Source organism: Accipiter gentilis, chromosome 25, assembly GCF_929443795.1.
Source record: "Accipiter gentilis chromosome 25, bAccGen1.1, whole genome shotgun sequence".
NCBI classification, from domain to species: domain Eukaryota; kingdom Metazoa; phylum Chordata; class Aves; order Accipitriformes; family Accipitridae; genus Astur; species Astur gentilis.
This window is the reverse complement of record NC_064904.1, coordinates 18,212,231-18,284,319: the sequence shown is the minus strand read 5'-3', so window position 1 is coordinate 18,284,319 and position 72,089 is coordinate 18,212,231. Positions and strand designations below refer to the sequence as shown.

The following is a 72,089-nucleotide window of genomic DNA, read 5'->3' as shown; positions in this document are numbered from 1 at the left end:
TATGAATGGCACTACAGCACATCACGGCATGGGTCAGGAGGTGACCTAACTCTGTGACCTGGGAGGTCTCTTCTATTCTTCAGTTAGCAGCAGCACCTTAGCTACTACCCACCTCTACTACACACTAAGGCAAAGGATTTTTTATGGAGTACATTCCACAGCTGAGAATGACTGGAGATATTTCTGCCTCTTGGCATTCTCCTGCCTCCCCTATGCTTGCTCTGTCACATTCACAACTCGAGGGGACAAAGAGGACTAAGAGACATCCTGAACGGGGCAGGTTTTACAGCAACAGAGACTAAATCACCGGGAACTGTATTTATCTCAAGCCATTAATATTTGGTCTAGACAGAGGACTGAAAGTGAAGTGATACTTGATAGCTGCTGGAGATGTCACCCGTGGTATCCCAGGAAATTCTTTAATGGAGGCAAGCTTGTTTGCAGAAGTAATTTCAGATCACTTCCCTTGCAAAGCCTCGGAGGCTTTTGGAGTTGACGGTGTAGGTGCTCTCCACACTCCTCCTGTCCCCCCATCAGCCTACCCGGTGGGATGCCGTGATACGACTGAGCCCGAGCGCGCAGGGTCAGAGGGCTTCAGGCCACCCCTTGCTTTCCTTCCACAATGCTGTACTGGAGTCTGGCAAAGCTCCCCTGCAGCAGAAACATCTGGATTCCCAAATCTCTGACCTCTCAGCGGTGCTGCCATGCATCTGCTCTGACAGCACAAATGGTCTTAGAGCTGCTGTCCCCCTCAGCGCTCGCATGAGGGATCCCCCGTGGGTCTCACCCCTGTCCTCCAACTTCCCAGGCAGGCTATTGGAAAGAGAGCCAACTAAATTGCTACTCTAGTAATGAAGAGAAACCCCTTCACAAAGGAATTCACACCATCCCATTAAAACAATAATTAAGAGTCTAGTCACCTAGACCATCTCTCTGTTCTTGCAGTCTACATTATAATCACTGAAAGTCGTCTTCCGTTCGGAAACAGCCTCCACCAGAATACGATGATGCCTGAAGAAATGGCAAGAGGCAGGTCAGGGTTTGGATAAGCCTATCTAGCTTTCACTAATCATAGGTAAATAGTTCAGGTAGCTTACATCCCCATGCCAATAGCATTTGTGCAAGGGAATAATATAAGAAGAGCGCTCTCAGTCTCCTAACAACCAAGCAAAAAAAAATTAATTAACTACTCTTCCTCCTGCTTGTGATCATGGATTCTCATGGATCATTAAACAGGCCTTGCAAATGCCAGTCAAGATCAGCCTTCTTCAGACTACCATCACTAATGTTAGAAAAAGACCAAACTGGAAAGCAGCAGGGCTTCTTGTTCTTATGTGGATGGTTGTATCTAGATGTTGACTAAGCAAAAACCCCTTCCTTTCAAAATATAGCATTAATATGAATCCCAAGTTCAGACCGTGGGCCTGTAGAAGATCTAATAGGAGAGTATGGAAAATATAGGAACAGCTAAATAGAGTGAGCATAATAAAATCCAAATTGTAGCAATAGGATGCAAACACCGAGTGTGATTGAAGAAAGGCCAACTAAGCATCTCTGGGAAGGCCGTGCTACAGGCATTCACCCTCGCAGACAACCAGAAGACAAAGAAATAAAATCGAGCATTTCTGCAAAATTCAGGGGTCCATGAATTTTTGAAGAGAACTACCAGCGTGTCCTTGTCAGAGAGAAAAGAGGGCAACTTATAACAGCAAAGATTTCTAGTGTCTGCAAAACCAGCAGTAAAAAGATGATTTTGCGATAGAAAGATTATTCCTTACATCTAACAGTATGAATCATTGTCCACAGAATATACCTATTTGTGACTGCATAATAATTTTATGTACACAGTCAACAGTGTCAAATGTACAGAGAAAAGATGTCACTGAACCTTAGCCATATGACAAGTTTGAAGTGACTTTACCACCGTATTACTGAAGTTATCAAGGAAAGAAGAGTCTGACATTCCTAAATTTCTTAAAGGATGAATAATTTAATTTAATTCCCCACACTGAATAACAGATTTACTTGTAAATGCTCAGACTTTCATTCTGCACTCAGGGTAAGCACCCTGGCTTTGGGGAAGAAACACTGTATTTTCTTTTGTACACAACAGTAAGTTTGAGACAACCCTTCAACTGTAAATCTCAATTCCCCTCATTTATTGGGCCATCATTGATGCCTGCATAACAGAAGTCAGAGATTTGAGAGTTTTGAAAGGGTTTAGATACACAAGTCCCATTAGACTCATAGGAACCATTCCTGTAAATCTTTCAGGCAGCTCTAAAAAATTTCAGTCTAAATTCCTTCCCCCTCCCTTTGCATATTTTAAAGAAACTAGATACAGCCCCAGAGAAGAGCAGCAAGCAGAGAGAAGGCTACGTTATCATCGGTGTTAGCAAGGTAAAACAAGAGAATTGGCTTTGCATGGTAGGAAAGTTTAAGAAAAGGGCCTTAGAAGTGCCATCACGTTTGTCCTGCACGTGTAGCTGTCACACATGGTGTCAAGTGAGGGATGTTGCAATGCCATGTAGCACAAGGTAAAGTTAGCTGCATATAGCGGTTGGCCAGAGATGAAAATCCTTCTGAAAGACTGCAAGTTATTACTGAACATGACAAGAAAGATAAGTTTAAAAAGCTGAAGAAAGGAAAGAAATTCATCCCATTTCAATTAATTGGGAAGGCTGAATGGAAATATTTACTCCCAAATAGCACTATCAGCTTCAAGTCTGATTCTCCTTTAGGGGACAGAAACTTTGATAAAAATGCAACACCCTGGTGCTGATTACGATAAATGCTCATTGAAGACGTATTTTGGTGGCGATAAGGAGCTGCGTGACCTTGTGGAGACCCAGCGCTCCAAGGCAGACACTTGCGGCGGCAGCAGCCGCACCTCGGAACAGGAGCAGCCCTTCTGCAGAGAAACCAAATAAAGAAATGAGCTCAGCTCTGACACAAAACATCTTTTAACTCAATTACTGTTTACAAACACAGCCTTGCTCCTGTCTGGGGAAGCAGAGCCCAGATACTGTCAAACTGGATAATGAAATGGAAAAGGAAAAGGGAGAGGGGAAGGAAAAAAAGAAAAGAAAAAAAAAAAAAGAAAAAAAAGCGCCTTTGCCCCAGCATCCCTCCTTTCCCTAGCCCTGATCATTTGGAGAAACGCATCCAATCCCACCCGGAGATGCAGTGAGGATTGGCCTCCCAAGAGGAGCAGGCAACATAAAAGTCTGGAATGTACTCTGTCCTACACCCATCACGGCATGGCATTTGAATATTGGATTTAGTGTTGTGCTTCCACAGATATAAAATTAGGCCGACAGAAGTCTGGATTCAGGCCCTTGCTCCATACTGCTAACTTGTAGAGAGCCGGTAGCCAAAAGCATTTGGAACGGTTGTCTCTCTCCAGATGCTGCCATTCATTTCTGTGGGAACAAGACCACTTACATCTAATTACAGTTTCTGCTCAAATTAACAGGACAGAAATGACAGCAAAAAAAACTTCTCTGGACTAACTGGGAGACCTTTCGTCAGCACGGCTTATAAAGCAGTTGACTTTCAAACATACCGACTTCTAAATAATTTAAAGTTCACATGTTTTCCACTGCTCAGTTTGTCTCATCAGCATATTAAAGCAAGAGCAAAAGGGAGAGAAAAGGGACAATTTCATTAAAGAGATCTCCTGCTTGTGAAAGATTTGTTAAATGACCATGCAGTCAGCTATGGAATTGGGATCATCATGGCATAAAACATTGTTTTCATTATCTAACCAAATGCAAATTGCACATCACATTATATGATGTGGACTAGAAGTTATTCAAAGATACATGTTTCCACTGATACTGCATATGGACTGAAACATATGTATGTAGTCTTACACATGCATACGCATCTGTCTCTCACTTAATTGTGGAAATCAGGTCTATTTCCACTGAAGGGTAAGGAAATCTGGAGTTTTCAGATGAGAATCAAGCCACCCATGTACACCTCCCTTCCTTGCATTACATTTACCATCTGGATCATATCAGTAGTCCATTGGATGCAGAATATTTCTGCGCTTCCAGGTCCATAGGAATTTTGCTATTGCCATCAGCTGGACTATGTTATCATCGTAGGTGTTGGCTAACTTCGCTTAGACTGGTCCAGTCACAAAAAGGTTGGAAATAGAGGAAAGTGTAAGGCTATGAGTTTCCTTCCCTCTATTTCATCAGGCAGCACTAATGCAGTGGCTACAGTCCCATAAGGGGTCTCCACATCCTGCTGGTGAATCGACATCCGATTCAGGTTTCCTCCCTGCCAAACAGACAATCTGCGCATGAAAATCATTCTGTGCTATTAATCATTATTGATTTATTATTCTGGTCCAACCTGGGATAGTTGCTGTCTCTCTTAGATCTTAATCAATGTCTGGTAGATAAAATAATTCATATCATTCCAAAAGAGGGGGTTACATCAACATAATTAATAGCTTATACATTCAGTGGAAAATTCTGTTCCTTTTTCAACGTAAATTCATCAGCAAACAGCTTCTTTTGCAGTTCCTTACCAGCAGTGCTACTGCATTTGTTTATTCCATGGATGCATCGGCGCAGCTCTGTTCTAAATCTGAAAGGGGGACATAGGCAATGCACAGCTGTCATACAGTGTAGGAACACACACTGTCCCGCTTACTAATAATGGTTGTTTAATCATTCCTAAGCTCTGAGTGAATCTACACCTGATACATGCAGATACATACAAGCAAACACTTATCGGCTCAGAACGAGCAAATTACAAACTTGAAAAGGAATGGACAAATAACCATGCACAGAAGTTGCTGCTAGATATGAGCCCTCTGAAGTTACAGGTAGGTAAGGGCCAAATACAAGCAATGAATTACACTTTGTAGGATACCCATAACCCATCTTAAGACCCATGCCACTATCAAAAAAATTAAAATTAGTTTGTAGCTGAGTTCCAATATAGCAGCTCCTAAATTTTGAAAGTTATTTCTCCCCCAGACTTCACAATTGGACACAATTTAAAAGGATCTGATAGCCAGGTCCAGCTCCTGACTTGTCCCAAGGGGCGAAGTAAAAAATCACAGAAACCATTAGACATCCATTTTGTATGCGCCAGTTGTGAAGGCAGCTGATTACAGAGCTGCCTAAGAAATTACAGGCTGCAATGCACAAAATTTGACTTTTCCTTCCATTTCAGCAGCAAAGCCCTTAAGACACCCCTATCAAAGTAAAAATCCTTCTCTAGAAATATGGACTTCACCTCACACTGGACAGACTTGAAGAAATATTTCAAACCTGAGATGAACAAAAGAACAGGAGGAGATATTATACAATGTGGATCTAGATCCAAATCACAGGAAAAACATGAATTAGTTTTAACTGAAGCTTTTCTCCCCTGTCCTGTCTTTCCTTAGGAGAAAAGAAGGCTCTCCATTTGTTCCCACTCAGTTATTCCAAATACACAGACATGGTGTTTCAGCACATCATGCCTGTTTAAAAGTGATTTTCAAACAAACACTGTAACATCTATTGCACCACATGCACAGAATTCCTTGCTAAGGGTCCAGCCCAGTTTCCACTGAAGTCAGTACTTGGAGTTCATGGCAGTTGTGTTGGACCTTTAAGGTGAGATTTTCAAAACCCTCCCAGTGACTCGCAGTGTATCTACAGTTAGTTAAGCTTGTGTCTGAGCCTTAACTCAATAATCACCTGCACAGTTAACCTTCAATGCACCTATAGGTTGATGCTTGAAGACCTTCAGGAAGTGTAGGGTAAGAGAAGAGCCAGCCCTTTTGGGGAGCTGGGAGGGAAGAGGATGGGAACTCCTTCCATAGGGGGTGCAGTAGGAGCTCAGGCTGAAGGAACAGCTTCTCGGGGTGCTCCGCAGCTACATCGCTGGTGATGTTAACTCCACTGTTTGACTTCGCGCTGAGAGGGACTGCAAGTGTTCACATGGTTGCTGACAGCAAAGCAGAAGCTTAGAAATTTATGAGCACCTTTGCAATGGAAGCGCTCTTAACTAAGAGTACGCCAATATTGCCACTAGAGCTGAAGCCATTTGTCTACCGAATATTAAGCTATGTTCATCTCTTCTACTGAATCCAATCTCTAAAATCTCTCTAAAATCCTACTTTCCACAGAATTGATACTTCAGCCTACCCACCAGGGAGGTTCCATGGAGTAGGGAACCACAGCAGTACAACTCCATTTTTATGTATTCTTTAAAACAAGTTAACACAGTTTTAGTTTCTGGGAATTAAACTTACACTGGTAATTATAAGAAGAAACCAATAGGTATGAACCAGGTAAAAGAGAAAAGAAACTTTTAACTTCAAGCTGCTAAAAGATTCAAAGTTATTTTGTAAGGGACTAGCTTGATTTTTTTATTTATTTTTTTTTCCTGGTAGAAAAATCACAGAGCATTGAATTTGTATAACAAGGAAACAGACAACTATCAATTTGTGATCAGCTTGCACCATCTTAGTCTTTCCCAGAAGAGATTTCTTTCTAGCCAAATATTAGGGATATTGTCAGTTGGTTCCAAGGATAAGTTCCTGGAATAACAGCCACTAAGTTGACAGGTTTAAAGCTTTATCTAGAGGGAACACGATAGGGAATGTGCAACAGAACAGATTTTTCACTTGAGACTCATTCCAAGAGCTGCAAAACTACAACAGTTTCCAAAATGTAGGACAGACTTCCTCAGGTTATTGCCTTACACGCATGTCTACACAGCCAACAATTAAAAATTCACAAGAACATCTTGTCATACGGCTCAGCATTCAACGTGCTTTCCAGTCTCTGGATCTAATCTTACCTTGAGCATTCCTTATCTCAGGAGAAAGCTAGTCTTGCAGTTAAGACAGGACTAGGCTGCAAAGTCGCAGGAGTTCAGGTCCCGATCTTGCTTCTGAGTTTTGAAGAACTTGTTTAATGCCTCCAAGATGCAGCTTTCCCTGTGTAGAATGGGGATACTACCACTTGCTTTTGGTTTTCTGTTCAGTCTCTCCAGACCCTAAGTTATTTAGCAAATAGTTTCCTAGCATATATTTACCTTTTGCTTTGTGGAACAGGACATCCAATGCCATTGGAGCCCTTAAGCAATGTAGCAATATTAGTGAAAACCAGTGAAATAATGCCAAAAGATATCATTGCGTATGCAGCTTTTAAAGCCAGGTTAGACAAAAAAAAAAACACCTCTCCAGAATGTTTTAAACAAAACTGATCCTGTCTGGAAGACCATGGATCAGCTACATCATTGCTTCTCAATATGGTTCATCACTTAAGAACTGTTTCTTCTCTCACCCTGGTATGAGGCTTCTGGGTCTGAAGGGATTTCGTCTTTAATTCAATGTTTATTGCATGAACAGCAGGAAGGCATCACTTAAGAAGGAAGTTTTGTGACTCTTACCCTGACAAAAGCTGAATTGTATTTCAACCTAAAATTGATGGTCCTGATGGAGAGACTTCAGGATGAAATTCTCCAGCTAATATAGGTCAGATGTCAGGACAGATGATCGTAGGAGATCCCGCTAGTCTTACAAAAAATTGGCTAATCCACTGTGGCCAACTGTCAGCTCAGGCTCATGAGCAAGCAGTGATTTCTTACTGTATCAACATGCAGGCCATGCAAGGAGCAAGCATAGGGAGCCTTTGCAAAATTCTGAGGACCAAATAGCCCCAATATTGCAGGCCATTCGGTGATTTTTTTTGCATATCAGAAAAAGGGAGGTGTTCGGAAGAATACAGCCTGCAAATTGTTCACCCCGTTCCACTAAGCCTACTAAAGCATCTGGAGGTGTCCCAGTTAAGCAGAACTACAATCCCTATTAAGTGGCACTCATTGCCACTAAGCATCGTTGGACTTACATGATTTCCCTTGTAGATGTCTGGATTAAGTGGTTTTGCCAACTAAGCACCTCCTTTTTCTGATTCAGCGGAGCGTACTGAATCGTACGTATTTTACTGCTTTATATATTTCAAATAGCATGAAAACTGGCTGGTTTTGTGGAAATTAAAATACAGTTTATCTGTTGCACAAATTTTCAATACACGTGAGCTCCCAATGCATGTGGAATACATTTCATCCCATCTATGTATACAGTCCTGCATTATGTACATAGTGGTTTTCAGCGAGCGGCGAACAGCCTTCCCATGCACTTACCCTGGTCTGATAACATTCTTATGAAACAGAAATCATATGCTGAACGTTGGAATAATGTCAGCGCACAAAGGAAGGGAAAATAAATAAATAAAGAAAACCAAAATCCAGGCACCTTGAAGCAAAGCTCTGAGAAACCGTCTGTCTCAATGGAAAATCCTAAGGCTGGTGCATTTGGCCGCTTTCAGAGCGTAGTTCAGCGAGTAATGCCTCTTTCATTGGACACTCAAAGCTCTAGAGTCACATCTGTTTGTGCTGGCGTGAGATTGGCACGCTGCTCCCGCTGATGAAAGCTGAAGCGATGGTGCCAACCTACAGGGAAAAGCATGGCTTTCAGGATTTTTCCTTTCTTTCCTTTTGCTGCACGTATTCTCATACAGTGCCAAGGCGGCGAAAGAGGCGAGCGCGCACGAGTTTTCTTTGGAAGACGAGGGGAACGGAAGGAGGAGGGGGTGAGGAGTGCGAGGGGGGAGAAACTGAAATTGTCTGAAAGCTGAACCTGTCAGAGAGGTCTTTCCTTTTTGATGATAACAGAACAGGTCAACAATAATCTGGACCATGGAAGGCAACGGAAGGTTTGCCATTAACTTCTGCAGAGGCAGCTTCAGTCCTTGTGCCTTCGGTCCCCAGCCTTGAGCGTGAATGAGCCCAATTTTCATAATTTAATCTTTACAAATTGCTCCCTTTTCAGGTGAGGCAGATCAAGCGCTCAGGTTTTTAGGCTGACACATTTGACACAATGAAGCATTTAGGCACTGATGAATTGGGGGTTGCAAAGCCTAACATCCAGGCGTTTGGTCCCAAGAGACCCTACAGCTTCGCAGTGCCTGTCTAGTTCCTTCATCGGTGGATGGGGAGAGCTGGAGGCCTCGGAATTTGGCTGATGAGTCTTTTGCAGCTCATGCTTTAAACAGTAAGTCTGTGACCTTTACCCAGCATGGTCCAAACAACTCGCGCTTCCATTTTTCTCCATCCTTTCCTGAGATTTGTCAAGGAACAATATGCCCATAGGCCAGTCTATAGCCCAAGAGATGCAGACTAGGTCCAAGCTGCTACCTCCACCACAGGATAGGAGTGACAGGCCAGGGACAGGCACTTCATTTCTAGGTAGGCTCAGATTAATAGGAATTGATGCTACGGCCCACAATTTAAGTCCTAAAATAGGGCTCATCCAGGAATAAACGCGAGACCCAGGCTCTACTCTTCTGACGGAGTAGAGGCTGCAGATTGTTTGAAACCCAGGTTTCAGATCTGGTTCCCTAAACATCAAGTGGAAAGCAGGGCCAGGAAAACAATACGTACTCTACTTCTTGAAACAGCATCACCAGAAGGAAAATAGCACATGATTCATGAGGCCAGGTCTCAGGGAGGTTTTCAGTGCCTTCATAGGGGAAGATTAAAAAAAAAAAAAATTAAAAAATTAAAAATTTGGAGTTGCAGCAGGACTGAGATTTCAGTCAGCCTCATTCTTGTGCCTTGTAAAATATCTGAGAATAACTAAATCTGTTCCTTTAATTAGCCTTGTGTCTCATTAGAGCAGTTCACTGCCATGTCTTTATTTACTTGATTATATCTCCTCCGCACCTTTGCCTTCCCTCATTCACCTAATCTTAACATCTCTCTTTTTCTTCCCTTAAAGCTCTTTATTTTAATGCTTTGATGTTATATTGGCTTCCCCGCCACATGCTTTGTTTAAAAGAAAAAACAAAGATAGAAAAATCTATACACAAAACAGAAGAGTCAACTACATCTTGACAAATCAAGCTTTTAAAAAGTCAGAAAAAGGAGATTTAAAGATGAAAGCTCATTCTTAACCCAGCTTCCTCCTTCAGAGACCTTAATATGATCTCTTTATGTAACTGTTTGCCAATTAACTCAAAATATAATGCAAGCTGCAATTTCTCAGAGACATGCATTCATTAGATTCGTGGATAACATATAGTCTTCAGACTCTGATTTATTTTTAAATCTCATTGAGATGTACAGAACAAGACATCTTTTAAAGACATCAACTGTCCAAACCACCACTGTTTATATCTACAAATTCACAAGAAACAGATGTTTTTCACATGGGTGGAAACAGAGTTGCCCTAGAAGAATGGTAACAACGTTTAATCTTAGAGCAGTGGCAAGTCCTGTTCAAGGTATTACCTACACAGAAAGAAAACAGCAGTTCATCATCAGAGTTTGCCTTTCTCAACACATTACCAAAGCTTATAAGCAGGGGCCATGTCCTAGGCTATGAGAGATCAGATTCCTGATTATAACCTGTAAAAGTTGCTCTGGGCACTTGTAGTTATCACTTCCATCCTCCTGAAGATGCCCTTGCATTGCACCTATGATACAAGGACATGTGGCTTTACAGGTAGACACATACCTAAACCCAGCCCAAATGAAAATAGGAGTATGAAAGTTCTTTCCCACCACTTCTGCTTGAGAAATACACATCTTAAACTGAAGAGACAGTAATTGCAGAGACAGACGTTTCATAGGCACCATTTGAAAGCCCTTTCTGATTTCATACCTAAATAGTGATGCTACCGCAAAGTTGTTCAGCTGATCCTTCACACACTAGCTTGCTGTCGTACTCTGAAATGCAAGGAAAGATAACAAGAAGCCATAAACTGTGGAATATGTTCTTAAGGTTTACTGGCATGTGTTTCAGGTACCCAGAGTATTCATTAAACAGGAAAGGGTTTAATTGAGCTCAACAGATTTCATTTTCAAAAAATCCTGAGTGGAATCAGGAGTCCAAACACCGATGCCTTTCAGATCTTTGCACTCCTGACTTACTGAAAGTGCTTCGAAGTCCCTGCCCTGCTTTGCCTCCAGCTGCAGCATTGTTACTGAACACTGATACTGCAGCAACACGCTGCAGATGCAGCCTGAGACCCCATCGAAAATGGAGTCACTGCCTGGAAAAAATGACAGACATCCAAGTATCCCCTGCATTTTTCACATGTAAATGGCCTGAAGCATGAAACATAGCCCCATGGTATCATATTTAACAGGACAGGGTAGGAAGATGGCCAGAATCTTTGAGATATGTTGCAGTACACATTGGTTAGGTTCCAAGTGAGCCTTCCTCTGCAAGCCTCACATTTTAAAAATTCCTACCCAGAGATTTTTGTCACATCAATTAAATGCATTAGTGTATAGAACACTAAAGCTAAAATAAACTGCTAGTTGAGCATTATCACCCACAAGATTTGGTTGGAGACCATACCAGCTCTGCAAGCATAAACACTCAGACCCTACTATGTTCTTCAAATATGTAATACAGACCTTATGTTGGAAAGGGTGCAATAATACATCTGCAGTTAGAGCTCTTTGAGTGTGGTAGGACACAAACTTCTTATGCCACCAGACCTTAGGTGAAGCAAGCCAGGTGGAAAATTAAAAATAAGCTGAGAAGCAGACTGATGAAGGAAGCAGACTGACAACAAGAGAGAGGGCACAGTACAAGCAAAAAGCAGAAAAAGGAAAGCATGTTGCTATCGGGTGAAGTCAACTTTTGGCTAACCAGTAGAAAAGAAAAGGAGCAGAAGAGAAAGTCTGTTACCAGCAGCATGGAGGCAAGGCACAAAACAGAAGCGCTGGACTGTGGCCCAAACACACTCTCCCCTTGAGCCAGGAGAGGGCCAGGGGTAATCACACATCCTAGTATTCCACCCTGCATGCAGGGATCCAGGTCTAATAACGAACATCGAAACCGCAGCTGGGTGTATGCTCTGACCAAGCCCCCTTGCTCCTTTGGTCACCCTGTTGTTGCCCCAGCAACTCGGTGTGGATGGCAAACACCCATTCCACAGGCATTCACCACTTGGACCTTATTTCCTAGTAACAGACCAGACCTCTCAGGTCTTTTCTCTCCCAACACGCGACATCTCACCGGCTGAGTTAGAGGACCAGGAAAAGCTGAGCGCTCAGCTGCAACCCAGCAATATGCCTCTCCCCGGGAGAGCACAAGATGCCGCAGGGACACAGGACCCAAGCTGTGGTACAGCACCACGGCCCTTCTCACAGTCCAAGACCCTTCTCTCAAGACAGCTACAGCTGGCTCACCAGGTAGAAGAGCAGCACAGGGCAGCAACACTGCATTGCCGGTGTATGAATGAGACACCGGCTTTCCATTTCAGGGAGCAGGAGCCAGCTTTGAGCTTCACATTCAATGCACGAGACCAGAAATTAGTAAGGAGGTGCTCTTAGCATAGGAACGAATGGATGCCAGAATCCAGCCTTAGACCTGGTTCTGAGAGGGTCCAATGGTGTCCCAAAATCTGGTGCCATTAGAGGTTATGGGGGGAAAAAAATAAATCTAAAACAAATCAGGAAAACAAGATGACAATATAGATGGGTTCCTCAAGAGTCCCAGATAATCAAGATCCTGGCCCTGTCCTCTTTGCTCAGACAAAACTACTGAAGAGAGGAATTTCCTCTGTGACAGAGCGTGCTGGAAGCATGCCCAGGCCCACCACGGCTCCGTCCCTGTAGTTCAGCGCAGAGCCCCCGGTGCTATTCACGATCAAGAGACTGAATTCTATAGCCCCCTGCTTCCCCCTGCCCCGCTGGCAGCCAAATTCCTACACTGGCCTTATGCAAATGCAGCTCAGCCCCCCTGCCCCCCAATCCTTAGCTCCACGCAATATTTTATTGAGCTATTGTTTCCCTAGGACAGTACAGAAAACATCACGTATTGTCCTCCACTGACAGTCTCAAGCCACAAAGGAAAATATTCCTGCCCTCACAGATGAGTTTTGCAAGCACACAGCACGTGCTTACGCCCCATTCATGGTAGCACACTCTCACGATGGATGGTACACCAGATTATAATCGAGTGCAGCCTATTTCTCCCGCTGATGTTACCCTAGGCACTGTCCCAACAGCGGGCTCTCCCCTCGGCCGGCTGACAGTCAGCTTTCTCCAGCATCCAAGGTGCAAAACTGCACCCAACATCATCCACTAATTGGCCCATTGCAGCTTACAGGCAGCTGCATTCCCTGCGGACGGGGTTGTGTAACTGGGGTTTAAACACGTATATCCCACGGCATCGGGCTCTGCCGGGATCCTCCGTGGGCTCGAGGAGCCGGCATGTGCGTCCAAAGCAATTACAGAAGCATGCCTCGTCGAGGCAGTTCACTGGTGTAGCAACATTTTATTTCTCCCACCTGACAAAATAAAAAGCAGGAGAGAATTATTTGTCAGCTCAATCCCTGTGTTAATCTAGTTGCAAGTATAATGTGATTTCCCTCCTGCCCCAGTAGTAGGTATTGCAACACCTTACATATGGATCATTTTAATCTAATATAATCTGGCTGGCTAGAAAGAAGGTTTCCCTCCACCACAGCTGCTTGTGATTAATGCTAAATATACATGCCAAGCTTCAATCAGCAAGAGTGTGCATCTTAGCTAGTCTGTATTTGGTAAATCAACAGTAAACCCTATAAAATGCAGAAGATGCTGCAAAGCTTTACATGCTTAAGTTTATCCAGCTTTTTTCAAACGCTTCCTCTATTTGCCATTTCTAATGTATCATGATCTGTTACTTCTTTTCTTTAAGCAAAATTGATTTAAAAGCTGCTGATCGCAGAAGATAAGAAGTGTCACCTCACCTTTACAAATAACAAACCGTGGGCAAATACTCATTAACTGTTTTGTCCTCTTCATTTTATATTCACTTACTGCAAACTTCAGCAAGAGGAGAAGCATTTCTGTTGAAACTAAGATCAAGCACATATGTTATAATAAAAAACACAAAGGCAATAAATGATAGCTTTTTTATCATTATTAAATACAAACATGTATTCTTATTTTACTATAATTATCAAACTAGGATTAATATAATCTTGTATATTGCTTCCCTTCACGGTGAATTAAATTATGTAAAAAGTCTCCCACTAGTATTCTTACCCAGCAAGAAACATTTTAATTGTAAATTTGCCTTTTGGAGTCTTTAAATTACACACGCACGTTAAAAAAGGCCAGTACTATGGATACTGTGTATCCGCTAATCTGTAAATAGACTCCCAGTCCAGGACTCATCTCTGAAATGTGGCATCAATTGCACAGGCTCCCATTTAGTTTTAGTTGAATAAAGCCATACTAGATACGCAAATAACATCAAACTTGCCGGATTAGAAAGGGGCACCTCATACTCTAAATCACGATTGTCAATCATCACCCAGGATTAAGGGATATAGTTTAAAAACCTAAAAGCAAGCACTTCCTTTTAACTTCTGCCTACTGTGCATTTTGGATTATCGCCCAGAAACAGCATTACTTGAAACAAGGCTGCCTCCCTTCTACCATCTCAGGGAAGTGCATCTTCACCATCTGCTTACCTCTGTTTGGGGAAAAAAAAAGTCTCAGCAAAGCACACAATTTAGATTTGAGAACTACTGCTGACTGCGATTATATTTATAACTCGCTTTTCACAGAAAAATGGGGGGTTATTTTTGGCTTAATAAGTGCTTTCTGAACACACTCACCATTCTTATCACAAAGATGTAAGGCAGTTAAAAACCAGAGCAGCTACTCTATTCTTATACAGACCTGGCAGCCTTCCTGAATCCCTGCCTCTCACACGAAGGGTCTTGAGAGAATTACTTGGAATGCATTTTATCCTACTTCCAAAACCAGAGCAGCATCCCATGGATAACTCTGCCTGTCCTCCTGCATGCAAGACAGTCAACTCTCAGCCTTCTTACTCTGTCCCCCACCTCTCCCCTCCACCACTTCTCCTACATTCCCCTGGTTGAACTACAAGACACTTGGGCAAAGCTAGAGTTGCCACTTCCAAAGTCTCTCCTTCGCTGTTGGAAAAGGCCATGCGAGAGCAAGACTGGTCGACAAATGTTAATGTTGAATGTGTATGCCAGTTCAGTGGACCGAGCTCAGGGTTGGGTCATAAGCTGGGAACGGTTTATGGGAATAGTTAACAGAACTGGCTGCTCTGGCCCCTAACTCACCGCTTAGTACCTGATTTTCCAGGCAAACAGCTATGTGGGTTTCCTTATTTGATGTAAAATTCATGTCATTCTTGGTCTTCAGTTATTTCTGCTCAACAACTGTCATGCCAACTGATGTACTGCACATGCAAGTTATATGGAGAGCTGGACACAGATGAACAGTTGTGGGACTCGAGCGTGGCTAAATCCACGTAGAGGAGAAGGTACGCAAGGAATCAGGCAGAGAAGGTAGCTGTCTACATGAACAAGGACCTGTCTGCTCTGTTTGAAGGCATTTCCATCTGTGGTTCTGTGGTTCCATTTCTTTGGCTACTACCAGAGAAAACAATATACATCCCATCATTCACATCCATCCTCGTGGAATCAGCTAACGCTTGCAGAGCACTAAGGTATGCCAAATGATGGCACAGACCCATTAAAGCTATTCAGACACGTAAAGCCTCTTCAAAACTATGGGATTTAGACACCCCGGTACTTTTGTGGATCTGAGTTTCTAAACTGGATGTTGCAGTGTTCAGTCGACTCAGCTTTCCATTGCAGATATCTCAAATGTCCTAGGAGGTGATCCTCCACAAGCAAAGGTTTCTTCCTGCATCTATTTATGAGCCTGTGTGTCTCCCCTTCTCTCTCTCTGTATATATGTATATTGATACACAAATATACATATGTTTAGAACTTTTTTAAGCATACAGTATGTAATATAGTCAAATTATGAGGAAGAAAAAGACAAACTAGAAGAGAATAAAGTATCATCAGTGCTATCCTATTCTATAAAAATAGGATTAAATCTACTTCCACAGCTAATCAAAATCTTTTTCAAAATCAATATTTTTGGAATATCTTTATAATTAAGATGCTCACCAGAATCTGGGGTCACACCCTCAGGTGGTGTAAACTGTCACAGCTGCACTGACTTCATCTGCACTTCCACAATCTAAATGAGTCAGTGATCTTGCTCCTAAGGCACAGTTTATGGCTGCACACTGATTAAAGAAAATATACACTGGTTCTTTAAGCAAGAAGGGGAAAAAACTCAGCTAAGGCTAATCTTATCAACATATAACCTTTTAATCAGATTATTGAAACAACATGTTAATTTATGAAAAGTTCAGCATTCTATTAAATTGCAAACAACATAGTGAATTGCAACCCAACAGGCTGCTTCATTGAATTCATGCAGCCACTCCTGGCAAAGGCATTCCAAATTTGAACTTAATTAATATTCCTACTCCTGGTTTCCATAGTTTCTTTTTAAACATGAGTACCAGCAGAAACTGGCAGTAACTTTACCCATATTCTCAATAATAACCCCCCTCTGGCTGTCAATATGTATGAAAGGAAAAATTTTTTGCATACCCCAAACAGCCTGTCATTTTCCTGTCTTTTGTCAAAAATATGTTGGCAACTTTTTTTCTCTTTTTTTTGCTTACACAGCTTAAGATGCTTAACTGTTTCTCTGCTTGGGTTATGAGCAAGGCACCTTCCCTCATCTGTGTATTGGAAAAAGAGATCAGTAGCCATGCTCCTCCAACCTCAGATGACAGCCACATTGCAAAAACCCCCAAATTTCATAGAGGTATTGGGGGGGGGGGGGAGCTTTCCTTGGAGAATCAGGAACTTCAGTGGCTAAAATACTTGGGGAAGTGTTTTGTATTTTCCTTCCTTGCCTAAGAACTTCAAAAACAGCTAATGTCCATCTTAGACCAAGACCATATTATTCTAAATACGTTTTAAAGCTATTTTTCTATTCCTATACAAAAGGGACTGCTGAGCTAGCCTGAATACCAGAAACACAGACCAAGAAAGTCTCACTCACTCACCATCTGGACAGAAAGCAGGAGAGAAGCATAGCACTGGATCACACTTGGGCAAGGAGAAGGAGGGAAGAGACCTTCCCATCAGTGCCCCACTCCCATAGGAATCTTTCCGGAGGACACAACTCCTACTCTGCAGCTTAACAACACTTCCCCTTCTGCATAATGTGGCCCCAAAACACATCTTTCACTGTCACATCAGCCTGTTCACCCAACGAACCCCTCGTTCACGTATCCAACCCAGTATCGTCTGATTTTAGGGAGTATTCTTTGTCTTTTGTGCTGGGACAAGCGAAACACGTATCATTTGCGAGGGTACCCATAGAACAGAGGGCCCCCACGAAGAATTTCAAGTAAAAATCTGCATAACAAAGCCACCCTGAGCTCCGTGCTGCTACAGGACACTGTAATAAAGATTAAGCCCTCAAGCCTGGGAAAGAGTTACTTCAGATTTATGCCTTTGAACTGCTGCACAGGAATAACGCTGTATCACCTTCCATGGGGAGTTCAGTGTCTCTGTTTTATCTGGCCAAGCGAACCCCAATTATTTCAGCCAGTGTCTGATTGAATGTCACTTGCAAGTGGAGTTACCTGGCTAAGTTTTAAACCAGGTATGACTGAGGCAATGCTAGCCGCCTGGTGGAAAACCTGGTGAGAACTGGAGATGGGTTGTTATCCAAGGATTTGTAATTTATTTCCGTTCATATCTGATAGCCCTATAGACTGCTTTTTCTAGCACACTTAATGGCAACAGTTAAGGCACTTTTCAGCAGTTACCTGCTAAAGGACTAGTTGTTCCCTTAACACACAGATCTTGCGATGCCTTGCATGTCACCTACGTTACAGACTTCACGATCTCCTATGTTAGGAACTAAAACTTTTTCCTAAACTGAAACCAGAATGTAAGCTCAGGATCTTACCATGGATATATCCAGACTGATTCTTCTCTCCAGATTTCTACAGTGGGGTTTTTTAGGCCATTAGTCCATTTTAACCAAATGTGGCAGAGGCATAAAAGCTTTTTAAAAAATTATGCTCTGATAAATTTTGTGCAAAAAATTCAATGCAAAGTTCAGAAATACGAATTAGTGCCTCACTAAAACAAAGGCTACAGAGTGAGCTCAGCAGTAGCTTGTTGTTTATCCCATCTGTTTACCAGTCAAAATGTGTGAACTAGTGTCTGGTTAGCACGTATGCTAATATATGAGAGATATGTGAGATGTTAAGGTATATTTCACAGGAATCCACAACACAGATGGTTGCTCATCCACCCAGAAGTTGGGGGACGCAGCATAGCACATTGGGTACTCCAGAGCGATTTAAGGGAGTCTTAGGAGTCTTCATGGGGAGGAACCTGTTGGACATAATTTCCCAGGAAACCAGACTCGGTTTAGTCCACTGTCCAAAGAGCAACCCTTACACCAAAAAGCAATTAACACCCCCCAACAAAATAGGACTTGGATACACACAATCAGCAAATCAGCCTTCTGCACCTTCTTTCCAGTGCTGTTAACCCCATTGCTCTTTATGGCCTGAATTCAATGCTGACGCTGCTTTAAAAGTGGGGAGGGTGGACCACATGACTTCCTGAGGTCCCTTTCAATCTGAATTATCCCATGTCTATCATATAGCTAGGAATGCAAGCAGAAAGACCCACACTTGCCATGCAGCTAAGTACAGCCATAGCTGAATTGGCCAACTGCAAAGGTTAGACCACAGAAAAATTCAAGTCAATAAAGATTAAGCTCACGTAGATAAACTGGCACAGCGAGTCTATGGCATACTCTCAACAGGTACAGGAGACAGACAGCAATGCCACGAACCAACTAATCAAACATTAAACACAACAAGGAGACCTTGGGCTGGACAGGACCTGTATTTCATTCCATCAAGGCTGATGTCAACCACAATTTCCAAGATTTTGCAGAATAAGAAGCCTGCCTTCAGGTTACCACAGTGCAAAAAGGGGGTCTTTCGTCCTGTCATTCCAAATTCTTCTGTTTTATTGAGTTGAACCAACGAGGCTCTGTTAGCAGTTGCCTCCTGTGTTGCCAGACGGGGAAGCTCAAAGCCACCTGTAAATCAGGAGGGGACAAGATGACAAGCAACTGCTTGACTGATAAAGATCCTATTCTTGGAATAGTTCCTGTCTATCCTGCCAAATATGCCTTGGCTGAAGAGTGTGTGGTGGCTTGGGAGGAGGGATGAAGAGAGGGGAGGGAGCGCTGAGGATCAAAACTGCCTCCAGGTAAGGTAGGCCCAAGGCAGAGTTGAAAGAGAATGGCAGGTCAGATGGAAGCACCCTAGGAGAGACTGGGCATCTGAGAGCATGTCCAGCCAAACCCAGGATTTTCTTCAGAAGGAGATAAATAATTTTTCCTTGATGTTGGTGGCAGCCTTCAGCTTTAGGGACTCTTAAAGTCCTAACCTCAGGGAATCGCTTTAAAAAAAAATAATAAATAAATTGACCAGGAAGCCCAACTGTTCCTTTGATGGGACAAAAAAAATGTTTTGTGGTTCACAGTTCATAACATAGAGAAGGGCAAATATGATGGCTAGAAATACCACTCATTGTTGCACATGGAAAAAAATCTCTAATTCTTCACCTCCCTGGGAAGGACAGTAGACATTATTTCTGTTATGACCGGAGAAGCATTAGCCAGAAGATGGATCCTGGAAAACAAGAGAGCGAAAGTAGTGAGGACGTATGAGAGCAGCTCATAAACAGAGCCCTGCAGGAAGCAGACAGACATGAGATGCACCCCAACAGACTGCCAGAGTAGCTCTGAAATATCGAAAAGCCTGAGAAGTCACTCAGACCAGGACCAGCACTGCAGAACTCCACCTGCGAAGAAAAGCTCACTGTCTTCAGAGCAGAAGAAGAGATCCAGAAAAGAAACTTCCGAGGACAATGGAAGAAAGTCCGTTTCTACGAGAAGCCAGCGATAGAACAGATGGATGGCATCTGTAGATTGTCTAACTTGTATTGTACCTCATTGTGCAGTCTTCGACAAATGCACAATCATCAGTCGACCAAATGGTCAGACAGCAGCTGTCACTCATGCAGGCAGAGCTGGGATCCAAGGGGGAGCAAAATGAGAGGGCCTGTTCTTCTCTGCCAAGGACCAGCAGGTGTGGAAGGAGAGAGATGCCAAGCAGAAGGGAACCAAGCTAGAAGAAAACTCATTTTGTTTGAAGTTAGCCAGTGTCAGATTAAAGAAATCAAAGACTTGTTTAGAGTAAAGCAAAGAGAAATAAAGGAAGCATTTTTCAGATTTCGGTCCAAGCCTTTTGTCCAGTTTAACCTCTTTTCTCTTGTTCCTCCATTTGCTTGTTTTCTTCATCAGTCACAACAGAATGGCTCCTCCAGAAGAGACTCATCCCTCGGCTTTGAGATCACCAAAGAGACCAAGATCAAAGCAATTTAGGAAGCACAGTTTTCATGCCTGCATCACCATGTACATTAACGTGCTTCTTCACACAGCACTGTCACTGGAGATAAACCCATAAGCAATGCCGTGCCAAAGCAGCCAGAGTTACTGTGCAGCCTTCATAAAGACAACTACTAAACACTGAAAGGTGGTATTTGCCTGCTATCGAATTCTCTGTTCTCTAGTCTACCACCAGACTTCCACATGAAACAAAATCAGCTCTAGATTCTTCCATTTGCCAGGGAAAATGAAATCCAATGAGCCAATCAAGCTGACAGGGCTGAATTCATTACAGTCTTCAGGGGTCAAAATAACAAGTATTAGCGGGCTTCCTTGGCCTCTACAAGTGGGTGAGGCCATCTTACTCTTTAGGCATCACATCTTAACAAGTGGCCTGCGTCCCTTCATAACTGGTGAAGGAACTGAGACTCTTCTAGGAAGCAAATTGTCTGTCCTAATTTAGCTCTATGCCAGGATGAATCAGACTTTGGAATAGCTCCTTTCTCTCTTAGTCCATGACATAGGAGAAAACTATACCTACACAACTAGCACAGTATGCATTTAAATTCACAGAATGGGAATTTGGTGATATCAGGCCCCCGTGATGTTACCATGGCTTGAGAACTGCTCCTCTTTTGCCTCTTTTGGCTCCAGTTATGTCTTGCATGGCAGTGCAGAGTAGCTGTGTTGTCTTCTACAATCTTGTTTCATCACAGAATTGGCTCTGTTCCATTTTCCCCTCGCAATCCACATAGTTTGACATCCAAAAATAACATCCCACTAAATTAAAACAAAAAATTAAAAATTGTTACATCACTCTCCCCTAGCTTCCTCAGCACATCTAGCTCTTTCTATGTCTATTTTATACAGAACAAGTTCTACTCGAGAATGAGAGCCATTTCTCATCTTTTATGGCGTGAAGCAAATTGCTGGCACTTAAAATTAGAGGAAAGTACACTTCAATTCAAAGTTTGAGACAAGTGTAAGAGTGTATCTGACAGCACACTATGCAACTCATGCATTTTTTTAAACCAAGTTGACAGACTCTTACAAGTTTCTAAGAGTAAAGGGCGGACATTTCCTGAGCCTGATTAGGACCTTATTCAGTCCTGGAAATAAAGAACCAAGACGAACTCTCTTTAGCTGATATTGCTGTTGATTTCTGCCCTCGCAACATGACTGAACAGTTGAGCACTAAGCACTCCCATTGAATCATTATTTTCTGCCTTCTCTTTTTAAGCTAGGCCCCTAACGTTGCTAAATGTACCATTTTTACATGAAACAAAACAGAAAACTGCCCACCTTCCTGTTCGTTACCTCATACGGTGGGTCTGAATTGAAAACACCAACATGGAGAGAATTATGCATTGCACAAAGAATAGCTTGGGTTCTCTCAACGTGCACGGTGTCTTAAATGGGAAACAAACTACATTTTGGATCATATTGCTGCCACATGAGGCATTCTCCCTCTGGTGGTCTGATCCGAGGGTATGTTCTGGAATAATTTCCTAGAGGGAAGCTGACAGCTCTTTCACACCCTTCCCCTCCTCCCTATACACACCACCGACAGTACTATTCTTACAGGATCGTTATTTAGCAAGACCAAATAAAGTAATTTCCTTTAAAGCAAAGTGCCTTCATAGTGTAAAGACTTCAAAGGGATCTTTGCCCATCTTTGTAGGGACTACCACCTCCTTGGATGTATGTCTTTGTCCCCCAAAAGCCACTTTAACCTACTTTTCAATTTCCAGAAAAGACGCATTCTTTGTCACTAACAAAAGCACCACCTTCGCACCTCACTTGCCAAAAAATTAAGTACTATCAGCTAAACGCGCTCCACCGTCTGCTCTGACTTACACACCAGTCATGGTAGGTTTTAATTTGATTAGTGATTGGGCTAAAAGCAGCTAAATAAAAATTATAATGCCCAAGAGCCACTTAGACTTGTTCAGACACTTTAAATACCAAATCCCTTCAGCAACATAACATTATCTTTATAGACAAAACTGAGTTTAAAAGTACAAATCTAATTGATCTCAAGTGCATTGGAATTACTATATTTAGGCATTGGATTATGTACTACAGAAAGCCTCATGCTATGTAAGCAACAAAACTAATTGTGGAAAGACAAAGGTATGTGTCTAACGTGCTTATGGACTTTTAAAAATTCATATTTTCATTGAAGCTGGCAAAGTTACAGCTGCTCACACCAGCAGTGAATTTGGCACAGTGCCCTATATGGTGAGCGAACATAAGCCAGCTATTTCTGGTCTCCTTCAGAAGACCTGGACTTCAAGCCCTGCCTCAAAATTACTATTTAAGGCTCTCACTGTTGCAGGAAGAAAAAAGTAAATTAAAAACCAGCAAGTTGATTCTCAACTGCTAAGCAGGACTTTCTTTTCTTTAGTCTCAACTGGGGGCTCAGTTCATGCAGGCATTTATGGCAGATGCTCAGACACCACAGAAGGATGCCATCACACTTTTAAAGAAGCTTTTCAAATATAATATACTATTTCAGAATAAACAAGTTACCTAGACAAGAGGAAGGAGCAATCCATCCCCACAGACACTTCCGAGATTAATATACATCAGCACATACTAAAAACCGAAACAAAACAAAACAAACCACCAAAACAACAACAACAGCAACAAAACACACAAAAAGGGATTCACTAGCCCAGTTGAACTTGTATCTGGCTGGACAGTGAAGTAATTTTAAAGTCTTCAGATGGATGCATGGATTCTGGCTACTTTGAACTCTGCTGCTGCATGCAATTCAGTTGCTGTCTCCAGAAGGACATCCCTTGGAGGAAAAAGCAACAAAATCCATTTTTTCCTGAATACAACCCCATATATGCATCTCAGAACAAAACAACTGTCAAGAAACACTTGCAGACAACATGATTCAAGATAGCCCTCTAAGACTAGTGGCTCACCCCATGTTGCACTTTTTGCAGCATGGGATTTTCCAGTGACAACAAGACTCAGAGAGGAATCTCTTCACCCTCCTTTATAAAAGGAGATACATTCACTGGTTAAACAGACTAACTTTACCCTCAGAGGCTTCCAGAAAAATGCATTAAGAGGGAAAAACAACAGCCAACATAGCAGAAGACAAAATAGGTCTTAAAAATAAAAAAATATAACTGTCATCTTCAGTTAATTCAGGAAAATCCACAGAGGGAATCCACCTATTAAGCACCTAAACCAAGGTTGTGTCCCAGTATTAATACAAGGGGCTGGGCTGGGTCTCGGAGATCTCATTTCAAGATGTTTCCTAACAGGCTAGGGAGATCAGGAGTGGATTTGGATCAGAAATTCCACAAAAGAGCAAAAGTCTTTCTAGGTTGAAGGGTGTTTTTTTGTTGGGTTGTTTTTGGTTTTTGTTTTTTTAAATGAGAAATTAAAAACACACACACACACAGGGAAACAAAGTTAAGTTAAATCTAGCCCAGATTTACACATTTTAACAATTCACTCTGCTGTCTGTAGAACACAGCAATATAAATATTGCTATCTCTGTTAAAATGAATTATTGACAATTTTAATACATGTTGCACAGTACATATTAATATAGAAAAATACATGTTATCAGCAGTGCAATGTTGACCATGTACTAATCCATTCCACCTGCTCAAATATTAGTGCAAATAATTATATATTTGTAATGCATCATTGCTGTCTAGTTGGAATCTCTGCCTCCAGAATAAATGTCTCTTCTCTGAAGTTGTTTGCTATTATGAGTAAAATGTTATATATTCATACTCAAATTGACTTTGGGTGGATAAGTAAAATGAGCAACCTTCAAAAATCCACTTGTCTAAGACTTAGCAAGTCATTTTAATGAATTGTTTACACTAAAATGAATGTTATAAAAATGTTTCAAACACAAGCTCATGTTAGCTGGCTTCTCTACAACACTCAAATACCACACGTCAAAACAGTGTAGAGTTCAAAATGACCATCTTCAACTGGCAGCATCAACCGAGATGAACCTTAACCATGTCTTTCAGCTGGAGCTGTTTACACCGATACCATGCAGTTTATCTACCTGTGAATCATTTCTGGGGATATCTTCTCTCCACAGGCTCACCTTTTTTTTTCCAAGCAAAGAGGTGGCCTTGATGAGGTCGGACACTTGGTAGAACAACAGCTCCTGTCCCCAACAGACCGATGATCAAAATGGGAAAAGCAGATGTACAACCAAGACACTGCAAGGGCTCGTTTGTGCCAGGATATGCCCTTGGCTAGAACTGAAGCTGGGATAGAGCTGAGGAGGACCTGGGCAGCTCTGAGAACAGATGAGGTGGGGTTAGGGTGAATAAATCGCAAGGGAAGACTGTGGGGCAATCAGCCAGTCAACAAAGAGGTGGGGACCAGAAACAGCCCCCAAAACTTAAAAGAGTCCCATCGTGCACACAAAGGGGAGGAATGAGGACTGACGTGTCTTAGTCCGCTCTCTCCTCTGTCCTTGCTAAACCCAGGTTTGAGAACAACAAAACACAGCGTGAGGAAGCTTTCAGCAACAGCCACTGCTGCCATGATGCTGCCTCCCAAAACAGCATTTGTTTCTTCACGCTCTGGCTCCAGCAGCCTTATGGACAATTTTGGGTTTCAGTGAAAGACGAGAGAGAAGCTTTAATGCTTTGAGAAGAAAAATTTTAAAATATTACCTTTCAAATAATATTGTTTACAAATAAATAAGTTACAAATAAATAAATTACAAGATTTATTAAGCTGTTCTCAAAGATACTATGCAGAGATAGCTCAACTTCACATTTCATGTTACTTTCCTGGCACATTACCCAATGGATGCTGAAGCCAAGATACCTGACACTTTTGCCCCCCAATGGCTGGTCCCTTCCATGAAGTTTCAATACAATACACTGTACAGCCAGGTCAGGGGAAAGCATGTGGAAACAGAGACCTGCAGAGATGAGAGAGTATGGGGAAGGTAGAGGAATAAATGGGAGAGGAGCTAAACTCCTTCTCCTCCCAGGCCACATGCGGACGGAGAACCACTAGATAACACGTAAAGGTCTCCTAGAAGCCATGCTGCAAAGTCAAAGGTTTCTCTCTCTCTCTGATAGTGTGGTAACAGAGGGCAAGGGACAGTGCAATCCTGAGATCTGGAAAGGAAAACAGGGCATAAGGACGTAAAGCTAATAGAATAAAAGTAGAGACCAAGGCTTCCACATACACTAAGGGCTGTATTGACACAGATTAAGCAGTGTCCCATACAAGAGAAAAGACGACAGGCAAACACAGCTGCTTCCCCAGTCTAAGATAACCAGAAGACATGGTATAGAAATCTCCTACCACCAAAAGAAATTAGAATGGAGGGAAAAAAAAGACAAGTAAAGCAGTGAACATGACTGGGCAGGAGATTTGGCTCCCTCCCCTTCTTAAAACAGGTGTAGAAACACAGGGAAAGAAAAAACAAACAACGTGCCAGCCTTGATGTCCAGAAAGAAAATACTCCAATGTAGATAGCAAAACAAAAATATTGTCTCCACTTACAACCACGACAGAGGTGGTGGAAATAATGCCTACAAGCCATTATCCAGCAGAACATGAGGACAGGAAAGGTGCTCCTACCTTTCAGTTGTCCTCTAGAAGAGCAGCTTTTGGTGCTGACGGCTGGCTTATCCTCCCTACGGCTCCTGGGACAACAAGTGCAAAGAAGAGCTGCTACCTGCATCTAAAATTAGACAAGCAATTATTTAGGTATCTGCTTCCTTCATAGAGGAAAAACCAAATTAAGATAGTTATTGCCATGAAACCTTAATGCAAAGGGCACCCCTCTGTTTTGGAATTTGTCGTGGCATCTAAAACTGAGTATGTTAGGTTTACTGTCATGCACGTTGAGAAACCTGGAACTACAGGCTTTTGAAGAACAGGCCAACGCGTACCCAACCCGTGAAGGAACCCAATGGGCCTCACCCTCTCCAGGGCACTTTGTAAGATGCAGCATTTTTGCCACACATTTGCAATCTTTCCTACAGAACTGGAGCAATCAATTCAGATGGTGCTTAATCGCAACATCCCAGCACCAGCTATATGGCAGAGCATTGCTCCTTTGGCAAGTGAAATTATGAGTTATCTGTGGCAGTTAAATACTGAAGCAACCAGTGATTTAAAATGACTCTGTGAAATCTAAGAGGAAAAAAAACCAAACCACCAAACCCCAACCCAAGTTCTCTTATCGATTGCAAGATAAACTGACCTGCCACCTGTCAATACCATGCCATTCTGAAATCAAGCAGTCACTTACCATTATCCAGATCAATGCAGTCTTCAAAGAAAAAAAAAAAAAAAAGCTCAGCTGTGGCAAATTCTCCTTCCCTCCAGTCTGACCATATATTGCTGATGCATTTCTACTCCTCACAATGGGAATAAGCAGTGCTCACATTCTCGGCATCGCTACCGATCCTTCACGGCAGACGCACACTCCTGTACGGAGAGCCTCTTCCTGCTGAATCCAACAGTCACGAGATGAACAAACGGCTCCATGGCAGAAGTATTTTAGTCAGTCCCTCTCTAAAGGCTCGCTTCATTTCAGGGTGGGATGTAGCTGTGGAGATCTTAATTCCAATCCTGCTTATTCTCCTAGGTTGAAGTGTATGTCAGGTTTCTATTAATCACATCTTAACCACCTCCTTCCATGTGCTATGCTACTTCATTTAAAACTGCTTTTTCTCCGTATCCTTTTAAGTTCATGTCTTCCTTGCTTCTTACCCTCTGTTTCTAAATATCTAGATCTTATTTTTCCAAGCACTTCCACTTCCCCGTTTTTCATATTTTTATTTGTGTTGAGAAGTATTCCTCCAGAACACCAACTCCTTCCTGCCCTCTGTGCATACGCGAACAGAATACAATACCAAATCATGTTAATAAATTACAGGACTTGTAAAAACACAGCTTATTTTCCAGCCTACAACAGTTTACTGCAAAGCCATTTTCACCAATTGTAGACAACATAATTACACACACATACACACACCTCCTCTCAGGCATTCATTTGGCTGCCAGCCTGTTAAATGCCTACGTTCTAGGAGCGAACATTAGAAAGGCAATACTTTAACTCATTACATGAGCATTAAAAGGCATATTTGTATTTTGGATAGTACTTTATTGTATTCAGAAGCCACTGGAAATATTTTCCCAAATTACATGTTATAAGAGCTCTAAACTTAAAAACACGTGAAAATTATAGTTCCCCATCCCATCCCAATCCAACTTGTATTGTAAAGTAAACTTACTGACAACGTAGTCTTCTCTAGAAATAGAAACTCTTTCAGTATGTGCATGGGGAGGTTTTTCAAAGGAAGGGGAAAGGGAAAGCTCACACCAGTGATAAATTTGGTCAGTAAAATTACTTTTATTTTTTTTATTTAATTTTTTTTTTAAATAGAAGGGCTTATACAATTGAGTATAAAGATATTTGAAGAACATGAAAATGAAATGAAAAAAAGTGTCTGGAGGGAATTCTTTTTATTGAGGAAGAGCTTACATATCTAAGTTTAAGTATTCACCTACTTTTTGCTGCCTCCTGTTAACAGGCATAATGAAAATATTGCACTGAGCATATGCATGGAAAACACAGCTAATAAAGCAAGAAATATGGTAAATACATTTCACACAACCTTAAAATAATTCAAACAATCACACAACAAATTCTGAAGCACTTCTGTGATCTGCAATCTTAAGATGATGTTCATTGTTCTGAAGTGTTTACAAACTGACACTTTTTTGTAGAAAGATTTTGTATTGGTTAATAAAACCACAGCCTTAAAATTGTTGGCTTTCAGTTACAGAGGTAACAGAGAGGTATCATCTGAATGCACATCAGAGCTTTTGAAAAAAAATGGCAGCAGTACAAGCATGTGCCTCCTCCAGTGTCCAAAGCTCTGTGGCTTTGCCATGGCCAAAGAATAGAGCTACACAGCTCAACAAAGCAGCCAGTCTCCCCGAATACTTTGAGACAGTCTGGCATCCGTTCTCTTGTTTACTGATACAATGCTCTGCTAAATATAAAATGAAGCAGAAGAACCTCAACTAACCAAGAGAAATTCCACACGTCTGTAAATACTGACTACACCTGGGAATTCATTAATAAAAGAGGAAAATAATTTTATTTGACCAACCCATAAAGTAAAGTCATAGAAATGCTGCTCTGAAGACGGGAGAGAAAGACATTTCCATAACAGATGCAGAGCCCACAGTAGAAATAAAGTGTTACAGATGACTTGTTCAGGGATGATTTAAGTCAGATTGAAGACACAAACCACAGCAGTTCCAACCTGTTTTCCACAAGAGCTTGCTCTGAACAAAGGCCTATTTACAACAATTTTCAACTGCTTGTGGAAAAGCTACCCCAGATGTTTCAAACATCACTGTTGCTTCAATTCACTATATGCACACTACGGGTCCATCCTCAGAAACACCTTGAATAAACGCTGGAGCATAACGGACACAAAAGTAGCCTGTCTCCAATATTAAAATTATGATCAGTGGAAGAAAAGCTTTCGCACACTTCAACATTTTATATTGCTCAGGCACTGAGGATCAATTATCTTCAGCACAGAAATTTACAACTCTAGGTTTGTGCTAGAGCCACTGTCCATTCCTCCCACATATGAAAAACTGAGCTACATTTTATCCTTTCACTTTGTTATAATTTGAATTTATTTACACACAAAAGAAGAGACAGGAGAAAGTTCTCTTATATTAACCTAATCATGGGCACCTTCCCCTTGTAATAAGAATGCCTTAGGCAAGGCAGCTGCATTTACTTTAGGAGCATATATAAAATTCAGCGTGCTAGTATCAAACAGGAACAATAATGTCAGATCATACAATGCCAATACGTTCTGGTGGGCCCTTGAGTATTAGATACAAAAAAACCAAAGCCAAAGAAACAAACAAAAAAAACCCCAAATTTTTCACCACTTTAGTTCTGTTTAGAATGCTACACAATGAATAAATTACATCTTTCTGGGATAGTGTTGCTTTTACTCCTACATCTCAAAGAAATTCCAAGCTAATTAATTAGAGCAAGAAATTACATTGAGCAGGATAACGTTTTAAATGAAAGAAATGACTTAGAAACACCAATCAAAGATAATTTGATTATGATTAGCTGTGCTGAAGTCTAAGTCATTAAAATTGATGAAGAATGTTTTTACACTGGTCTATTCTATGTAATCCATTACCTACGCTATGCTCTGTAGTTCAAGTCTAACAAATGGTATCTGATAATTCAATATTGAAGACTAAAATACTTTCAATGCACCACTTGCTCTCCTACACTGACATGTTTCCAATTAAAAAAAAAAAAATCAGTAGCAAGTAGAGTTGCAAAATTCTTCACTGGGAGAAGTTTAACTTACATGAAATACAATTCAGATTTTTACCTGCTCGCCTTCTACATAGTCATGTTTAAATATGGCTGCTGCTTTATTTTGAACAGTCATTATCCCATCGAAGTTACAACCATGGTTTTGTAAGAAATTATTCCCTGTGCTTTCTAAGAGCTGAGGCCTGCCCAAAGGTACAACATTTCTTTCCATGCTCTCAGCTGAAGTGACGAGCAAGACGAGCAGACCTATAATCAACACGCAGCTGAACGAAGGAGTGAAGGATGTTCTTGTCCAGATTAGCAAGTTGTTCTCCTGAGCAAACTTGCTTTAAATTATCCGGGGCTACCACCAGAAGATTGCAAAGTGCATGCAAGGTATCAAAGAGTTGTAACACCAGCGCAATCTGTGGTTAAGAGAAAAGAAAGCAAAACACAGGTATTAAGAGTTAGAGTTGCTTGAAATCTTATAATACAATGTCCATCTAGATCTTCAAAATACTTCCTCCCAACAGAGGATTCACATCTATCATTCTGTCCTCATACGCATAAATATATACAGACACATGCACATATACATCCATATGGACATATGCACACGCGCAAAGTTATACGTAGAGCACGTAATAATGCAAACTCAATACTTCTTCAGTATACACACATAGCTTGCAAGCAATAAAATGCTATCAGGAAATGGCTCTTTAGGACATGGTAAAGAACTTCTGGTATACTAACAGAATATATAACATCAGTATACAAAATGGTGATGTTCAAACAGAAACAAACTATTTTTATGAAGACAAAATGTTTGATTAAAAATAAACTCCAGCTACTAATTTTGACATGGCTTTACATCACCAACCTGTAAATGCTTACCTTGAAGTCTTTGGCACACTTTCTATATTCAGCCACATCACAAATCGCTAACATGCCTCCCATGCAACTGTAGGAATATTGCTGTAGGTGTTCATAGATAAGTCGATGAAAACGAACTCCAAGCTCCATCAAAACTGTGTCCACGTTCTTACCATCCATAGAATTTCTAATCTTTTCCACCTGCTTTCTAACATAGCCACAGACTTTAACGCAAGCCTAAACACACACAAAAAAAAAAAGAAAAAAAAGAAAAAAAGAAGAATTAGGTAACTTACTTTCACTTTCTAGAAAACTGTTCTTCTCAAAGTGGCTTCCACATCACCAGCGGAACATCAGTCATCAAGTTTTTAAACTTCCCACAACACTTCACTGAAATTAGTCGTTTTCCAATAGTTCTACTTGCCACATCAAAATGCAAAAATGCAAGTAGAAAGATAGATGCAAGGCAATATTCAATTAAGTTATAGTTCACATCAGAATAGAACAGTTTAATCTGGGCTGTTAATTCAAACAATAATGAACTAAGGAGTAGAAGGGAGTGATTAAAAAACCTCTTGTCAGCTGTAATTATAAACCCAAATTAACAGCCATACAGGCATCTTCACCCTTCCCACATAGTACCAGACTCTACATCCTACTGCTCTACTTCTCTCCTTCCCAACTGGCTGCCAGCATTGAGGCAATGCTCTCCCTTCCCATTGATTGTAGTTTGTTCTCTACTCCTCTCTGCATTGCTCCCTAACAAGAGCCTAATGTAACCCAGCACTACAGCTTCTCAGCAGCCTGTAGGCTGGGATTCAGACAAATTCAGTGGTAGAGACAACGTTCTGCAGCAAAGAATGTTCATGCCATACCTGTGATGCTTTGTCATGCTCCTGCCATTCTAAGGAGAAAAAATGCCCAGCAACTAGAGAGTACCTGATAATTGATTTTCTGAAACTAAGAGCTAAAAGCTAATTATCAGCTGAAAACCTCCTTCCAAATCTGGGCCTCTTGGGAGGGGAAGGAATGTGACAGTTTGTCCAGCACCTACTGATTTGTGTCTGACACTAGATACAAAACTGCCAATGTTCCTTTTCAGCTTAAGAAAATAGTCCACAACAGTTTGGAGGTACTTAGTGCAAAATGGAACAGCTAAGTAAATTAATCAAATGCACATGTTGTTCCTTACCGAACATGTGTTAGACATCTCATACCTGATAATACTCATGAGCTTTTGAAGCTATACTGATGAACTGGGACTTAGTTACTTACATTAGTATATTGAATCAAAACATTGTTTTCATCTTCTGGTTTAAAATCTGTCTTCTTTTGCTCTGCAGCCAAGATGTGCTTCATCTGTCCAATCATACAATTCAGTGTCCTTTAAAGTTACAAACACAGATTGGGTTTTGAAGGGAACATTTTAATTTCCTTGATTTTTATATTTACATATACTAATATGATTCTATACAAAAGTAAGTAGCATAAAGCAAGAGGAAAATCCCCCACTACCTAACATTTGAGTAATCTACAGAAGATACACTAAAAGCAAACATTTATTGTAAGAAGCAAGCAGTGCTCGGACGTGTCAAAGGAAGTACTTCATTTAACAGACACGCACACACACACATACGCACTCTTCTGAAGTTGCAATGCAATTCTGTGGAGAAGATACAATTGATTTTATGTAAGCAGTTAGGAAAAGGAGAATCAGCCAAAAAAAACCCCAACCACCCTAAAAACTCTTTCCTCCTAGTTCAGTGTCTTGGAGCACAGCACACAGCATGCTGGCCAGCTGGTTTTAAAGGAGACACATTAATTGTAAGGTAATCCATTCAAATCCATTCAGAGAAATTGGATAGCACTCTTCAAGAATGAGGGAATCAGAAAGCTGAAGGAAGTGTTCAAAAGAGTTTAGTAGAATTAGATCACATTGCATATTATCACATTGCATCAGAAAACACTTGGAAAATGAAGGGGGGCAGGAAAGGAAAAACCTCTTCCTTTGCCAGAGCTTGGTATTTCTCTTTCTCATAAATCTAATAGAGTTTTAACAGTGTCATTTACTTCTCCCTTACAGGATTTATCTTTTCAGAACATTATCTAAGGTCAAGGCCCTGGTTTACTTTAAGTCCAAACCAAAGGTCAAACAGCACAGCAGCCGAGAGAGAGGCTGCATACCTCTCTCAGTGCCTACCTTTGCCAGGAACCTCCCTCTGCATGTCCTTTGTTTTTTTCCCTCCACTTTTCTTCACCCCCCTCACTCCTCCAAACTCCCTGAAGAAAACAGTCAAGGCCATTACGGGCCTTGAGGGATACAAGTTGGGGTGAAGGGGAGAAAAAAATATGTATCCTAAGAGGAAATAAACTCCTTTTTTCCATACGTAGAGCTCAGACTTGCATTTCAGGTGTAATTCATTCAACAATCCACATACCAATAGATATTTAAAGAAATTTTATCTTGCATTCTCAATTTCCATTTTCAATAAATACTCCCAGAAGGCTGTTTACACAGAATACATACTGAAATAAAACCAGCTAATTTTGTTTGGCTAATACATCACTTTTTCAGAGGTAGACAATTGCTATGAAAGGCATTCCAGAAGCTGCTATTGGACTTTTTCAGATTGGATAGTGTTGAAACCATCAAGTTTAAAAAATATAAGCAAATTTGTAAAACTTGATCATTCCTTTAAGCCAGACAATCAATTCTCAACAGCATCAGTGGCACCACAAAACAGCATGTAAGCAGGCACACAGACACATTTTACATGTAACATTCAACTAAAAACTAACCTCTCTCTTCTATGTGCCACAGCACAAATTTTTTGAAGTCTCCAACCACATACCGTTTTCCAACAGGGACTTGTTCTCCTAAGTCTTACTATCACTTTTAAGAGATACACAGTTACAAACTATTCTAAAGCTGATAACCAACCTGTATTTGTCTAGATCTAAGCTTATGGCCTCAATGGTTCAAGTATTTCAAGCTTTCTGTTTAAACACCTGTCACTTCCAGCAGAAGCAGCTAAAATCTCAATTGCTACTTACACATCCCCTACCTCCACCTTTCTTTTTGCACCTACAGAAAACACAGCTGCAAATAACATATCAAATCTCTTCCTCCTCTCTCTGCAGAAAATACCCAGTGGGACACAAATGCAACGCCTGTTTTTCCTACATAGTGCTGTTCTCATCCCTCTCCAGTATGGTGTGATCCTTACAAAAAACTCAGTAATAATTTCCAGAGTAGCCCTCATTACCCACAGGATGGCTTATTTCCATTACTGCAGAGAGAAAACAGGCACAGAAAGCTTAGGTAACATGTTTTTGGTTGACTAATGCCACCTTGAAATATGGGAACACTACACACTTCCAGGACCAAAGTAGGGCATCACACAATAGCTCCATTTCCTAATATTAAGCATGTTAGTTTGTTATTTTCCTCTGCTGTGAAACAGCTATGATTTTAATTTACAATTTTTATAGCTATCCCCTCATTTGGGGGGGGGGGGGGTGGGGGGGAGGATGAGGGGGGAGATTAAACAAGTCACTCACAAACTCAAAGCAAGTCAATGTCAGAACCAAAATTATTCCAGGTCTACAGACTTCTATGACTAGGTCTAATCCATAGCACTGCACAGATTCAAGCAAATCATCTAACCTATTTTTGTCAAACTTTGCTCCTAATGGAAATCCTGCAAGTCTTTAACCTATTTCAATCATCATTCCTCCCTCCTCTGAAGTATAAAAAAGTAGTTTGAGACAATAAGGTAAAACTGAATTATTGCACTCTTTCAACAGAACCAAAATCCTTTAACGTCCTTCCAGAAGTACTTCCAGGTCAGAAATCTGCCATGGAAAATACCCACCCTCTAAACAAACAAAATGTAAATTTCCTACGCACAATAATGCATACTTATAGAATTTTAAAAAATCAATTTTGTGTTCAGAAATAATTCACCCTTAAAAGGAAAGCTAACGTACATCACAAAGGAGTTTTACAAGAAGTAATTATTAACAGAAAGCTTAAATCTCTACTTGCCTATCAATGCCCATATCCAGCTTCACTTCCATTTGTTCTATGATATCCTTTTTCTTCTGAAGGCATTCAGATAATTTAGGAGAAGAACTGCAACAATATAGAGGGTTGAGCATGTGACAGTGTTAAAATATCAGAACAAATTTGTCTGCTGGGTCTGCTACTTACAACAGGATTTTGTGAAGATTTCCCATCACGTCAGAAAGGACTAGTTTAGATGGAGTTAGCTGGCTTCAGAACAACAAATCAACAGCCTGAACAGCCATCTGACCCTGAGCAGGATTTGCTGAGTGCTGACGGTCAGTACTGCAACACACTTCAGGCAGCATTGTGCCTACCGAGCAATGCCTCTCAGCTGCTGCCAGCCCCCGGCAGGCCAGCGAGTAAACCCAGCCTTGCATGCACACTAATTCACAGCACATCAGTGCGCTCTACCTCGAGCGTATCCAACCCGTAGCTCCCAACAACACGCAGCTTTCATGTACTTCACGTGTGGCTCCCAAGCCATGGCCAGCTGCTCCCTCTGCAGAGCCTGTGAGGTACCCCCAGGAGTCTCAGCAGCCCTGATATCGCCAGCTCACCCCAAGGCGCAGCCACAAACCCCCTCCAGTCCCGGCCTGTAATGCAGCAGTGAAGTCTCTAAAGAGCAACTTGTCTCTCCTTCCTATCAATACTCTTGGAGCTCCCTCTCTCCCATTAGTTCTCCCAGGAACCAGCTGGTTTAACTTCCCTCCTTCCCCCTCCCATTACAGTATTTTATCTTCCCACAACATCAAGCTGAACCGCTCCAAAAACAAACTCCTCTTAATAGAAATGAGGAATGAAGAAAATTGCTTTCTTTACTGAAAATGACCATTCACGAAGGAAATGTTAATCAAAATAAAGGTACCTGATCAATGGCATCAGATGATCATTGAACTGCTTGTCAAATAAATGGAAAATAGTATTGGCCTGGTGGACAACATCCAAGAAATAAAGATTTGCATTCTTTGAATCAGAAGAGGGAATGCCTAAAGCAAAGAAGGTTTCATTAGGATTGTAACGATATGCAGTTCTTGTAATTAGCATGATGATTTTTTTAAATATGCAGAATTTTTCCGTGAATGCTTAAATCACAGGCTTAGAGTTTAAAAAATTTACCATGGTGCCATATATAGAATACTTCTTATAGCTATATCAGGTAATAACCATGAGCACAGAAATATCTTGCTTTTAAAATTTCTAAGGCAAAATGGAACAGCCAATGTAAAAAATTTGTCAGAACACGAGTTTTATGCTTTCATGTAGGAAAGATAGGTTCTCACTGTCAAGATTTTAACTTCTTTAATACAAGCAATTTTTTTATTTACTGCCACTCTTTAAAATGCACAGGTATACAAACAAACACGGAATTCTTATAAAACATAATACACTAAGCCCTAATATAAAAATATTCTCCTGCTATGGCACAGAAAACAATTAGAAGAGGTAGGGAGTGCTGATGTCCCAATTTCTGTGACACACATGATTTTGAAGACAGTAGCATGTTTCCATCTGCGCATCAATTCCCCAAATGGAAGTTACACTTTAGAAGACATTAAATGCTGACTCCCAAATGTACAAAAGAAATTTCATTTAACCAATACACTCCGAACAAGGCCAATCAATAAGGCACAGCAAGGACCTGCAAAGATCATCTGCACAAAAAGGCCAATGAGATGAAATGCTCAGGAAATACTACACTCACCAGCAAGGCCTGTTTCTAATGCATAATCGATGTGTTCAGTACATAAGAACTCTACAAGCATAGAAAAAATTCTGAAAGCATTCTTCGGTAAGTCAGATGGATCAGAGAGCTTTAAAGAAGAAGAAAAAAATTATCCTAAAGGTCAGTTCTACATACATTTGAAAGTTTATCCGATATTGCGTAGGAGATAAGCTTAAAATGTAACAAGTATTCCAGAATAATTAGAAATTTATTCTAAATGAAAAGTATCCATAGAGAACTATTCAGGAACAGCCTTTAGTATCAATAAACCCGTCAGCATTAACAAGTAAACTGAAGCTAGCACGCAACAGGATGCTACAAAAAGCAAAAGTATATACCTTTTCTAATAATAATAGTAATAATAAAGGAAGTTATTAATTAATAGTCCTTAAAACACAATTGTCCAGATATAATCTCAGGAATTACCTAAACTGCATACTACTGGATGCTGGGAAAACGTATACAAAGATGACTCTATCCACACCCTGCCTTTTTTCTCTTTTACTAAGCTTCTGCCACCAGCCACAAAGACAGGACACTGGGTTAGATGGACCTTCAGTTTCACCCAGCGCAGCTGTTCTTTTATCATTGCCACAGTACTGCAGAAAAAATAATACAGGCTGAACCTCAGCTACATTTACCACAGTTCAGCTGGAGTCAACGGAGCATGAAAATTTTTATTAAGTGAAGTAATGCCCACATATACACAGAGCATCTGTACCTTCATGAGCTGTAAGCAACATGGGATTTTGGACAGAAACCTGTCAGTAAATCCCTTTTCTAAAGAAAGACGCGACAGGGCTTTTGCACATAAGAAATATGGCTTTGGTTTTTAAGGAATTATGTGAAGACTTTATGAAGCTAAGAGTAAGAAAGATTACTATTGCAATTCAAGTTAATTTACGTAACAACACGCCCAAAGATTTCTGCTATACTCCCAAAAAAACCAAAACAAAAACCCCAACAACAAAACACCATTACAGAGATTTCCAAACACCAAAATTTTGCAATATACGGTTACGTGCAGAATTACCAACTTATTTTTCCTAAAGCAGTCACAGTTGGGACAGACGGTGTATTTGCATGCATCTGTCATGTGATATAAATATTACAATTAGTTAGCCAAGGACACGTTTAACTTCTCTTTTGCATAGTGAGTCACTCTGTCCACAAACAAAACCCTAGCAGCATGTATGATAACAGAGAAGTTATACACCTGGAATTCTAAAAATCTCCTTATATGCTGAGATCCATTTAGCATTGGTTTCCACCCCAATACATATGAAAAATTCTGATCCCCACAGGAAAGAGAAAAAAAAAAAGAAAGAAAAAAAGTTGTACATAATTAGAAAAGGTTAGTTTAGTATCATGAATTTAACAAGTGTTTCTCGCAACTACCATATTAAGAAAAACAATGATCTACCTGCTTGTCTTGCAGTCACTGACTTTCACCACTAGGAAGGTGGTCATCCCAGTGTATACAGGTAACAGTCTTATATCTGTATTTTGTTATATCTTTGGCCCCTCTAAGTATATAAAATATTAAAACTTCTAAATATCTAAGATGTTAAGTTTTTCTGCACTAAGTTAATTTAGAACGTTACAGGCATTAGAATTTGTTAGAAATCAGTGCAGTGAGCTAAAAAAATCCCTAGCATTTAAGTTTGCAATTAAATTTCAAGGGTTTTCATTTACACTAAAGTATCAGACAAACAGTAATTGACAGGCAGTAAAACCAGCGATTTAATCAGAGGGAAAACACTTTTTTTGTTAGACTAAAGCAATTAAAGAACAGTAGAGAGTTACCAAGGTAAACCATGTTAAAGATTATTCCTCTCAGCATTTTATTGGAGATATTCTCTAATGCTAGAGGAAATGGCACTTCACACAGAAAAACAACTGTTGAACTATTCTTTGTATTTTTAAAGCAGGAAAAAAAATTACACTAAAGGCTTCTCAAGTCTTGGGTCTAATTTAGTAAGAACAGCAATGCAGACAATACGTTTAACCCTCCCCACTTCTTCCAAAAATAGACAGTATTATAAGCCACAAAGTACAACTAGATCCATATTTAAAATCAAACCCTTAGCCTCCACCATGACCGTGATTCAGTGAAGAACACAAAAGAGATTTAATTTGTTTAATAATGTCCTTCCCTTCTTCCTATCACACTTCAGCTGAAAATTGAACCTCATGATTTAATTTCACACACAAAATTATATCACTAATGGAGATCACAGGAAGCAAACTTACCCTGTGACATCTTTCAAAAGCTTGTTTAGTTTCTTGCAAAAGGTTAACCACCACTTCTTGTGACAGAAAAGTTTCTCCATGTGTGTCAATACTTGGCCCCAACGGTAAGTTTGTACGTTGCCTTATTCTCTCTTTGAGGTCTTGAATACTAGAACAGAGATATACCAAAAGAAGATTTCACTGGATGGAAATTTTGAAGCTCAAATTCAACAGTGATTTAGGGTATTTTAGTTGTTAACTTAAAAAACAGAACCCAAGACACAGTTTAGGATATGCAAGCATTAAGACAGTCTTGCAAGCTTAAAAAAATTGCCAGTAAATGCAAAACTACCACCTCTGATCCCATGGTCAACTGTGTTCAACCATGGTGTGTTCACACCACGGGACCAGCTATTCCCCATTGTGGAATAAGAGTAATTTCAATTGAATCCTATGGCACTTATGCCCTGCAGACAAAGTTTAGCCTTCATACGTTCTGTCACATTGTACTTTAAAAACACTAATGAGAGCTTTCTGTCTCATCCACACCCACAAATACTCTCATCCTTATCCACTACCTCAGCAGTCCTGATTTAGTCAAGCATGCTCCAACACATTTCCATGCATAAAACAACCCATAAAGTCAGTCACTACAATCAATTTAATTTTCCCCAAGAAAATTAAATTTTCATCTTTGTTTTTTAATTCATTTAATTCCTTTGCTGCTGCTCTTCTGTCCAAATCACTTTTCATTCCTGACAGACTGAACCCAGTAGCTCTTTGAAAGGTGCAGTAGTCTTATCACCTCTGCTTCACACAAGTTTTAATTCTTCTTTCCCACTTCTCACTACTCCTTTATTAGAGTTTCTCTACCCTGAGGATAATGAAGTCTTGTTTTACCTTTCTCTAAGTCCATTGCATCTTCTGGGCTCATTAAGAGCTTTCTCACTGACATTGCTATGGTCTTTTCCCCTTCCTAGGTCTTGGGAGGGGACCACAAGACCTGGGCAGGTGAAAAAAAATGTATGCTTTTAGATACACACATATACATGCTTTAGGTACCTTAATTTTGCTTCAGTCCTTTTGTGGATCTGGATCCTAAGTTGAAACATAGGTTTAACTGGTATTTTTCATTTCCCATGAGCGTATAAATACCATGCATCACCTTTCACATGTACTGAGAGCAATACACTTTTTAGCAGAAGTTAACATAAAGTGATAGCAAATTATAAAAAGCTGTAGGTCATTTTAGAAGCCTGCTCTTTTGCAGTTCATCACTGTACATCTGACATGGCAGATACTATGCTTCTCCCCTTACCACCTCCCTTCCATTTTACATGTACGAAACTTCACAGAAGAAACTTACCCTCCAGTGCCAATGGACCTCTTCTGATGGTTTTTGGAATCATAATAGCGTTGCAGAATCATAGCACTCCTACTTTTCAAATAACCAATTTCCACCTCAATGTAATTCTCCAAGTAGGAAATGAAAATGGATTTGATAAGCTTAGACAAGAAAGTCTGCTTATCAGTACCCAAGTTAAATTCCATCAATTTGCTTGACAGATTAGTAGTTCTTTATGCAAAAGAAAAAGAAGGCGAGAGGAGGAAAAGGTTGAATTTGTATGAATTACAGCATTACATGTTTGTAAAGTACACAGCACAACGGAATCCTGATTGTGATTAAGACTTCTAGCAGCTCTACACTTAAGTAAAGAATTTCTCATAATTAATGTTTTTACATTACAGTACAATTGCAATCAAGTCGCCAGTGAGATGCAGAAGAGTGGCTTTTGCACAGTTTTAAAATTACTCTCAAAGATCACTATACTAAATACTTCCCATTAAAAATAATAATACCAATTTTAAATTCTTTAGTAAAGCAATCATTGTAAAGGTTAACGGCCATAAAAAATTTTAAATTTTTATGAGAAGTTTACATTTTTTGCTTCTCCTCCTACATCTTGATAATAAATCAATCCATTATAAGAGAATATCTACAACAATAATTTCATCATCAATATATAAATACCTTGTATATAGATCATAGAGATTCTTAAGATACTGTTCTGCATCCGATTTTCTGTGTTCTTCTAGCTGATCCTTCACATAACTCTGTAAAATTTGGGTACATCAGTTAGAAGATTAACTAACAACAACAGGTCCTTCTCACTACTTGCTAGATTATATGTAGTTTACTGTAAAGTGTATATCTTAGTTAAGGTAATTCATATATTCTTTGTTTTTAAATCTCTAATTTACAGATCCTGCATTATCTACAGATAGAGTTAAATGCATCTTCTAGAAGAAAATTATTTAACAATACAAAGCAGTAGTGTGTGAAGCAAAGACAAAAGACAGATTGCTTTGAAAATATGCTTGACCAACAAACACAAAATCCCCTCTTAAGAATCAAAAGCACCAAAGGCCTAGGGGCATTTCTGCAGTTGACAGTAAGCAAAGGAGATGCTTACATATTTGTTTATCATAATACATACACAAAGCAGATACAAGCTTAGAGCCTTCTTGTCATTGAATATTTGGACAAAAATATTATTCACCATAAAATACTAAGTCAAAACTGACACACAAATTTGGGGTTGAAACACAGGCTCAATCTCTATACTATAAGGACAATAACATCTACAGAGAAATTGCTTTTTGCAACAAATAGTCATGTTGTTGATGTTACACACTTAAAGGAGTGTATCTGCAGGATGGTAAACTTAATATTTTCAACTATTCCAGACTTTCACATACATATTGCATTAGCTGCGAGACAATATTCACAACGTAAGTTATTTTTGCTTATTCAATGCTAACCTCACACATGAAACCCAATTCCAAGAATTAACAGATTAAAGATACTTATTAAATGTTAAACTTCTTTTCCTGACATATTCTTGGTAGGGGGCATACAGAAGAAATCAAATATGCGTGTGACATCTTGTAAATTAGCTAACAAACACACTGATTCTCTTATAATTTTACATATTGAATTTGAGTATTTTCAGTTGCACTGTATTCAGAGTACAAGCTGCTTTATTTGATATAGGCTTGATTATCTGTCTGAATTATCACAGAGCAATCAGCTGTGATTCTACATCCTCATACAAGGTTACAAATATTGTAAATTCTCATTAATTGTTATTACTAGATAGAATATTTTTGGATTAAAAGCTTCCTCAATGAACTTCAGCATGTTAAAAATTGAAATACCTGAAGTTTAACTTCAAAGATATTTTGAATTAGTTTGGCTAGCACAGTCTCCGGATTGCTAAAGACTTCTCCGACTTGCTTATTCACTCGCTGGCAGAGAATGGCTGCATCTTCAAAGACGTCATTCCTCAGGAACGCACCCTAGGGTTTTAGAAGCACATTTCATAATATATTTACAACCACCTTTATGACTAAATAAATCAACACCCAAAGAGATACATGTAAAACAAAATGCATTACCTCTTGACACTGTTTTATGTACACATCAACGCAATGGGAATAGCCCTATGGAAGGAGCAAAACAACTCAGGGTTAAAGGAGGTTCTCCATGCTTTCAGTATAGAATGAAATCAAGGAAATACAACCCCTGTGAAAAAGTTATTGCAAAAAACATAGATTCATCAAAAGCGTAGACTCTTTCAAACCCATTTTTGTCACAAACCTAAGGTAACATCACTTATCACCCACTCTACATGGATATACACCACAGGTTTCAATACTCTTTCTCAAGCATGAAAGTCAGTTCACACACATACAAGACAAAATTATCTCAGAATGGGCTCTACTGACACTGCCTCCAATCCCCCATCATCTGCCTCTTCTATTCCCCTGCATTTGGTTTCAGATGGAACATCTCAGTATTTTTAAAGTTATATGTGTTATCCAATACGGTGGTTGTGCCCATGCAAATGTGCTTACTTAAAACAGGCGCTTATTGTATCATGGGTTATTTTATGTATTCATTTAAATTAAACTCCTCAGTTTTTACCTTAAAATGAAGCAAAACTGCTGCTACTTCCCTCATTCTTGAGATTTCGCCTCTCCGCTGTGCACTGGTGAACTCTTGAATTAGCTGGCACTCTAAATCATGGTACTTACCTGGAGAGGGAAAGGGGATAACAACAAAAACCCATCAGGCTACATAATACAAGCACTGACAAAAACTGTAATACTGACAGTGTTGCATACTTCTTTAATCACCTTTAACAATTCAAATATAGGAATATGGATTGAACTGCATAGATAACTTACTTGCTATCTTTGATTTTACTTCAGAAAACCTGTTAACAACAAAAATACCATGATTAAATTCAAATCCACATCACAAGAGAAATCACAGACATGCTAGATCACGGGTAACAGGCACTCTACTTAAAAATGAAAACATGTGTAACTTTTCTGTCATCTTTGTGTTATGCTTTATATCCATAAAAACCTACAAGCATCTAATTCAAATCTAGCATTAAGTCAGCACAGCAAAATTATCCCATGAAAAGTCTGTTAAGCAGTTTAGGATGTGTACTTAAAGATGATCCTACAACATGAGTTTGTGAACACAAATTTGAGAATAGAGGAGACAGAAATAAGCACACAATCCATCTCAAAAGCTAAATGAATCACTAAGTAAAGCACCAAAAAAGTAGACAAGGGAAGCATCAGAAAATTATAGCTATGTGAAGACTATTTTTTTTCTTTTTAAAGATGTTCAGATAGAATTTTACCTGTCAAAAGGCAGTTCCTGTGCAATCAAATGCAGTTTCTGAATAATATCAGCTGCCTCTTTAATCTGTTAAGAGTAAAACATGACAGAATTATTAAAGGAGATCTGATCGTGGGCTATATCTCTCCTCCCCCTCCACTGTCCAATTTTCATACATATCATTCCTATAACTAAAGCTGGTTGAGTTGATATACCTGTGGAAGAGATCACCCCCTTTAAGTTCCTGTATGTACTTTTATGGTGCTTAAGGTTTTGGGGTGTTTTTTTAACATAAAATTATATAGGTCAAAACATGATTAGAAGTCTTTTATTACATGTTAACATTGCATGTCTATGTAGGTGTCTAAGCTACCTGGACAAGTAACTCATCACCACACTATGCCAACGTAGCTGTACAGCTTGCAGACCAAAGATTCCTCAGGGCTGATTAGATCAGAATGTGGCTAAAGCAATCTCATGAAAATTTGCACACTTCCATTTGGGAATAAAATATATAGCTGTAACACAGAGCTGGCTGAACTGCAACATTAAACTTTACAAGGGATTAGGATAAAAGTCTTACTGAATCACACCCAAGTAGAAGAGATCTCTGTTGAACTCAGAAGTGAAATGGCTATCAACCCTTTCATACATGTCAGGAAATGCACTGGAGAATTCTTTGCAATTGATGAAATTAGCTGTGTAGCTGTACCCAGAAAAGCCATGACAATGCTTGGCATGGAGAGGGGAGGAAGGGCAAAAAGGGGATCAAAGCAGAGCATAGTTGGAGTACCTCACCTTCTCCCAAGGAAGGAGAAATGGAAGCTATATTTGAAACTCTAAACTCTGAGGACCAAAGCAAAGATCAAGAAGAAAGTCAGTTAATCATGCATCTACAGAATAGAAGTAGTCACATGTATACAAAAGCTACCAAATAAAGTTAATGCGGCATGCAAATTTCTGCTCTGTCCTGGACAGCAAAACCTTTTATCATTTATTCTTCCATGATCAATCAGCATGGGAAGTGCACCTCAGTAGAGCTTAGTGACAGTTTCACTAGGCTGACTGAAACCATAAAAAACAGCAAGTTGAAAATGTGGGGAATACAGCTGGTTGCAACTGAAGTTCAGTGGATTTAAGCATACAGTGTTGACTGGCCCAAACCAGACACAGCTCTGGGATGGCTTTACAGGCTTTATTATGCTGTCTTGGTGACTGGAAAGCACCTCGAAGGGGGCAATGAAAGCTCTAGCTACTACATTCAGCAAAACCTTTATAAGTTGATACAACAGAGAACATGGAGAACATACAGTTTGTCTTGTTTTTCCTGTTAGTCATGTTCCAGGGAACTGCAGTGAGAGTAAGGGAAGTAATGAAATCCTATTCTCCCACCACTTAGAGCAGGTTGGGATTAAAATTTTTCAAGAATAGAACAAGAGAGACAGGTAAGAATACAGAGCACATCATGCTAGGTTGGTTGTTCAGCAAAAATAGGGGCTCTCATAAATTATATCCATTCTGCTTATTAAGAGCAGCTTATGTTTTGAACTGTCAGCTTCCAATAGCCTCTTAAGTCAAAAGCAGCTACGCTCCTCAAATAAATCCAATGAAACAGCAGCTATTTCTATTAGCTTACAGCAACTTTAATACCTAACAATTGTGATCAATACTGATGTCATTAGAATAGTGTATATATTAGCAGTTATTCACCAATGTTACAAAAAAAAAACCCCACACCCAAATCACCCCATAAACACAACATTTTCTTTGTCTCCTCTTCACACAATAGCTGTTAACTAACTTAGATTTTATTGAATTCAGGGCCTTTTCTTATGCACAACAGAAGCCATGACAAATCAATTCTCCATGGTTTCTGCTTAAATCGAGACATATTTCATTTTTAATTGTATCAGGCTTCTGTAAACTATTAAACCAAAATAAATATAGATTCTATAAAATACAACTTAAATGCTATAACATATCTGGAAAAAAATCTGAAAAATCATGGACAAATAATGGCAAGAGAATTTTGAAACAAAATACTTTTATGAACAAGTTAAAAGGCATAACGGAATAAAGTTGAGTGCAGAACATAAATAGCAAAAAGGATGTAAGAATAATAGTAAACATTAAACACAGGACAATGCTATTGCATGATAAACAAGTGAGCTGTTAGATTGTTTTGATAGCTTAATTGTTTTAACTGGAGGGATCTGCTCACTTCAAGACTCTTCAGTACAGGAGAGGGACTTGTTAGCTGGCAGTGCAAGGGAAGTGATAAGGATTCAGAGGATGAAGACACTCAGTACGTAACACAGGACAAGCTAGCAAGGAAAAACCTTCACAGAGATGATAAGTTAAAAATTGCTTAGTACAGCTAGAAGAAAGTAATATGGGAAGCAACAACTTGAGTGTAGGGGGGGAAAAAAAGAAATCCAAAAGATTTTAAGAACTGACCTAGGAAATAACTGCATTATAATTCTTTTCTTGCCTCTCCTTTCACAGTATCCCCTGCCCTCAATGTCTCAAAGAAAAACCCACACTTGTGAGGGATGCGATAGTACAAAAATTGTAACATACTCCAAAACACTAAAACCCACATCAGTTTGAAGATCAGAAGACACTGACAAAGCATTAAGGTTTTACATTGAAGAATACTTATTACTATCTCATACTTTAAAACTATTTTTAGTTCAAGGATGTATTAAGATGTGATAACACATGTCTAGGCAGGTTCTTTTATAAACACTACTTTATTTAGTATTTAAACCAGGAGGCAAAAAGTTACAGAACAGTACTAACCTACCTTGACTGAAATTAGTCTCAGTAAGATAACTTGTATCCAGAAAATCTTGTTCATGTTCCCACACACTTCCTCTGCAAACTGACACAAGACTTCTGGCCTTTACTACATTTGTCTTCCTCCAGATTTGCTGAATATCTTATTATTATTCTTCAGGGTATATAAAGATTAATTTGTTTACCAATTTCCAGGTTTACCCTATTTATCTACCAGTTTTTTCAGATCCTCCAACAGAAGGTATTATGAAACTAAGTTATAAGTAGAGTGAAAGTTGAATTCTATATGAGACTTTTCAACAGGCATATTTCTTTTTAACTTATGCTTTGTTGTTTACCATGTTGCCATTAAGTATTTTTAAAATGCATGTTTTATTTCTACTTAGGGAGAAAATAAAAAAATAATTAAAAAAAAGACTAACTTACACAGATCTGGAAAAGGCTGTCCATAGAAGAACTTTTGTTACATTGGAACATTTCTGTTTTCCTTGAAGTCTGAGAAGTTTTTATGTGCTCCCTCTTTGATTAGGGCAAACTATCAACTGGTAATTACCATATACCCACAGACCATGAAACGAAAGTCACTATGCAGCTGACTTCTTGGGAATACAACTATATGAAATGATTAGTTTTTCATTTCCCTGAGAGATACCTTCAGCTCAGTAAAGAGGGGATGACTATTAACCTATTCACGGGTACTTTATGAGCTGCATTTCAAGCACATATTTTTTGCTGAATGTGCAAACCAAGTTTTTGCTGTTCTCATATACTGTAACTTTTTCCTGACTACAATCAAACCACTGCACAGAATTTAAGGAGAGCGGGAAAATTCTTTAGGACACACCTAAAAAAAAACCCAAACCAATAACTTTACATGTGCCTTTTGCTTGCAGCTGGACACTTTTCCTTCAGTTTATTTCTATTAGCCACACCATTCAGATTATATTTGCTTTATGAACATACTCTTGAAGCATAAGAACAACAAAATGCTTTAACATTTCTTTGAAGTTTTCCTGCCCGGTTCCTCTAAATTCAGAGGGTGGAGACATAACCACAGGACTATACAAAGCCCAAAGGCATGCTGTGACAAAAAGGTATCCAAGGCCAGTGGACTGACCCAACAGAGTAAAGTTTCACAAAGAAGCTGTATTCAGAAACGTTCTGCATTACAGGGTGGATCTGAAGCAAGGGGTTCAAAGGAAAAAGGCAGATATTGTATGCACTCTAAAGTTGCCCTCCCAGCGTTTCTCAAATCTCTGATAATTTCATAAAATGAAAAATGCCAACATTGCCACATTAAGCATCACTGAATACAAATGCTTTATCAGCAATCTGCAGCCTAGTGTTGTTAATTTACATTTCAGAACAATGAAACTTTAACAAGTCAGTCACTCACTGGTTTGAAGTCTGACCATGGTAAGTCATGGTAGCAGCTTGTAATTAGGGCAGTACTGCTTATTGCTTTGAACTGCTTTCATCCCGCTGACAGCCCTTACCTTTTCAGAGTTTGTAAAAACATCAGACTTCAGCTCTCCATCCAGAAACTCATTAAAGTATTTCATCAGCTTCTGAGCCTCCACAGCCCGTTGCCGTGGCGTGTTTACCCCCTCCAGTTGGTCGCCAAGGTGACAGACCTTAGTTGCTACATAGCTGATGTGCTCATCTAGTTCTTGGAAATGTTGGAAGGCAACCTGGGAGAACATAGACAGGGACACAAAACTCATGATTTCCACTTACTGTACTTTAGGAAACACCAGATTTACTTCAGTAAGAAGCATACTGAATGCAGGCATCAGCTTTCCAGGTGCTGTGTCTCAGAACTACAGAACTACTCAGAACCACTAATTAAGAACACACAACTGCTTAAAGTTTAGTATCTTCCTTTAAACTATTGTGAAGACTAGCTACTTTCAGAATAGCTAACACTCATTAATGGAACATGCAGATAAGCCCCCTTTGACAGGGGAAATTGTTTTCCATCAAACCCTCTTTATTCTTATCTCAAACAGTAGCATGCTGTACCAAGAAACATTAATAGAGCATGTGATGCTTTTAAAACTTGCACAGCTCAGCACCAACTATACTCGTTAGATTTTACCTGGTTGCTTTTCTGCAGCTCTTGTACTTTCTTGGCAAATTCCTTTGCTTCCTTTTGGCATTGCTGTTCTAGTTTCTCCACTTTTCTCTGGATTCTTTCATCCATTACCTGTAATTCTTGGATATGATTTACAAATTCTTCCAATAATCTGATTTAAAATAAAATACAGGAAAGCAGGATTTAGTTCGAAAGACATTGTCTTCTGCAGAGAGCTTAAAAAAAAAAACTAAGAAAAGAACTTGCCTACAAGGCTGATACAATCATGTCTAACTTACAAATGCCATTTTGTTTTAAATTGCATTGCCCTGCTTGCGTAGAACTCTATGCCTACATAAAAACCTATGTGATCACATAAAAAGTAGGCCAGGGGAGATGGGGATACCTATATACCAATCACTTAAGAACATGGCTTTGCCACAGGTACAAAAATCCCTATATGCCCATCTTCCCTAAATAAGTCTCATCAGGGCAAAGAGAGCTTAGGCCACTACATCCCTTCAATGTATAGGCTATAACAGGAAAATACTTTCTCCTGTACATGTTACTGTAAACTTCTAAATCAGCATCCTATTAATAGGCAACGAATGCCATCATATAGCCTCATAATGTTGTTTTGGTTATAACCATGTTGCTTCCCGACTTCACTTCTTTTCTTCTTGTAACACATACCATTTTAAAGGGGTTTTTTCCTGCCCTTTCCCACCACTTTGATTTTTCTTTCAGACTCACATTTTACTCTTCACAAACACAGTACATCTGAATGCATTCTTAAGTTTCCTCTATTCTTTTTCATTCCATTCTCAATCTCTCTCTTTCTCATTCCTCTTTTTGCCACTCTATCCAATTCCAGTCATCTTTTCAGCTTACACTTTTGTAAACATACCAGTCACTGACGCTCAGGGAATGGATTATTCCCAGATCCTCCACAGCCATAAAACTCATGCTAATATCCAAAAACATATGAAAGATTTGACAATCTGCTGTCCAGGTTTAATGTCAAAGCAGAAGAGGAGAGGAAATGGGAATTCCTTCCAGGGAACTATTTCTAGACTACTCAAGAATCTGCATTTTTACACGTACTCTGTTCAGAAGGTATATTGTGAATGTGAAGCCCTTCCAACCTGCAGTGCAGCTGAAAGGCAGAACGAGCATGGTGTTCCTCTCCCAGCTCCCCATGCACAGGCTAGAGGCTCAGCAACCAGAAGGAAAAAGTAGAACGTATTGTTCTACCTTCACAGGACTCCTTCCCAGTAACAACTACAGTACCTCTCTTGGCCAACAACTAGAGCTTTCTCCGAGCAACACCTAAATGATACTAACATGATTCTCTTTAGTTGCACGGAGGGTCACTGCATTTTCAGTTTTAACTTCTGCTGCTAAAATGACTGGCTTTCACCCTGCTGCTCAGAGCATGCGAACTGCCTTTTTCTTCACTGTATAGGTCTAAAAACCTATTTCAAGTGATACCTTTACAACAGTAAGTGACTTAAAGGCACAGCTTATTAAAGAAAACTGGATTGGGGCAGATGTTTATGACTTCTTTCCTCCACTTCCTGCTTGCCAGAAGCCCAAGAGTAAGCATGTTGCATTAGATTCCACACAAAACCACAAGGAACAGACTTAAGTTTACAGAAGTATATTTAAAATAAAATTTAAATGATAGGAAGTGACACAAAGCATACTTTCAAAGAAAAACCTAGAGAAGTGCAGACAATTTCTATTCATTTTAACAAGCTGATTCAGTTCAGTTTGGGGTTTGTTTTTTAAACAGGTATTGTGCCAACTCAGCACTTATTCAGCAAGAGTACTCAATATACTGAGAGAGGAAAGAATGCTCAAGTAGAAGAGGTAGCTGCTGGTCAGGTTTCTCAGAACAGAAATAAAGACTCCAACATTCTTTCTACGAAACCAAATCATCATCTTCTACAAACAGAAAAGAAAAAACATACACCAAAAGGTCTGTTTCTTTTTGATATTAATTTTGGTTTCCTGCCCAATACTAGAAGATCCCACAGGAAAAATATTTACTGTTGCAGGATTCTCCCACTTGTCCTGGAAAATATGAAAGTGCATCACAGAAGTTAACACAAGCAAACCAGCAGAAATATAGAAGATAGGTTAAATTGAGTTGGTATTGGTGCAAATCATTAACTACCCTAAAGTATATACTAGGCACAACTGTGGAGAAAGAGCCACAGGAAGCAATGTATATTTCCAGGCTTCCTCTCACTTAAAGCACCTGTAAAGCTCTGCATAGGATACAGGCTCCAGAATGAAGTTAGTAATTCCTAAACTTAAGAGTTCTAGCTCAGGTTACTACAAACAATCTCAATCTGGAATAAGATCACGTGGATGAGAAGTCACTAAGGAACAGCTATTGCACTTGCTCATCTCCCGAGTTACAATCGTGTGAAAAGTTAATTATGTCTCTCAAAAGTCTACCAATACTGGTACAAAAGCTAAATAGTAGCACTATTTGAAAGAATTACTCTTTTCAAAACAAAAGTAGATTCAGAGGTTTGGAGCACAGAAGCTTAGATGTGAACACTGCTGTATGAAATTGTGCATCTGAGTTACCAATGCACCACCCAATGCCAGGCCAGTAACAAGAGAGCTGGCTTCTTAGGGTGAGGTTTCTCAACAGAGCCAAGCCAGCTCACCACAAACACAAGAAGGTCCTGCACCACCTCCTCCTTCCTCACTTCCCCAGCCTTGCTCCTTTCCACACCCACATTCCTTCTCACCCCTGGCTCACAGACACACGACCTCTTTTCCCTTTGCACCTGCTCCCAGGCTTTTCTAGTGCCACAAAATTGCTAATGCAACTAGAAAAAAAAGCTCTTTTTTTTTTTTTTTTTTCTTTTTTCTTGTCAGGTTAGTTTTCTGGCATTTTAGTAAGTTAGATTAGCTTATTATGAGATCATGTGCCTAGACCTGGCTCAAGATGAGCCATCACAGTGTGAAGCTAAGAGAAAGGATGAGGAGCACAAGCCCATCATCTCCATTCCACAGCAGCAAGCTGCTTATTGGATTCAGACTATACCACACAAATTCATTTCGAAACAATGTAAGTCAACATTGCTACGTTCCCACCTTTCTTCCCATACTACCTGTTTGTGCTCTTTATTTGCACCAAAACTGTAAACTACTGGGTCTTAACAACAAGCCAGCTCAGGGAGCTAAACTAGCAAGAAACTCATTAAATTGACTTAACTATCATAGCAATGAAGCCTCATATTATGCTTTAATCTGTCAGCTCTAGTGCTTTGGAACATTCATGTCTGACAAGGACAAACAACATCAATTCTCTCCTTCATTCAAAAGGTCTAAATCAGAAAGTGCCTTTCCCTACTCTTGTTACTGAATAATCGGTTCTGAATAATTGGCTTATGGTCACAAATTCTAGCAATTCTCCCAAATGAAAACCTCCTTGGACACACACCAACACTACATACAGGCTTTCTGGTATATGTGTAACAAAACAGTACAATTAGAGATGCATTCACTTGGACCATTAAGCAATTTTATTTTACCTTTTTGGATCAAAAGCTTCTCCACCTCTGGAACCTCCTCCAGGTGTTCTCCATGCCAGGCGTTCAATGTATTCATCCGCCACAAAAGGCTCCTAGCCACAGAATAAAAACTCCTTATGATGTGCCACAGCAGGTTGTTCCCTAAGCAGCTGCTTACACATCATTTTGAAAGCATTTAGAAGCTTTACTACAATAAGAGCAAGTACAGTACTGACAATTCCCCCATCACCTCTTATGTTTACATATTTAATATAGAGAACACCGTTCTTAATATGGTGGGTTTGAACACCTAGTCTATATATTGCCAGACTACTAGCAAAGAATTTGCTGCAGGTCTCTGAAGAGTTGCCTCTAAATCACCTGTCCTTATTTCCAGGTGAGCTTATGGCTTGTCATTACAAAGTGTCTGAACCATGCAGCAGCTACAGTGATTTGAGATATTACATCACAAGACCCAGCCATCAGCTGTGCAGCAAATCAGACAGGAGAACTGATCTGTCCGAAAAATTGTGTCGCAAAGTAAGTTTTCTTTGCAGGTGTTCAACTCTCTGATGCAGTTCACAACAGCGCATCGCAAACAGAACTGACCAAGGCACTGCCCCATAGCAAAAACAGTGAGAGACTGCCACTCGACACTATGCAACATCAAACTGCAGCTGCAGAAACAAAGCAGATAAAAAGGAGAAAAAAAACAAAGCAAGCATAAAAACAGATGATGCACTTTCCCAAGAAGGAAAAACACGGCATGACTGATCTAAAAACACAAGGTTACTCAAGTTTCTTCCATAATATTTGCTGTATCTTCCATAAAAATACCACACAATGGTGAAGAGTTAAGATTATTTCTCCACCCAGCAATGTTTTCTGAAGGCAGAGACCTCATTATAAAACCAAGACCTCCTATTTTAGTTGGCCTAACACTTAAACCAGCTCAAACATTTCTTCACTTAGTTAATACTAAATACTCAAAACATAGCCCAACACCTATCCTTTAAAAAACTAGTATTTATCACTTCAGCTTCATTGGTAATCTAGCAGCATTGTTTAGATGCTAACATAAGCACATCTAAGATCAGTAAGCAAAGTATTTTCACAACCACCAGGATTTCATGGAAAGCTTTTAAATTACATGCAGCAATGATTCTAAAACTGTGAAACACAACCGAACACAGACCTGGGAGTGGCTCTGGTTAATAGTGGTATTTGCCACAACTCATTTCTGATAGTGAAACATGTGACCACTGCTTTTGATAAAGCTTGGTTTAAAAAAAGAATAAAAAAAAAAATACAGACCTCCACAGGTATCAAATTGGTTCCTGTATCAAAAGGTCTAAAACCTTGTCAGAAGTAATAAGGAAGGGGAAAACCAGCATTATAGTGTTATTTTAATAACTAAAACGAAGGGTTGAAAAGCAGATATTGCTAGTTCAAGGTTTGTCATTCCTCAGAAACACATTATGCCCCATCTAGTCAGGCCCCGCTGTTAAACAGAAGGATAAAAGTTTTTAAAATATACTTTGCAATGCCCTGAATCCTACTAGACAGGACAGAAGTTTCACCCTTTCAACAGATCACCCAGTAACTCCTCATCCAAAGACTGACTAGAGGAACTGTGTTTTGCTCAGCCTCCTTGGTTAAGCTTCAAAAATAACTGGAAGATACCACACACAAACCATTTCTCTGCCAGTCGCTCATCTCTTTAACCCGGTTCTTCCTGATATACAATGTTAAGTTTCCTTTATGCGAATCCTTTTCATCAAAAGTTATAATGCAGTGTTTTCAGACCAAGTGTAAATTCTCTCCTTAGGTCATCTTTACATCTAAATGTTTCGGAACATTTTTGCAATTTTAATTTTAGGTGAAATGAGCCATTCAATACAGTAACATTCCCTTCAGGGGAGTCTTCCAGCTTCCCAATTACCTTATTGCTCTTCGCAGCACTTCTCCTTTATATGAAAATCACAACCATAATCTTTCCTCTGAAGATCCCGTAATTCAGCTGGAGTACCACTCTAGTTGCAAGGATACCAATGTCAGGTACAGCGCTATGGAAGAACCCTATATAAAGGGTGCACTGTTAACTGATGCTCTGTGTGTGTATATAACATTTTCTAGATTTCTCCCTTCCTTCAGATGTTCACACTAAAAGATAATTCACATACACACACATAACTTTGAAAATTTTTTTTTCCCAAAACCAACATTTACACAGTTTTTCTGTAAGCCTAGCAAAGCCTCATCTCCTAAGGAAATCTGATACACGTGCCCTAGATGCTCAAAAAACCCCCCCCCAAAAAAACCCAAACCCACACCAATTTTTCTCTATCCATTATGCCTCTATACTCCTCTAAAGCTCTCTCGAGTGCATGTGTACAGAGAGTACCTGCAGCTCACCCCCCCTGCATCCCCAAAACCAGCTGGGCACTTGGCACCAAATACTGTGGTTGACCCCAAAACTCAGTGCCACGCAACCCGCCACGAGGCCAAACTGCACCGGCAGCAGCCCAGTCCCCCCTGCTGCCCTTCCCATAGCATGGGCACTCACGTGAGCTCCCCCTCTTTCGCAATGCTCATCCCGTCTCCCAGTCTGCCTCTCTCCTTCTGCAACATCTGCTATTCTGAAAAACTTATAAACCTGCATTTTGTTTCAACAACCTGACACATCAGCAAAGAGTGTTAATTAGTTCAGTTAGACTAAATGATGGCAGAATCACTGCTATATGCAAGTGTAGTAATATATTAAAGGAGAATAAGCTGGAAAATACCTGTTTTTCAAGAACACTGACATAGGAGATGTGTCCTTCAGCTTTTTAATCATATAACCCCTGTTCTCTATTATTTAAGAAATAGTAACTGCAGGGGATATTATTATGTACAGAATACTGACCAACAGAGAAACAAAATGAGCATTTTCCCTCCAAATTTTCACAAAGGATGTGCTAAAAATAATCTACTTGATTTATAAGCAATAAACTAAGTTCAACAGTGTCTTCTTAAGACATGATTTCACAGGTTCCACTGCAAATCCAAAACTTTTATTTTTGTTTGTATATCGTATCTTCCATATACATTTGCTCTTTTTAATGCTGTCTTGATAATAGGGTTACCTATAGCTGACAGCCTAATTCCTACATTAAGTCTCCTATCCAGTTCTGCAGAAATTGCTGAAAATCAGCTATTACAAATGTCATTTGCAAGTCCTTTGCCTGTTATCAGATGAGCCCCAACAGTCAATTTCTCCACAGCTTTGAACTTCCCTCTAGCTCTAGATAAATTAACCTGATCCTATCCATTCAGCCAATAGTACTGATTTAATAAGAGATATGCCTGAAGTAAATGGTAACTTGGTTTGATCTGCTCTGTATAAATGAAACTAAACTGGACCTAGCCACATTAAAAACCAGTTTAGAAGTAATAATTGTTAAATTACACTTTGAGTTATCTGAGGGAGAATTAAGTCCATGTTGTGTCCGTTTTCAGCACAGCTCCTTCTACTCAGTCGCATATCTATATTGAGAATTACTTTTGAACACACATTCATGAAAACATGGCAATCAAGTACTGGTCTCAGCATACAGCTAAGGATTACTCCCATAATAAGCACATTTTCAGATTCTAAGCTATATGGCAGTGACTTCAAACTATCAGAGTAGGCAACGTTAATTTAGTCAACATCAACAAAACCTCTCTTGCCTTTAGAGTGAAAGAGAAGCAAAAGCAGGAGAGAAAGAAATACCGGCTTCCATAATGGAAAACATCATTTCAAGCCCTATCTAGGCAAAGGTCTCACCTATTTTGCAATTTCATCTTTATTGCTATTGCAAAATGGAACAAATTGTTGCATGACCCAAAGCAGCCAAAACATACAGTCTTCTTCCCACATCCAAGTTATCTCACATTCAACATCCCACAAAGAACAGAATGACACTGTCATCACGTTGAGAAATCAACAGACTCCTAGGACAGTTAGGGAGGTGTAGAGAGGGTATAAAACCTGGCATCTGACCACTTGGAACATGGTATATTAGCCTTGCTATTTTTTAAACCATGCAAGCCAAAAGATGTGAGTCATAACACTCGTGTCATAACAGTGATTCATAAATACAAGTGCACACAACGCATTCGTATAAACCACAGATATAGGATCCTTCAGAAAAACAGGAAGACCTTTCCTGAAGGCTGGGCAAAGCGTGTCCCGGTGTTAAAACACCAAATGAACAACCGGCTCTTGAGTGACTCAGAGAGCAAATACAGGATACCTGGTAACGATACCACATCCCCAAGCGCTAACAAGTAGGGACAAAGACTTTCTCTTAATGCCAGGTCATATCATGAGAGCCCGTGGTCCAGGCCGGGGGAGCGGAATTTGGCAGACTCCTGCTATATTCCTGCCCTGCTCCTGCGCGGCCTTGGGCGAGCTATTCGGTCCCTTCGTGCCTCAGTTCCGCAGCGGCTAAAGGGAGGGCGAAGTTATTTCCCGACGCCAGAAAAGTAGAAGCCGCGCTCAGATACCACGGTGCCGGGGTCAACTGAATCCGTGCCTTCGGGAGAAGAAGAGCGGCGGCCGGGCCTGGCGGGGCCTGTCACCCCGCTTGAGAACGGCACCCCATCCGCTGCGAAGACCCGGGGGAAGGAGGCCCAGGCGTGAGGGTGCGCCGCCAGCCCTCGCCCGAGGGAAGGAGAGGGACTTCATCTCCCCCCCCCCCGGGGCACCACCCCCGCTCTCCTCCCGCCTCACCTCAGCCCCTCACCCCGACACCCCGTTCCCTCAGGTCCCGGCACCCCGCGCCCGCACTCACCCCGGGCGGCAGGGCCCGTTTCCCTCCCCGCCCGAGGAGGAGGGAGCTGGCCGGGGGAAAGCAGCGCCCCGGCCGCGGCGGGAGGCCGACGCATCCCCTCAGAGAACCGGCCGGCCCCGCCACCGCCTCCCCCCAAGCCCACGGAAGCCCGCGCTCACCTCGAAGAGCTCGGCCGTGGTAGCCATGGCCGTAGGAGGGGAGAGCAGCGGGTCTCCTCAGCGGGTCTCTCTCCTCAGCGGCCCACCGCCGCTACCGCCCATTGTGTCCCGCCGCCCCGGCAGCAGCAACAGCCGCCGCGGCGCCGCCTCCGCCCGCCGGAAATGGGCCTGCGCCGGGCGGCCGCCGCCGGGGAGGGGCCGGGAGCTGCGCACGGCTGAGGCGGCGGCCCCGGCTGTGGTGGCGGCGGCGGCCGCCCCTTCGCAACGACCCCGCCATGGCCCTGCGGGCGCTCTGGCTCCTCAGGCACGACCCCGGGGCCGGCGGTGCCGTGCTCTTCTCCAGGTAACGGCGTGCGGGCCGGGCCGGGGGTGTGTGTGGGGGTGTGTGTGGGGAGGGGGGAAGGCGGGGACGGGGCGCGGGCCTGGCGGCCTGGGTAGGCCCGAGGGTCGGGCCGGGGCTCGGCGGGGCGGCCCGCGGCGGGGAGGGGGGTGTGGGGAGGTGTGTGTGGGGGGTTCTGGCCGTGCTGGCAGGCGACCGCCGTTCCCCGGCCAAGGTTGGGAAGAGAGAGAAGGCTGGCGGGGTCGAGTCGGAGGGGCCGGTGTTTTCAGAGCAGCCGGGGCTGCCTCCGGGCCCCGAAAACAGATGCCCTTCAGGTAGCGAAATAGGCCCATGTTGAATAAATCCCTTCGCTCGCCAGCGCGCCGCTTGGCCGCTGTACGTTTCTGAACCCGATTTTGAAAATTTCTGGGTTCGGATAATGCGCTTTTAACTAAATCTTTTTTTTTATTTTTTTAATTTTTATTTTTTTTTACAACTTATGCATTTGGCGCATGGCTTCCCTTTCTCTGTTCCTCTTTTTGTTAGCTACTGTAAAGATTTTACTTGCCTCTTCTCTGTCCTAACATGGAGAAGGATAAGATAGTGATTACAAAATACTGTGAGATGAACAAAATGGGAAAAGTAGAAAGCATGTGTTTTGCTTATATTTTGCTTATTTGCTCTTCGTATTGTTATGTAACTGTGCGAAAAGTACAGGAGAAGGTGAATCGAGTCAGTTTGCAGAGGTGAAAGCCATCCAGCTACCATTAGATATTGCTGAAAGAGAAAAGTGGCCAGTGCTCTATCTCTATATTGACTCAGGGATGGTGGCAGATGCCCTGTGGGGGTGGTTACAGCAATGGAAGCAGAGCAGCTGGCAGCGCAGAGGTAATTTCAGGCAGAAATTGAACTTTCCATTTGATTTTAAGTTTTTGCATGCAACGACAGGCTTTTTTTAAGTTAGTGAAGCGAAGGAGGACTTTTTATTCAGAACCCTTACAGAGTTTTAAGCAAGTCTTTGGGCTAGGCAGGCTGCTTTTGTTGGTCTGGCAAAATTTGTTGCCATTTCCTTGTATTCTCTGTGATTTCTGAGGACACAATTCCAAAGAATGAGAGGAAAACTACCTGGGGGATAGCAAAAGGAAAAATACAGAGACCTGGATAGTAGACATGACCTACAATCCTAGTCTGATTTCCGTAAAACTGAACAGAGAAACTAGAAGGAGGAGGGGGAAGAAAAAAAAAAAAAGAGCAAGTAGACTATCTTCCATCTTCAGGTGCAGACAGATCTCTACATTGGACATTCCTCTGATTGTTTTAGGATTAGTACTATAGTCCTTGTATTACCTACAAGACTAGAGATGAGGCCTCCCCTCTACAAACACAGAGAAAGAGAAAGCCTTGTCCCAAAAAATCTGAGAGTGTAATCACCATGGATGAAGGGGGGGCTGGTGACAGGGATATGTGAAGTAACTTGTCACACAGTAAGCAGCAGAGACAAGGAATAGTGCTCCTTTGAAAAGGGCAAACTAGACTTGATACTTCAAGTGATTTCCAGACTTAGATCTTTCAAGTTCCCAGAGGAAATAATAGGGCTGTGGAAACCCCAGGTTTATCCTCCTAACTGACCTTAAATTCAACAAAGCGCACAGACAATATAAAGAATGCCGGATCACATGGAAACTGTTGGTTTCGGGACTTACACACTCAGCTGGAGATACGTGAGCCCTGATCTTTAACCTCAGAGAAGACATCTGGGACATCAAAGCATTCCACTTTTTTTTGAGCTGATCATAACTTAATTCAGGCAACAAGTATGGTCTCTCTCTTGAATCACCAAAGCTCATTTGTCCCTGGAAACTTTCATCTTTTTAAGTTTTCATGACTTTCTAGAAGAGAATACTGAAAAACTGAGATCTGAAGGGCTAACTAAATCATCTAATGACTCGGCTAAAGCTGGGAAGATTCAGTGGGAGGAGGAGAAGATTGCTGTGGTGCGGGGACAGCTTGAGCAAATGAAGCAGGCAGATTAGGCCATAAGTAAGACAAAACTAGACTGAAGTATCTCCTCTTCCTTTGTTTTTAAAACATCGACTAAAAATAGGAGGTGCTCGCCAAGGTTACATGTAGCCTCTAACCAACAACCTTTCATTGGAAGTCTTCATAAATTTTCAAGCTGCAAAACCACTCTGTTTCCTTGGTCTACAAAATAGACACAAGACTGTAGGGAGGCATTTTACTGTCATCTGTATCCTGTTTACGGATCTCATAGCTCTGGCTTCTCTCTGCCTATGCTTGCTTTTTCCTTACCGGGGGAAAAAAAAAAAAAAAGCAAAAAAAAAAAGCTGTAGATGCCTGATTAAGAATCAAACAAAAAAGCACAGTCATTGAAAATAAGCCTCAGGAAGTGTAGCTGCCTCCAGCAAGAGACTCTGCTACTCAGTTAAGAAAAGATGGTGTAGGTGGGACTTAGAGGCAACAGGATAAGAACCATGCAAGTGTTCAGGAGCAGAAGGGGGATGCTACATATGGAGGTCATAGATAAAACAAAGTACCACATTGCTGGGATTACAAGTTCCATGGCAATTTAAGAAACAGACTGTCAACGTGTCCTTAAAAAGATGGTATAAAAAGGAGACTAAATGAAGGCATTTGTATATCTGTGCATGTTTTTCTCCCATGTCTGTGTGTAAGCATGGCTCTGAGCGCAAACAAACATGCAGCCTGAGAAGATCTGCTACAAGATGATTCATAAAGTGATTTAACTAGCTGCCTGGCATGTAACCTGTGATATGTACTTTGAAGGTCCATAGATAACTACCAAGGGAATCCACAAAAGAGAATGTAGAAAAGCTAGCCTGTTATCAAGCTTAATGTAAGAGAGATGCAGGGGAGTCTGCAGTTTCAAAAAAGGATGAAAACCAATGCATTAATAGAAGTAATAATTTTTCTTTTCTCAGCTATTTATTAAAAGACAACTCTTCAGTTCCTCTTGATAGATTTAGGTTAGCTTCAGAAGAAATTCATCCCTCTCTCCTTTAAAAAATAATACAGCTTCAGAAGAAAAAAATCCTAGATGTAGAAAAAAATCCTAGATGTAGCATTAAACAGCTAGTATGATTTTTCTCAAACATTATCTCCAGGAAATTTGAAATTAAAGATATATGTTGATGCAACATAGTTTTAAAATACACAAATTCTTGTGTCTCTCTGACATTTGATTACATCTCAATACTTGAAAAAATGAAATTATCAAACAGTCATAAAAGCTTTAAGTCACATACATTACACACGCGGTGTGGAATCCATTTTGCTCCCCTCTCACCCCCCACCAAACCATGCAGCCCTCACTGGAAAAGTTGGACTTATGTACAGTGAAATCTTTTTGGATTTATAATATTGTAAAGGTTTTTAGTTAATCTTGTTAATCAATTACAGCAACTGCTGCAGATCAATTGTGTAAGCTCAGAAGAGCAATGAAAAACCTGTATATAAGTAATTTGTATGATACTGTCTTGTAAATATAGTATTTAGTAGAGTAGCAAAGCTGCAGCAGTAGCATACTATATCTAGCAAAAAGCTGTTGAATTTTATTACGTGGGACATCTGTTTTCTTAAATGTCTGAAAACTTGTCTTCAGTGTGGTCTTGCCTCTTAGAAATATTTTGCTGTTGAAGTTTCGCTGCACTAGTGTGAGTCATGCTTGGGTTCATTAGTGTCGTTTAAATATCCTATACCTTTGTGCAACAGGAGGGGTAGACAGACAGATTCACATTTGATTAAAAAAATGACTGTGTTTGCTCAAAGTTTCCAGTCAAAATTCATCTGCTAGAATGAATCCTAGTTACTCATGAAATAGTTTTATTGACAAAGACTTAGATTCTGATCCCATCACTGTTTCTATCAGGACGCTGCTGGCTTCCACTTACACAAGGTTACTTTTAGGACCAGGGGGACCTTTGGGAGTTATCTGAATACCTAAGAGAAACCCATCCCTGATTATATCAACATTTGTAATGCTTTTGCATTCTCTGATAGCCAGAAAAGGGATTGTGTGGTTCTGCTTCTAGGAGCTCTGTTGGTATGACATTTTGGGTGGGAAAAGATGTGTAGCATTAAGAGGCTCTTATTTCTATGTCACAGACGTTACCCCACCGTTGAAATACGCGCCGAGACCTTCAATGGGTCAACACATGTGCCTGTACCGTCTGACAGCGCTTTTCTTAAAGCCTTGCTTTTTGAACTGAGACTCATAGATGACCATATTTTTGTGGAGCATCGAGATACCTGTACTTGCATCAATCATTCATCGGTATATTCAGTTCGCACCGAAGGAGGGGATCTCTGGCCCGTGCTTGCTTTTCAGAAGAGTGGTCTGATATATGCATGTCTTCCACTAGTTGAGGAGACCCTGGAGCCACGGCCACCCCTCCTTACCGTTAGAGGGCTCTCGCAAGGACTGGCTCTTTTGTTAGGCATTGTGGACTACATCTCTCCAAGTCGGAAAAATGAAGCTGAGATGAGTGCGAAAATAGGCCAGCTTCGAAATTTGCTTATACAGGCCTGTCCACTCGGCACCCCCTTAAACACAAACATACGCAGCTTAAACAGCTCATTTGATGACATTCAGGAAATGCCTACAGATGAGAATCAACCAGCTTGGAGATCCAACACATATAAAGGCAAACCTCAGGTTAATGTCTCTATCACTGAAAAAGTCAAGTGTATGCAGTATGACAAAAGAGATGTTGTGGACATGTGGCAAGTTTATGGAGCTGTAAACTGCAAGGTGAGAGCATTTTATGTGCAAGTCTGACCGAAGTACTTTTCATGCAAGCACACTTGGAAAGTAATTACTCATGCCATTTTACTTTGGTATGTGATGAGTAAATTTCTGATACTGTAATATTTCAAAGTGTAACAAACTATTACATATTAGACTGATGCATTAGTGGTTTTTATTTTGATCTTTACTGTTTTTTTTCCCACATGCTTCATGCATTTTTTCAGTAACTATTTATGAGACTTTAATTTCCAGCGGTAGCCTCACTGCATGTATTTCACCAAGTTTTTCTTATTTTAAATGAAATAGGGAGAAATAATTTTATACAGTCTTTGCATACAGAGACTAAGAAATGGTAGTGCTAACACCAAGTTTATTTTCAGCTATCTAATAAGCAATGTTTTAAATAATGATTAGAAACAGAATTTTTGAATGAGTCTTCCACAAGTGTCTGTATGTGAGCATTTTTAATTAATTTTCCTACCAAACAAAAGTTTAATCTTCTATCCTACTTTATTATATTACAAAAACATTTTGAATCCACAAATGTTGTTTGTTTGGCTGACATAAGAACAGTTGATAGAGAATCTGGTGAAAGAAACTGATTGTATAATTATTTTGAATGGTTTTGTATGTGACGATGGTGTTCATTGTTTAATATTAAAAATTGGGGAATATTGACTAAATAGATCAATAATAATTATGAAACATGTTAAAATTTGTGTTTTCTGTAATTGATGTATTTACCATTCTTTGTTCTGAATTATGCTTAGGAAGCACACTATATTATCCCAGTACACTGTATTTGTAACTGCCAATGTTTTAAGAGGAGAAAGACCACCTAATAAAGTGGATCATGGTAATTTAATTATTTGCAGGAGGTGGGATACTCATCTCCGAAGGAAGCCAACCTAAGTACTGCGCTTCCGAAGACTGGGTTATTTCCCACCAGCCATGCTGGTGGGGATTATGGGGGTGAACAGCTTCCTGCTCTCAGAGGGACAAGTTTCTAGGTCATCTCGCAGAGTGGATGGCCTTACATAAGAAGAAAGCCCTGGTGTAATCGTGCACTTGCTGAGCTGGCACACGGAGGGACGCAACAATGGATGCACTGCACGTGGTTGCCATGAGAAAGCTGACATGGGACCACAGTGGCCATTAATAGCATGCTTGAATCCATTAAGCGGATGTTGTAAAAGTAACTGAATTAATTAGACTATCACCAAGTGTGTTTATGTAACATTCATAATGATGTAGCTATACAGCAAGTCCTGGGCTTGCTTATCTGCTATTTTCTTGCTAAAGAGTACTTGTCAATTAAGGGACATTTAGCTAAGACTGCATCACTAGTCCTACTGTGGGAAAGGCTACAGAAATGGGAAAGGGACTTTGTTTTGAAATTATTTGTCAGTACTAATGTATGAAGCCAGCTGAAAATTTTTAGTGTGTGTTTTTTTGTTGTTTTTTTTTAATGCTTGTATTCGATTTTTGAACATCTGATTCTGACTTGAGTGAGATATTTTAGAATAACTTCTTGACTTCATTTTTTCAAGTGTGACGTAGAGGGATCTGCACCAAACGTAACCCTCACTTTGAATCTCCCGACTAACGGTCCTCCGCTCCAAGATATCGTGGTCCATCATTGTGTGACTTCTGTTGACCCTGCCATGCTGATGTCCAGTAGTGCTGAGCCACTGGATGATTCTGTGTATAACGGACCTTACAAATTTCCTTTCATTCCTCCTTCAGATTCATTCAACTTGTGTTACTACACTTCCCAGGTAATAACATCCCTGACCCTTGTTGTTTTCCAGTCTTCAAACTGGAAAGAAAATAACCTGTGTTGTTGAACATGTCTGAATGAGCTTCAGTCCGATATGGGTGGTATATTCAGTTCGCACCGAAGGAGGAGATCTCTGGCCTGTGCTTGCTTTTCAGAAGAGTGGTCTGATATATGCGTGTCTTCCACTAGTTGAGGAGAATGGGCGGGTAGAATGTTTTTTATATAATGAACTACTTGAAAAGCAATTCAGGACTTGAGTCATCTGAGTCACGTTCACGAGGTGCCAGTACCTTTGACTGCTTGGCATAGCTTTTCTTACTTTAAATGAACCACTTAGATGCCTGAATTAGACAAAATGAATCCAGGCTGAGATGTCAAGTGCATATACCACAAATCTATGTATTGCAAGCGGCCTGAAGAGTTCGGCACAGTCAGCAATTAATATGCATTTGTTATTTTTTAAAGTACTTCAGCAATGAAAACAGTATGTAATTGATCTTACGATGATGGTGTTAATTTATCTTGAGAATGAATATAGTTTTTCCCAGGTTCCTGTTCCACCAATTTTGGGACGTTATCAACTCATTGAAGAGGGATCACAGTTAAAAATAACAGTCAATTTAAAGCTTCATGAAAGCGTGAAGAATTCTTTTGAGTACTGTGAAGCTCATATACCTTTCTTCAACAGGTAATAATAAAGAAAACCTAAATAAATTTCTTCCATTTCTCTGTGATCTTCCTGAAGTGAACCTGTCAGGAGTCAATAGAACAGATTAAGCTCCATCAAAGTACTACCAGTGGACACTGACCTTGCACATGTTGGGAAGCCCCCTTGGAATTACTTCTAAGTTCCAGAATACAGAATTGTACCAGAATATTTGGTAACGTTCTGAATACTTCTGTTGTGCCTCCTGTTTCCTTGTGGTATTTTTTGATGTGAAACACTGCCATGATTCTCCAGGTGGATTAAGTCTTGAGATCACTTCCAACCCAGGGTTACCTCTTCCTTAAGACTGCTAATCCTAGCTACAGATAAGCTTATCAAAAATATAGTTATTTAAAATTAAAACGGTAGTTTTCATTTAAGCCTTTCTGACAACTGCCATGACTGTGCTGTCACATAATTATAATGAAAATTTAAAGATGAAACGATACAAAGTTGCTGATGATGATCATAGTGTTAGTAAAATGCTATCAGTGATCTAAAGACAGTAAAATATGAACAGCTCTTTTATGATTACTAGGTTGAGACCACAGTGATTTTCTCCTGCTCTGTAATTTCTTTAAATAAATTAGCGGTGTGCTCAGATAGGTATGATTTGTCTGTATGCACATAAATAATGTCTTTCACCATTTTGTTGCTTTCTTTAACAAAATGGGTGTTAACAAATACTGAATTATACTAATTCCAATGGTTTTATTTCTCCTCTGTCATACTGTAGGGGCCCGATCGCTCAATTAGAGTACAAAGTTAGTTATGGCCAACTGGATTTGTCACGAGAGAAGAGCCTACTGGTTTGGGTCATCGGTAAGCAGAATACCCCTATGCACTCTTACTTCCTCCCCAAGTCAGTTTTGTATAGTGTAGGCACAGCTGTATAATTTCTTATAGATGCTTTTTCTGGCTTTAGGACAGAAGTTCCCTAAATCTTTGGAAGTTTCTCTGACTGGAAACGTGTCTTTTGGCACCGCAGGCAAAGAGCACCCAACTGATTATGTTTGCTCTGGGAACACTGCTTATGTAAAAGTAAGTCACAGGCTCTGTCAAAAGAGGCCTTAGTAGTCATTTTTTTATTATCTTAAATTGGCTATGAAGATACATTGATTTTAAATCAGACATAATTATTAGCCTCTTTGTTCTCAGCATGGAGTTTTCTGTTTTCTTGCTTACAGGATTTGACATCCTGTCATTTTGGAGTGTACTTGCACACCAAGAGTGTGTAACACAGATTGCCAGTATTTGCACAGCAAGCATGACAATATGCATCTGATCATGTTTTCCCTCTCTTTCTCTAGCTGTGTTTTAGGATCCCAGACTTTACACTTACTGGATGTTACGTAGACCAGCATTCTATTCAGATCTTTGTACCAGGAAAACCCAAAATTACTGCATGTGAGTTGCTAAAAATATCATTTATTTAACTGAAACTGTGTACTGAGCTTATGAACTGGATGTCAGTGACTAAAATTACGTAGCTAAAGTTGGACAAAGCTTTTTCCTGATTTGCTTGGGACATCTGAGAAATTTTGTTCTCTGCTTTGTGTTTTTTTCTTTTGTGATGCTTAAAACATCCCTGGAGTAGGGTCTGGCATCTCCCTTTCAGATGAAAGCTCTTATTACTCAGTTACAAAGTCAGTCTCTCTTGGGCTCTCTCCCATTCACCCTGTGATGTTTTACTATGCTCTGCATAATGTCAGAACTTTTACTGGGGGGGGGCAGAGAATGCCTCTCCGTAATCTGGCCCCTTGTTTAGGACGCTTTGTCAGAGGGGTGGTATGTGGATTGGCAATACCCAGCTACAGAACTCAGCCCCGGCGTGCAAGGTGAGACTTGCTGTCAGTGTCACCACACCAACATCCCTTGGAGGATGTGGCTCCACGTTGTATCTGTGGAGCAGACCAAATCTGCTTATTCTTGAGTTAACACATGACTACTTCCAAGTCTGCACCAAAAATACACTAATTGGGAACACAGTAGGCACTCATTAAATCTGAGCAGTACTGTCTAATGGAAGCTTTTTTATTCGTAGGTATCTGTTGCAACCTCTGTCAGTCATGTTAGCAGAAGTCTGTAAATGCCTTTTGAAAACTCTGATCTACACTGTTAATTTTGTGACAGGTCACATTCAGTGCTCAATTGTAACACAAAAAAGCAACATGTCATACTGTATGTTTTCTATCTAGTATGCAATTTATATTCATTGAACAAAGTCCAACCCATCCACCTGCTTTTGACTTAACCTCTGTTTGAATTTTAAGCTGATGACTGATACATTAGTAAAGGTAATTGAAGCTGAGACTTTAATGTCTTATTATCAGAAACGATTTTCAAATAATAATAAGAGCCTTACAGTTTAAAGAGGCCATTATACCTTTTCTGTAAACTAGTAAGGATGGATTAGTCATCTCTTAACTTGGATGAAGGAATGTCTGATTGTAAGGCACCCTGTAATCCTTTATTTTTCTTGCCTGTTTTTTTTCTTTTAGCCCGGGAACTGATTTCTTCCAATTACTACATCTGGAATTCCAAAGCACCAGCACCCATGGTGTACAAAACCTTATTTGACCGATTTGCTTGTGAATGATTTTTGTATTTAAACAAAACAGACAGCTAATGAGAGTAACGTCATGATACAGTGACAATAAATATTCTCTAGCACTTGTACTTGGTATGTTTGCTTAAAAATTTCTGTGGAGGAAAAAAAGAAGAGGTCACTCTCTTAAATACATAAGTTGGTTTTAAATTGTTTAGTCCTGGATAGCAGCTTAGAGAAGACAATTTGAAATGTACTTGCCGTGGCCACTTTTACTTTCCCTTCTAACGTTAACTGGTGATATAGATACGGGCTGGTATGACTGGGCATGTCTTCCAGAACTCCCAGTTACTTCACTGGTTTTGTAAACCAGAGAGCTCACAGGACGTGAAAGCTTTCAGTGTCTCACTCCTGGCCTGAAGTCACAAGAATCTGATTAGACCCCAGATTAACAGGACAGTTAAAAGCAAGAGTTCTGTTATTTTCACGAGATGCGTACAGAATACATACAGGTCAATAATTTACAAGAATTTTAAGAGAGGGAGTAAGGCATGACTGATGCTTCTAAAAATAGAGACATTACAAGAGTCTTTATTGCCTCTGTCAGCAGAAGTGGTGAGTTCCCTTTCATACATGCATGTGAACTGCATGCTTTGAAAACTAGTGTTAGCAATGATCCAGAGGTGTGAACCTGGTTTTTCAAATCACAAGACTAGCTTTGAGCAGGCAAAACCAGCTAAGTTTGCTAGAGATTCCAAAAACATCACTGAGCTGTTTTCCCTGGAAAAATAGGTGGAAAAGAAAAGAACTCAGTTTACAGAGGCAGACCTCTAATTTTGAGAAGAAAATTGGTATCTGCAGGAACACAGGAAATGGACTTTAAGAGAGTTATCAGGAAATGAGCAAATTCTGAAAGGCTGGTGAAAAAACTGGGAGAACCTGGAGAGCAGCACAAAAGAAAAGAAGAATGCTGTCTAATAACCGAGCATGTCAGCTGCTCCTGCCACACCTCTTGTTTAACTGTACGCTGTGTGATAAATAAGATCAGTGATTATGTAAGGAGAAAAGTTTTAAGCTATAATTTTAAAAAATGCTTAGATTGAGAGAGCAATCTAATTGGTTGGTTAAACGTTCTAAAGGGTGAATTAATTCATGTGAAACATGCCATTCAGCTGAAACGGCTATGCAAATGTATAGAACAGAACTACACTATGACCCATTTCACACAGGTGATGTGTCCATTTTGATTAGCAGGCAAAAGGTGAGTTAATGATTTTGCCCAGAATCCAGTTCCTACCTGTTACAGTTGTCCACATGCCTAGACACAGTGTGAGTGGGGAGATGGGGTGTCTCTATTGGAAGAGTTTAGATCATGTTCTGTAGGCTGGGCACCCACCACAGGATTTCAGTGTGCAGTGTTTGCTTTCCACCTGCCCATGAGAAAGATGGAAGCTGGCTATTCTGCGCGGCAGCACCGTGGAGGAATGGCTTTCCTTCTTCACAGCATTTCCCCAAGAAATGCTATGAAACGGCGGAACTGTCAAAATTCGTAACATGTTAGAAGAGAATCTCCTTGCACTTAGTAGCAGAGTGTCCTTCCCAAATCATGTTCCTTTTTGTTTCCCTCTTGTCCATGTCTCTAACTCCCTCAAATTTAGGAGAGCTGCAGTATTCAGGAATGGGAGGGGGCTGCTGCTTTAGATTACTTTGTGCACACCTATGAATGCAGGTTTGGATGGAGGGAAGGGGTGGGTGATGTTTCTCTTCTAGCCCTGAGCAGTTTTCTACAACTTCATGCAAGCCATCACCCGTTTCAATTTATTATAAGGGCTTGCTCCATAAACCTCTGGATTCTAACTCTAGCATGTTCTTGCTGCAGCACTTGCCCCCTGCTCAGGGATAGCTCTATAGTAAGAAGTGGGGAAAGGAGGCTGTGCCTGTTTTGTTTTTTTAAAAAAAGTGTAGCTAAGATCTCTCTGGCAGGTTTGAGTATGCAGCATGCTCTGTTCTCTGGAAAGCACCCATGAACAAGTCAGACAGCAAAACAGATGGGGTTAAACTGGCACATGCCTTAATCCAACAGTCTTGTGCAACAACTGTGAGACACCTGTGCTGGTGGAGAAAGAGTCAGATGAAGCCTTTCTCCTGGCCTGACAGCTACACTTGTCTTCTGGGAAGGGCCCATTCTCGTGGGTGCTTCATAAATCTTAGTAAGCTTCATAAACTAGACAGCTAAGCAACTCAGGTCTGTTACAACTGAGGTACCTTTAGGCATGACCTGCAGAACACAAGGCATGGAGAGAAACGAGTGATGTGTGTAGAGGTTTCAGGTGCCTCCAGGGCTGGGCAGCAAATGGGGACACTGGGGAGATGACACTGGAAGCCAGAGTTCAAGGAGTTACAAATGACTAAACCCTTCTGTGCATCTCTGCATGTTCCCTGGTAGTTCCCCAGACAATTTCAGTGTTTCTCTATGTGCTCTGACCATTTTTCCTGCTTTGAGAGGGAGAAAAAGCACTTCAAAAACTCAAACAGGAAAATATGATTGAGAGCTTACGTGAGCCTGAGGACTCCATGGCAGAGGTGGTTCTACTAACAGTAGTTCTGGTGGGCTCTAGAGGTGATTAAGCCCTGGGTCAGTGGTATTCCTTTAGCTCTTTAAAAAAATCAACAAGTGTTTAATGCAATAGTTTATTTAAAAATACTCTGTGTTAAAGGGAGAAAATATGAATTGTCTTTTGGTAGAGTGCTGTCTTTTCTAGAAGAGTGCTTGCTGCTTATATTTATAATTTTGTCACAGGTATAGACTGTGTGAGATCTATGCAGGTAGCTTTGCACAAAGACTTTCAAAAGAGGTAGCCAAAGAGTTCTCCAGACTTAGTATTGCATTTCAGAGGGCTAAAAGAAAACTAACATGCAAATAGTTTAAAAGAATAAACATAAGGACTTTAAATACTGGCTTGTCAACCCAACATTTTTCCCAAACAAAATAATGGGTATAAATAAGAAGTTAATATAGAACTCACTTCATGAATAAAATCAACTTGCTTCATTTCATTAAAATTTTGGGGTAACGTAACTAATGCCCATTAACACACATTTAAAGCAAATATGTACTGTCAAACAAACTTTCTACATGAGACTGCACATTTAGTTGGCAAAGAGAACTGATGTTAACGGACCTCCAAGAAATTAAAATAATCCAAAGTCCATGTATAACCCATTAAACAGTGAAAACTGGCTGACGTTTCCAAATGCAGTGGCGATGGGGAACCATCATCAAATATGTTTTGGATCCCAACTGTGTTATTTAATACTTTGTGGAAGGTGTGGGAAGAAGTGGGGAATTTGCATTAATGAAGTTTGTAGTGGGTGCAGCGGCTGAGAGGCAGTAATTACTGAAGGTGCTGAAGCCCTCGTTCAAACCCTGACGGTTTGAATGTCTCAGGAAAAAAACCCCAAACAAAACTAAAAAAGTAAAAGTAGATGTTCCAGCACAAGCAGGTGCAAAGGAGTGGATCTGAGAACAGATGCCATCAATACAGGGTGAGAAAAAAAAGGGGACCAAGGAGTGTCAAAAAGTCCCAGTAAGTATGTGTCCCAAGGTATTTGGTGACAGCTCCAAGATGGTACATGCCAGTTCCTCAAGTGCTTTGGGGTAAATCCTGCTGCTTCAGATAATTTGTAAGCAGCTACTTCTACATAAATTAGCCCTCTCTTCCTCTACATTTTTATCCTGTTTTTACCCATGTTGACTACTTTGGCCATTTGTTAACAAGTAAACATTGAAACAACAAGGCATTAAACATTCAGTGACAGTTCTCCTCTGTTTATTCACACTGTCCTAGAAACTTGCCACATTTTGTCCTATTTATACAAGCCCTGCTGAGTTTTAAGTCGTAACAGAGCTTGTGAGTAAGTCCATGTTTGTCCTTCGCTACTTTTGCTGTGTCCTTCACCACCACCTTGTTCTCTCATCCTTTAGAGAATGGCAACACTTCAGAAAATACCCGCGCCCCCTGGGCAGCCTTGTCTCTTTGACTTACTGCCCACAGGCTCCCACTTAGCAACTTTCTGAACATACTGAAATTTGTTCCTCTTCCCCCTCTTTCCCATGGCTGGAGTTGTCCAAGCTTTACTTTACTGTTACCATCTCCCAAATTGTGTTCTGCTGTCCCATTGTCTGTTGGCTCCTCAGTCCTCAGGCTGGGATCTGAACTTGGACCGCGCTGTATCTCCAGCAAGAATTTACTGAATAGTCAGCATGGATTAAATACAAGGTATTACCACCAGCATCTTTTAGGGTGGAGAAAACCAAGCCCACCTGAAGCCGTGTCCATCCTGAGAGTACCATGGCAGGAAATCCCTGCAGCCCTCAATCCCGAAGGAACCATTAGATGAGAGTTTTGTGGATCCTGGTTTGGGAAGTGCAAGCTTCCTTGGAAGAGCTGCTACAGCACTGTATGGCTATCAGTGGGAGTCCCACAGGGGCACCTTGGGGTTGTTCCTAAACTCTGTTCCCTTCGTGCCACCTTTGGTGGGTTGACCCTGGCTGGAGGCCAGGTGCCCACCAAAGCTGCTCCATCACTCACCTCCTCAGCTGGACAGGGGAGAGAAAATATAACAAAAGGCGCATGGGTTGAGATAAGGACAGGGAGAGATCACTCACTAATTACCATCATGGGCAAAAACAGACTTGACGTGGGGAAAATTAATTTTTTGCCAATCAACCAGAGTAGGGGAATGAGAAATAAACCCAAATCTCAAAACACCTTCCCTCCACCCCTCCCTCCCTTCTTCCCAGGCACAGCCTCGCTCCCAGATTCTCTACCTACCCACTCCAGCAGCGCAGGGGGACGGGGAACAGGGTTTATGGTCAGTTCATCACACCTTGTCTCTGCCGCTTTGTCCTCTTCAGGGGCAGGACTCCTCACACTCTTCCCCTGCTCCAGCGTGGGGTCCCACCCACGGGAGACAGTCCTCCACGAACTTCTCCAACGTGGGTCCTTCGCATGGGCTGCAGTTCTTCATGAACTGCTCCAGTGTGGGTCCCCCGTGGGGTCACAAGTCCTGCCAGAAAACCTGCTCCAGCGTGGGCTCCTCTCTCCACAGGGCCACAGGTCCTGCCAGGATCCTGCTCCAGCACAGGCTTCCCACGGGGTCACAGCCTCCTTTGGGCATCCCCCTCCTCCGGCGTGGGGTCCTCCCCAGGCTGCAGGTGGAGATCTGCTCCCCCGTGGACCTCCCTGGGCTG

At 40.7% G+C, this 72,089-nt stretch overlaps 2 protein-coding genes across 4 annotated transcripts; one reads left to right on the top strand and one right to left on the bottom strand.

Annotated features, from left to right (window-relative positions):
• Positions 1-27,530: 27,530 nt before the first annotated feature.
• Positions 27,531-56,844, bottom strand: EXOC5 (exocyst complex component 5). 3 transcript variants are annotated; one of them, XM_049828404.1, is made up of 18 exons: positions 56,697-56,844; positions 51,740-51,831; positions 48,207-48,354; positions 47,605-47,799; positions 43,332-43,396; positions 42,862-42,890; positions 42,599-42,708; positions 42,070-42,114; positions 41,830-41,970; positions 40,643-40,725; positions 39,977-40,186; positions 38,632-38,779; positions 36,358-36,466; positions 35,521-35,641; positions 34,635-34,721; positions 31,862-31,970; positions 30,608-30,823; positions 27,531-30,138 (listed from the first exon to the last, which is right to left on the bottom strand). In XM_049828404.1, exons 1-18 carry the CDS (start codon positions 56,721-56,723, stop codon positions 29,950-29,952), a joined length of 2,124 nt encoding a protein of 707 aa, XP_049684361.1. In that variant the 5' UTR covers positions 56,724-56,844; the 3' UTR covers positions 27,531-29,949. The 3 variants fall into 3 exon arrangements, with proteins under 3 accessions (XP_049684361.1, XP_049684362.1, XP_049684363.1); XM_049828405.1 differs by lacking the exon at positions 34,635-34,721; XM_049828406.1 differs by lacking the exon at positions 51,740-51,831 and having other exon boundaries at positions 56,697-56,786.
• Positions 56,788-66,966, top strand: AP5M1 (adaptor related protein complex 5 subunit mu 1). Its single transcript, XM_049828407.1, has 8 exons — positions 56,788-57,039; positions 61,159-61,804; positions 63,352-63,579; positions 64,130-64,269; positions 65,024-65,109; positions 65,213-65,328; positions 65,598-65,694; positions 66,789-66,966. Exons 1-8 carry the CDS (start codon positions 56,972-56,974, stop codon positions 66,884-66,886), a joined length of 1,479 nt encoding a protein of 492 aa, XP_049684364.1. The 5' UTR covers positions 56,788-56,971; the 3' UTR covers positions 66,887-66,966.
• Positions 66,967-72,089: the final 5,123 nt, after the last annotated feature.

What these genes read in the sequence shown, in the direction of transcription:
- AP5M1 (XM_049828407.1), top strand. Translation starts at nt 56,972, where the DNA reads ATGGCCCTGCGGGCGCTCTGGCTCCTCAGGCACGACCCCGGGGCCGGC. An exon ending in GGTGCCGTGCTCTTCTCCAG is followed by an intron (nt 57,040 to 61,158) that starts GTAACGGCGTGC and finishes TCTATGTCACAG; the next exon opens with ACGTTACCCCACCGTTGAAA. An exon ending in CCTACTGGTTTGGGTCATCG is followed by an intron (nt 65,110 to 65,212) that starts GTAAGCAGAATA and finishes TTCTGGCTTTAG; the next exon opens with GACAGAAGTTCCCTAAATCT.
- EXOC5 (XM_049828404.1), bottom strand. Translation starts at nt 56,723, where the DNA reads ATGGCTACCACGGCCGAGCTCTTCGAG. An exon ending in AGCTGCAGAAAAGCAACCAG is followed by an intron (nt 47,800 to 48,206) that starts GTAAAATCTAAC and finishes ATGTTCTCCCAG; the next exon opens with GTTGCCTTCCAACATTTCCA. An exon ending in TCTTTGAAGTTAAACTTCAG is followed by an intron (nt 40,726 to 41,829) that starts GTATTTCAATTT and finishes CAAATTTTACAG; the next exon opens with AGTTATGTGAAGGATCAGCT.